Below are 72,089 nucleotides of genomic sequence, written 5' to 3' on the forward strand. Positions count from 1 at the left end.
AGTGAAGGGCTGGAAAAAAATATTCCACGCAAACGGAGACCAAAAGAAAGCAGGAGTCGCAATACTCATATCAGATAAAATAGACTTTCAAATTAAGTCTGTGAAAAGAGACAAAGATGGACACTACATAATGATCAAAGGATCAATCCAAGAAGAAGATATAACAATTATAAATATATATGCACCCAACATAGGAGCACCGCAATATGTAAGGCAAACGCTAACAAGTATGAAAGAGGAAATTAATAGTAACACAATAATAGTAGGAGACTTTAATACCCCACTCACAACTATGGATAGATCAACTAAACAGAAAATGAACAAGGAAACACAAACTTTAACGGACACAATGGACCAGCTAGACCTAATTGACATCTATAGGACGTTTCACCCCAAAACAATCAACTTCACCTTTTTCTCAAGTGCACACGGAACCTTCTCCAGAATAGATCACATCCTGGGCCATAAATCTAGTCTTGGTAAATTCAAAAAGATTGAAATCATTCCAGTCATCTTTTCTGACCACAGTGCAGTAAGATTAGATCTCAATTACAGGAAAAAAATTATTAAAAATTCAAACATATGGAGGCTAAACAACACGCTTCTGAATAACCAACAAATCATAGAAGAAATCAAAAAAGAAATCAAAATATGCATAGAAATGAATGAAAATGATAACACAACAACCCAAAACCTATGGGACACTGTAAAAGCAGTGCTAAGGGGAAGATTCATAGCATTACAGGCCTACCTCAAGAAACAAGAAAAAAGTCAAATAAATAACCTAACTCTACACCTAAAGCAACTAGAGGAAGAAGAAATGAAGAACCCCAGGGTTAGTAGAAGGAAAGAAATCTTAAAAATTAGGGCAGAAATAAATGCAAAAGAAACTAAAGAGACCATAGCAAAAATTAACAAAGCTAAAAGCTGGTTTTTTGAAAAAATTAACAAAATTGACAAACCATTAGCAAGACTCATTAAGAAACAAAGGGAGAAGAACCAAATTAACAAAATTAGAAATGAAAATGGAGAGATCACAACAGACAACACTGAAATACAAAGGATCATAAGAGACTACTACCAGCAGCTCTATGCCAATAAAATGGACAACTTGGAAGAAATGGACAAGTTCTTAGAGAAGTATAACTTTCCAAAACTGAACCAGGAAGAAATAGAAGATCTGAACAAAACGATCACAAGCAAGGAAATCGAAACTGTAATCAGAAATCTTCCAGCAAACAAAAGCCCAGGACCAGATGGCTTCACAGCTGAATCCTACCAAAAATTTAGAGAAGAGCTAACACCTATCCTACTCAAACTCTTCCAGAAAATTGCAGAAGAAGGTAGACTTCCAAACTCATTCTATGAGGCCACCATCACCCTAATTCCAAAACCAGACAAAGATGCCACAAAAAAAGAAAACTACAGGCCAATATCACTGATGAACATAGATGCAAAAATCCTTAACAAAATTCTAGCAAACAGAATCCAACAACATATTAAAAAAATCATTCATCATGACCAAGTGGGCTTTATCCCAGGAATGCAAGGATTCTTTAATATCCGCAAATCAATCAATGTAATACACCACATTAACAAATTGAAAGATAAAAACCATATGATTATCTCAATAGATGCAGAAAAAGCCTTTGACAAAATTCAACATCCATTTATGATTAAAACTCTCCAGAAAGCAGGAATAGAAGGAACATACCTCAACATAATAAAAGCTATATATGACAAACCCACAGCAAGCATCACCCTCAATGGTGAAAAATTGAAAGCATTTCCCCTGAAATCAGGAACAAGACAAGGGTGCCCACTCTCACCACTACTATTCAACATAGTTTTGGAAGTTTTGGCCACAGCAATCAGGGCAGAAAAAGAAGTAAAAGGAATCCAGATAGGAAAAGAAGAAGTGAAACTCTCTCTGTTTGCAGATGACATGATCCTCTACATAGAAAACCCTAAAGACTCTACCAGAAAATTACTAGAGCTAATCAATGAATACAGTCAAGTTGCAGGATATAAAATTAACACACAGAAATCTCTTGCATTCCTATACACTAACAATGAGAAAACAGAAAGAGAAATTAAGGAAACAATACCATTCACCATTGCAACAAAAAGAATAAAATACTTAGGAGTATATCTACCTAAAGAAACAAAAGACCTATACATAGAAAACTATAAAACACTGATGAAAGAAATCAAAGAGGACACAAGCAGATGGAGAAATATACCATGTTCATGGATTGGAAGAATCAATATTGTCAAAATGGCTATACTACCCAAAGTAATCTATAGATTCAATGCAATCCCTATCAAACTCCCAACAGTATTTTTCACAGAACTAGAACAAATAATTTCACAATTTGTATGGAAATACAAAAAACCTCGAATAGCCAAAGTAATCCTGAGAAAGAAGAATGGAACTGGAGGAATCAACCTGCCTGACTTCAGACTCTACTACAAAGCCACAGTCATCAAGACAGTATGGTACTGGCACAAAGACAGAAATATAGATCAATGGAACAGAATAGAAAGCCCAGAGATAAGTCCACGAACCTATGGTCACCTTATCTTCGACAAAGGAGGCAAGGATATACAATGGAAAAAAGATAACCTCTTTAACAAGTGGTGCTGGGAAAACTGGTCAACCACCTGTAAAAGAATGAAACTAGAACACTTTCTAACACCATACACAAAAATAAACTCAAAATGGATTAAAGATCTAAATGTAAGACCAGAAACTATAAGACTCCTAGAGGAGAACATAGGCAAAACACTCTCCGACATAAATCACAGCAGGATCCTCTATGACCCACATCCCAGAATTTCAGAAATAAAAGCAAAAATAAACAAATGGGACCTAATGAAACTTAAAAGCTTTTGCACAACAAAGGAAACTATAAGCAAGGTGAAAAGACAGCCCTCAGATTGGGAGAAAATAATAGCAAATGAAGCAACAGACAAAGGATTAATCTCAAAAATATACAAACAACTCCTCCAGCTCAACTCCAGAAAAATAAATGACCCAATCAAAAAATGGGCCAAAGAACTCAACAGACATTTCTCCAAGGAAGACATACAGATGGCTAACAAACACATGAAAAGATGCTCAACATCACTCATTATCAGAGAAATGCAAATCAAAACCACAATGAGGTACCATTACACGCCAGTCAGGATGGCTGCTATCCAAAAGTCTACAAGCAATAAATGCTGGAGAGGGTGTGGAGAAAAGGGAACCCTCTTACACTGTTGGTGGGAATGCAAATTAGTACAGCCACTGTGGAAAACAGTGTGGAGATTTCTTAAAAAGCTGGAAGTAGAACTGCCATATGACCCAGCAATCCCACTTCTGGGCATACACACCAAGGAAACCAGATCTGAAAGAGCCACATGCACCCCAATGTTCATCGCAGCACTGTTTATAATAGCCAGGACATGGAAGCAACCCAGATGCCCATCAGCAGATAAATGGATGAGGAAGCTGTGGTACATATACACCATGGAATACTACTCAGCCATTAAAAAGAATTCATTTGAATCAGTTCTAATGAGATGGATGAAACTGGAGCCCATTATACAGAGCGAAGTAAGCCAGAAAGATAAAGACCATTACAGTATACTAACACATATATATGGACTTTAGAAAGATGGTAACGATAACCCTATATGCAAAACAGAAAAAGAGACTCAGATGTATGGAACAGACTTGTGGACTCTGGGAGAAGGAGAGGGTGGGATGTTTCAGGAGAACAGCATTGAAACATGTATATCTAGGGTGAAACAGATAACCAGCTCAGGTTGGGTACGTGAGACAAGTTCTCGGGCCTGGTGCACTGGGAAGACCCAGAGGGATCGGGTGGAGAGGGAGGTGGGAGGGGGGACTGGGATGGGGAATACATGTAAATTCATGGCTAATTCATGTCAATGTATAACAAAAACTACTGTAATGATGTAAAGTAATTAGCCTCCAACTAATAAAAATTAAAAAAAAAAAAAAACAATGCACTTATTTTTAATCTATCATAGCATGCATATATATATATATATATATATATATATATATATATGACTTGTTTTTTATAAGACATAATAAACTGAGGCCAATTTCAGGATCCTCTCAGAGTCATAAGTAGATAAAAGTTTCCTTTATCCTCCTCAGTCTAACCTCAGACATTTTATAATTACTCTCCATAAAATCCATGTTCGTTGTAAAACTATAACTAGTCATTCCCAGGTGATGTGAATATCCAATTGCCTTTTTTAAACTTTTTAAATGTCCCTGAAAACTTGTTCCACCATCCTCTTTACACAAGATATTCACAGCATTACTCAATAAAATGTTTTGTGGATAAATAATTTGGGTATATTCTGGAAGAAATCTAATGGAAGCAGGCATTGCCTTTACCATACCAGTGTACTTTGTGGATTTCTAAGGAATGTATATGCTGAGTTTTTCAAACTTATTTGACCAGAGAAACTTTTGAAATTTTTTGGAAATGCTGGCCAGAGTAAATGTGTTACTACTAAGTCTTCTATTGGAGTCTCCTGTACTATTGGATGTTTCAATTTGTGACACATGTACCTGTATCCCACTTCTGAGGTCTTGATGATTACATAATGATTATTTAAACTTGAAAGTAATGGTGATAACTGCACGGAAATCATGCCTCTATATATACACTGGGCTTTCCTGGTGACTCAGACAGCAAAGCGTCTGCCTGCGATGCGGGAGACATGGGTTCGACCCCTGGGTCGGGAAGATACATACACTGTGCTGAGAGTGAGAACTTCATTTTTACTTTTCTAAGATTTTATTTTAGCATGTGCATTGGGGTCTATAAGTCTTCAAGACTGAAGATCTGTGTGATCAGAAGTAGTTCTCTCCACATAGTTTTCCTATGAGACCTTTGTTCTTGGTCACTATTGGGCTTGGTATTAATTACCCTATTAGGAATATAGAGTCCCTAAGGTTCCATTCCAGACTTAATATCAATTTCTGCTATAGTAACAAACTTTAGTTTATTCTGGCTCCAGAAACAAACACTACCACCTCAGCTTGGTTTTGGATTTACAGACCCATATTTAGAACCTTGTGGTTTGGAAAGCTCATGCATAAGCATCACTTTCCTGGCTTATTTAACTAGTTAGAAGAGTGAAGGACAAAATTTTCAGAGGTGAGAAAATAATGAGAACCACATATTTTCTCTTGCCTATTTACATATTCTACAAGTTATCTATATAAAGACAAAATAATAATTACTTTCCATACTCTCTCATGTCAGTCTTCCTCAAACCACCCTGGCCAATAATAATTCTCCCAGCTTTCATGTCCATTGTCTATAAAGTGTTTTAATTTCTGAACATCATTTTAAACTTACTCTCACTATTTTAGAAGGGAGTTCAACTTGAATTAAGCTATGTATGTACAGCTCCTTTAATTTTGAAGAATGTACATTCAGGATAGGTAAGTGCAGAAAAAGAAAACAAAGAAATCTTGCTGTCTCTACACTTGGAAGAATTTCCTTCTCACTCTTGGCTTTCGTAAATTATTTCCAGTTACACAATTTGTTAAGGTATTGAAGATATGAACTCTTCTGATAAAATCATACATTTGGATACATACATGTATGTATGTTTATGTTGTGTTTGTATGTATGTGTTTTTCCTCCCCTTAGTTTTGGAATTATTTTATTTTTTCAAGAATGGTAGAGAATTGAAGAGACTCCATTCATATTTAAATATATGCAGTTTAAAATGTGGGATGCAGTAAATTGTGATGCTCATGCATTCTATCTTCCTAGGGACAAGTTGCATAAATGGCTCTGAGTTAATGAGTGAGTTAAATATATATGGGCATGGTCACTGTATCAGAAGAAATACTTGGAGATTTTATCTTACTATCTATATATCTTAAGAAAACCCTCTAACATCTCTGGGAAGTATATTTCAGAGTCTTCTGATATTGCTGCCGATGACATTAAAACTCACTGACTAAATAATGAAGGGAGTTGGTTCAGCAGTTGAATAACTGCTTTCGTCCTTTGAAATAGATACTTGGTTTTTAAACTAACATTATTATATGTAGCTCTGTTGCTTTATGTTTAAATATATGTTTTAAACATATTTTTTGCTAGTTCAGGGGAAGCGTGGTTTAGTAGAATTAGTAAAGGTATTAGTTTATTCAAAACATATTTATTTGGCTTTGAATATGTTAAAAAAAAAAAGACCTGCATGCTAAGGATAATACAAAAGATATTTAAGATAGATATCTTAGCCCATTAAGAGGTTACTTTCCATTTTATAACATTTGGCATGCTTAATGAAAAAGGTCCTTATGCATATCGACACAGTATTACAAAGTAATTCAGGATTTCAGAAGACAAGTATATTGTACAGTGATGATGCAAGTGCATCTTAGAAGATGTTTATCTAGAGATGAACATTAACAGGTAAGTAACACCTTTGTCAAGGGTGAAAGAAAGGGGTTAGACATTCAAAGGAGGAGACTTGAAACAGAGAGATTGATTTGGCCAGAACAAGTTCTAAATGATGGGACATAAGTCTGAAATCAAAAAGGAAAACTGAAATTGTACAGAGCCTTAAAGTCAATTTTACATTTTAAGAAATCAAAGTTGAATCTTGATAAATATCCCATTGTTGTATGATTCTGACAATCATATACAGGAAGGTAATGAAAAATACAAACCAAAAGATATGAGATCACTAGAATGTGTTGCCATCTAGGATGATATGAATTAAAAAGTCTTTTTAGAAATTTAAATGAAATAAGAATACATTGGTTAAAATGCATGAATGTAATCATCACATTCAAACTTAAATTTGGGTAGTTATGCTATCCAAATGATGAATACGATTGATAGAATATTGCAAAGTGAAAAATATTTTCGTCAGGGAAAGTACTGAAGGTTTCCAATTATAGGAGAACTAAAAGAGCCTCTTGATGAAAGAGAAAGAGGAGAGTGAAAAAGCTGGCTTAAAACTCAACATTCAGAAAACTAAGATCATGGCATCTTGTCCCATCACTTCATGGCAAATAGATGAGGAAACAATGGAAACAGTTACAGACTTTATTTTGGGGGGCTCCAAAATCACTGCAGATGGTGACTGCAGCCATGAAATTAAGAGATGCTTGCTCCTTGGAAGAAAAGTTATGACCAACCTAGACAGCATATTAAAAAGCAGAGGCATTACTTTGCCAACAAAGGCCCATTTAGTCAAAGCAATGGTTTTTCCAGTAGTCATGTATGGATGTGAGAGTTGGACTATAAAGAAAGCTGAGAAAAAGAAAGCAGCTTAAAAAAAAAAAAAAAAAGAAAGCTGAGTACCGAAGAATTGATGTTTTTGAACTGTGGTGTTGAAGACTTTTGAGAGTCCCTCAGACTGCAAGGAAATCCAACCAGTCCATCCTCAAGGAAATCAGTCCTGAATATTCATTGGAAGGACTGATGCTGAAGCTGAAACTCCAATACTTCGGCCACCTGATGTGAAGAACCGACTCATTTGAAAAGACGTGATGCTGGGAAAGATTGAAGGTGGGAGGAGAAGGGGGAAACAGAGGATGAGATGGATGGGTGGCATCACCAACGTGATGGACATGAGTTTGAGTAAGCTCCGGGAGTTGGTGATGGACAGGGAAGCCTGGCATGCTTCAGTCCATGGGGTCACAAAGAGTTAGACACGACTGAGCAACCGAACTGAACTGAGGTATGGCCAAGTTGGATGACTTAGGAAGATGTGTGACAAAGAATCAAAAGTAGAATTGAATCATGTTTGACATTCTTATCCATTCAATTTTATTAAAATCATCAACAGAGATATGTATACCTAGCATTTTCTCTACAAAATTTTTCAGCTTTCATGCTTCTCTGTAGATGACATCCAATTTTTCAAGAAGTAAACCTGTGACCCATTATTGACACTTCCTTCTCACTTTCTGCATCTGGAGTCTCAAGTTTGTCTAGACTTAGTCTGCAGAGTCTGTCTAAAAATATAAATCTTCCCTGTTACTATCAAGCCATCTGTTTCCTGAAGTACTGCAACCTAACCAGTTCCCTTGTTTCATTCACTACTTGTCAATCCATTCTGCAATCTGAGGCCAGTTGTTTTTTAAATGCCAACAACATGAGTGCACAAGAATTGATGCTTTTGAATTGCAGTGCTGCGGAAGACTCTTGAGAGTCCCTTGGACAGCAAGGAGATCAAACCCATCAGTCCTAAAGGAAATCAACTTCAAATATTCACTGGAAGGACTGATGCTGAAGCTCCAATACTTTGGCCAACTGATGCAAAGAGCCAACTCGTTGGAAAAGACTCTGATGCTGGGAAAGATTGAAGGCAAGAGGAGAAGGGGGTGACAGAGGATGAGATAGTTGGATGACATCACCAACTCAATGGATATGAGTTTGAGCAAGCTCCAGGAGATAGTGATGAACAGGAAAGACTGGCATGCTGCAGTTTATGAGGTCATAAAGAATTGGACATGACTTAGCAAATGAACAAAAACAACATGCCAATTATTGACTCCCTCCTGACATTTGTTACCCTTTGACCTGTTAAAAGGCTTAAAGGCTAACCTTTAAGATCCTTGGGTAAATCCAAATCTCAAACATTTCTCTTCATTATTTTGTTTGCTTACTATTGCAGTCTAACCATAAGACACTTTGCCCATCTTCTTCCTTATTCAGCAATATTCCTCAGCTATTTCTCAGCTCCTCAATGCTTTCTTGGTTTAAAGCCTTACCAAGCTACTTCCTCTGCTGAAAATAGCCCTTCCTTATCTTATCAACTAGTAAGCTCTTATTCACCCTTTACTTCACTTGCCAAAAAAAGGCTGTCATTTTTAAAATGTACTTCATCTTTATTTATTTCATTTCCAAAAATGTTTTTTGTCTGTTATCATCAAATTCTTCAGCAGTGAGTCAGCAGTTATTATGAAATGAAAGTGTTATGAAGTTAGTGACATATCACAAAGGAATCAAACAGACTTGATATTCTGCTACTATATAATACAAAGTTATATAAAGAAAAATTCAGAATACCCCAGAGTTTTATGAAATAAATGAAATTTTTTGAGAAGCTTTGAGTCCTTTAATTAATATTAAAATAAAATATCTGATTAAAAACAAACTATTTTTAATAAGGTGCTAAACATTTACTTGCAAATTACAACAATACTTCTCTCTGAAGACTCTGTAACACCATTTAAACTAGACTACCAATTTTTTTATTATGAAAAAATGTTGAGAGAAAACTATTATATAGATGGTATCTATTAACTAATTAACACTCTATGATGACTAGGTTTTTCACATTATCCTTAGCATGAGTTTGAGAATTGCATGTGTTACTGTAGAGTATGGAAGTAATCATATAATTTTTTTCAGAAAATATTCTTATTGCTATTTTTATTGTTGACAACTGATAGAATGTCTACAAAGATGTTTTTTGATGGGATAACATCTCCTTATTTTCTTTAACTTACAAGCTTACAGGATGTTATTGGGAGAATAAGAGGGTGGATTTATAAGAAAAAATGAAACTTCGGGGAACTGGGCAATAATTAATGATTAATCATTTCTTATATGGTCCACATTATGTCATCATATGTTTAACAGTTTTCTGTAAGCTCTTGCACACTTTTAATTTCCTCCTAGAGACAAACGGTTCTCTCTCCTCTCCCAAACGGCACACCCCTCTTATCTCACCTACGGGTTAGTTTCTCTCAACTGTATTTCTGATCTTAACTGTTTCTCACTATCTAACTTCTGTATTTTCACATGTGCCTCTCTTCTTTTCAAGAGTAGGCTGATGATGACGATTAATGAGAGTTTGGCAGGGGATTTCATACTGGTGGGCTTCTCCGACCACCCACAGCTTGAGAAGATCCTCTTTGTGGTTGTGTTAATCTTCTATCTCCTGACACTGGTAGGCAACACAGCGATCATCTTGATCTCTTGTCTGGATCCCATGCTCCACACACCCATGTATTATTTTCTTACCAATCTCTCCTTTGTTGACCTCTGTCTTACCACCAGCATTGCTCCCCAACTGCTATGGAACCTCCATGGCCCCTACAAGACAATCAGTCCTACGGGCTGTGCCATTCAACTCTACGCATCCCTGGCACTGGGATCCACTGAATGTGTTCTCCTAGCTGTCATGGCGTTTGATCGCTATGCTGCTGTTTGTCGACCACTCCATTATGCCACAGTTATGCACTCACGACTTTGCCAGTCTCTGGTAGGAATGGCATGGTTGAGTGGAGTGGGCAACACCCTAATTCAGGGCACCATCACCCTTCGCCTGCCCCGTTGTGGGAACCGCAGGATTTACCACTTCATCTGCGAAGTGCCTGCCATGGTCAAGCTGGCCTGTGTAAACATTCATGCCAATGAGGTCCAGCTCTTCATGGCTTCCTTGGTGCTCCTCCTCCTCCCTCTGACACTTATCTTGATCTCATATGGATGCATTGCTCAAGCAGTAGTGAGGATCAGATCAGCTCAAGCCTGGCGAAAAGCCCTTGGCACTTGTGGGTCTCACCTCTTGGTAGTCACTCTCTTCTATGGAACCATCACAGCTGTCTATATCCAACCCAACAGTTCTTATGCTCACAGTCAAGGGAAGTTCATAACCCTTTTGTACACCATTGTGACCCCCACCCTTAACCCTCTCATTTACACTCTGAGAAACAAAGATGTAAAGGGGGCTTTGAAGAGGCTGCTACAGAAAGATAGAGCGCAGCAGAGTGAGAAACTCTGATGAGGTAAAAGAAGAGACGTGGCCTGACTAAGGCTGAGGTGCCAAAGGAAAGATACACCAGAAGGCATTATCTGGAGACAGCTTCACATATATGCTGCAAAACCAAACCTGCAAGACTTCCTAGAGAATTCATAAGCCTGAAATTGCTTTCTTTCATTTCCTTATTTAAAGTACTCCAGGATAAACTCACTAAACAGACGTCTTTGTTATCTGTCAGTCAATAAATTACAAGCATGACTTACTATTTCCAGAACCTATTTTCTTCTCTCTCTGCCCTTTCTCTTAGGTAGTCTTGGCTTTGACTTGTTAAATGAAATCAATCTATTGGTTGGTCCCTTTGTATAAATAAACAATATGATACTCATGAGCTAGGTGTTTTCGAGTTACTCTTTAGCAGCTTATTCCTGGTGGTCTGTTGTAGTATTGCCCATCTGGATCCCGCCTTTGGACCAGCAGAAGCCTGTATCTTGAAAATCCACCTTATCTGCACTGAACTCTTTGACTCTGCAACTCACCCTCCCTTGACCATTCTGTTTAGTTGTTTAATTTTTTGTTTCTTTCTTACTGTTATATTCTAATTTGAGTTTTTCTCAGGTCAGCTTTTCATTGATATTGTGAGTGTCCATAGCAATTGTGTCCACATGGGTGCCAGCATTGGTGGATTTTGAGTTTTCATTTTACATTTAGATGATTAAATGATTTCTGTCAGGTGACGGATCATAGGATCCAGACCCTGCCATGTGAAAAGTGACAGGGCATATATCTAATTCATTTCATGAGTGTGTGTTTGTGTGTGTGTGTGCATGTTTGTTTGAGGGTTCCAATATTTCTAGCAGCTATGTTTCCTGACATGGGAGATAGAGGGTTGAGAGGTTTTTTGTCCTTTGTCTTTCTGACTTTTGGAGGAATCATCTCTGTGTATTTTGTGTTTGCTCCAGTATGAATGTTCCTACATCTTAACAGTTAGAACCTTTTTTCCTGATGATATGGTGATTATTTAAATATGAAAGTGGTGGTGATAATGATAGCTTATGGTGAATGGTGTTGGATTCATGATCTCCAAAGAAGATTTAGCTTTGGGACCAGGGACCAGGATTGATCAATCAAGAGCTTTTGTGTAGCAGAGTTTTATTAAAGTATAAAAAGGGACAGAGAAAGCTTCTGACATGTACATCAGAAGGGGGACAGACTCGCTAGTCTTTAGCAAGGGAATTATATACTTTTTAAATTAGTTATTACAATAAGTCAAAAGAATGTCTAAAGCTTGTAAAAAGTTTACTAGACCAACTCCCACAATTTACATTTTAGGATAACAGGATTAGAACTTAATAATAGAACGATCCCACCAGACCTACTCCCATATTATATATTCTAAGATACCAGAATTAGTCAGAAGGCTTTCAAGAAGGAGAAACTGTCCTCAAACAGGATATATTTTTGTTATATAATCCCTAGTACAGAGTTTAAACTGAGTTGTTTGTTGTGTAATTATCAGTTCCAGACTTACAGAAAAGAAACGTTTGATGTGACTAAGACTAAGGAATGTAGAGGAGAAAGAAACATTTACCTTTTTCTCTTCCTTGAGAATTCCAGACCCATATCTCCTTCTCGAGAACCCCAGAACCCTTTCTCTTTGGGGACCCCTGGACTTCTTATCAATCTGCCTAGGAAGTGATATGCTCAATAATTACATGGAAATCATGCCTCTATACATACACTGTGCTGAGGTGGAGGACTTTATTTTCACTTTTCTAAGATTTGACTTTAGCATACGACTCAGGGTCTGTAAGTCTTCAAGACTGAAGATCTATGTGATCAGAAGTAGTTATTTCCATATAGTTTCCTTAAGAGACCTTTGTTCTTGGTCACTATTGTGCTTAGTATTAATTGCCCAATTAGGAAGATAAGAGTCCCTAAGGTTCCATTCCAGGCTTAATATAAATTCTTGCTACCGTAACAAATTTTAGTTCGTTCTGGCTCCTGAAATAAACACTACCACCCCATTTAGTCTTGGATTTAAAGATCCATATTTAGAACCTTGTGGTTTGGAAAGCTCATGCATAAGCATCACTTTCCTGGCTTATTAAACTAGTTGGAAGAGTGAAGGACAAAATTATCAGAGGTGAGGAAATAATGAGAACCACATGCTTTCTCTTGTTTATTTACATGTTCTATAAATTATCTATATAGAGACAACATTATAATTTTCTTCAATTGCTCATGTAATTCTTCCTCAAACTGTGTGTATGAGTGTGTGTGCTCAGTCATTCAGTCGTGTTTGACTCTTTGCAAGCCTATGAATTGTAGCCTGCTAGGCTCCTCTGTCCACGGAATTCTCCAGGCAAGAATACTGAAGTAAGGAGCCATGCCCTCCTCCAGGGGATCTTCCCAACCCAGGAATCAAATCCGTGTCTCCTGTCTGGGCAGGCAGACTCTTTACCACTGAGCCACCTGGGAAGATGCAAGGGAAGCCCCTTCCTCAAACTACCCTGGCCAATAATCCTCCAAGCTTTCATATCCACCTTCTATAAAGTGTTTTTATTTCTGAACATCGTACTAAATTTATTCTTACTCTCTTAGAAGGGAGTTCAATTTGAATTAAACTACATTTCTACCACTGCCTTAACTTTGAAGAATGTACATTCAGGAAGATAAATACAGAAACAGAAAATAAAGAAAGCATGCTTTCTCTACATTTGAAAGAATTCTCACTCTTAGCTTTCTTAAATTCTTTCCAATTATACAGTTTGTTAACGTATTGAAGATATGAACTCTTTCTTATAAAGTTGTAACAAACATACATGGATGTTTGTTTACATTATGTTTGTACATGTATATTTGTATGCATGTGTTCTTCCTCCCTTTAGACTTGGGATCATTCTATTTTTTCAAAAATGGTAGAGAACTGAAGAGACTCCATTCATATATAAATATACACAGTTTAAAATGTGGGATGCAGTAAATTGTGATACTCATGTGTTCTACTTTTCCAGGAACAAGTGCATGAATGGAACTGGGTTAAGGAGTGAGTTAAATATATTTAGGTACGATGATTGTATCAGAAAAAAGCCTTGGGGATCATATATATATATATACACACACACATATATACATATATAATATATTTCAGAGCTTTACATTTTTTAAAACAGGTCTTCTAATATTGTTGCTGACTGAAATTTCTTGACTAAATAATGGGAGGAGTTGGTGCAGCAATCGAATAATGTAGGTCCTTTGTAATAGATATTTAGTCTTCAGGTTAACATTATTATATGTAGTTATATTGCTTTATGTTTAAATATATATCTTAAACACACATTTTTGCTAGTTGGGGAAAAAGTGGTTTAGTAGAATTAATAAAGGTGTTCAGTTCAGTTCAGTCACTCAGTCGTGTCTGACTCTGTGACCCCATGAACTGAAGCATGCCAGACCTCCCTATCCATCACCAACTCCTGGAGTCCACCCAAACCCATGTCCATTGAGTCAGTGATGTCATCCAACCATCTCATCCTCTGTCATCCCCTTCTCCTCCTGCCCTCAATTTTTCCCAATATCAGGGTCTTTTCCAATAAGTCAGCTCTTGGCATCAGGTGGCCAAAGTATTGGAGTTTCAGCTTCAACATCAGTCTTTCCAATGAACACCCAGGACTGATCTCCTTTAGGATGGACTGGTTGGATCTCCTTGCAGTCCAAGGGACTCTCAAGAGTCTTCTCCAACACCACAGTTCAAAAACATCAATTCTTCGGCACTCAGCTTTCTTTATATTCCAGCTCTCACATCCATACATGACCACTGAAAAAACCATAGCCTTGACTAGATGGACCTTTGTTGACAAAGTAATGTCTCTGCTTTTTAATATGCTGTCTAGTTTGGTCATAAAATAAAGGTGTTATTTTATTCAAAACATATTTGTTTGGCTTTAACTATGCTTTTAAAAAGACCTGTGTGCTAAGGATAATACAAAAGATATTTAAGATAAAATCTTAACCCATTATCTAGAGGCTATTTTCCATTTCATAACACTTGGCATGCTTAATGAAAAAGGTCCTTATACATACTGACACAATATTACACAGCAATTCAGGATTTCAGAAGACAAGTGTATTGTACAGTGAGGATGTGAGTGCATCTTAGATGATGCTAATCTAAGAGATAAATATTAACAGATTAGTAGAATTTGTTAAGGGTGAAAGAAATACATTCATCAAAGGAGAAGAAATGCAGTTAGCAAGAAGTTTCAATAAATTAGAACTTTATGTAAACAGAGAGACAGACTTTGTCAGAACAAATTATAAATGATGGGAGATAACTCTGAAAGCAGAAAGGGAAACTGAAATTGCACAGAACCTTAAATTCAATTTTACATTTTAAGAAATAAAAGTGGTTTAATATCCCAGTGTTGTTTGATTCTGACAATCATATAAAGGAAGGTAATGAAGAGTACAAACCAAAAAATAAGAGACCACCTAGACTGTGTTACCATCTAGAATGATATGAATTAATAAGTCTTTTTAGAAAATTAAATGATATAAGAATAGATTGGTTAAAATGCATGACTGAAATGATCACATTCAAACTTAATTTTGGATAGTTATGGAATGATGAGTACAATTGATAGAAAATTTCAAAGTAAAAAATTTCTGTTAGAGAAGGTACTGGTGGTTTCCAATTACAGCATCCTGGGTATGTTCGAGTGGATGACTTAGGAAGATGTGTGACAAAGGATCAAAAGTAGAATTGAATCATGCTTGATATTCTTATTCATTAAATTTTTAAAAATCATAAACAGAGATATGCATATCTAGCACTTTCTTTACCGAAGATTTTTTCCACTTTCATGCTTCTCTGTAGATGACACCTGATTTTTAAAGAAATAAACCTGTGGCTCATTATTGACACTTCCTTCCCACTTTCTGCATCCAGAGTCTCTAAGTTTGTCTAGACTTATTCTGTAGAGCCTGTCTAAAAATATAAATCTTCCCTGCTACCACCAAGCCATCTGTTTCCTGAAGTATTGCTACGGCCTCCTAACCAGTTCCCTTGTCTCATTTACTACTAGCCAATCCATTCATGCATTTCTCAAAGTCATGCTAATGATAATGTGAAATATCTAATCATCAGATAGTTTTAGTTGCTTAATAGATACCATCTATATAATAGTTTTCTTTCAACATTTTTTTATGACAAAACTTAAAGGACAGTCTAGTTTAAATGATACTAGAGTCTTCAGAGAGAAATATTGTTGTAAGTTGCAAGTAAATGTTTAGTGCCTTATTAAAAACATTTTGTTTTTAATTAGATATAGTATTTTTATATTGGTTAAAGGACCCAAAGCTTCTCAAAAATCTCACTTATTTCATTAAAACTATGTTTTGAGTAGTCTGAATTTTCCTTTATATAACTTTATAGTATATAGTAGCAGAGGAACAAGTCTGTTTGATTCCTTAGTGATATGTCACTAACTTCATAGCACTTTCATTACATAGTTGCTGCTGATTGGCTGCTGAAAGATTTGAGGATAAGAGACAAAAACATTTTTGGAAGGGAGATTAAAAAAAGATGTAGTACATTTAAAAAATGACAGTCTTTCTTGGCAAGTAGAGAAGTAAAAAGTGAATAAGAGCTAACTAGTAAACAAGATAAGGAGGGACTATTTCAGCAGAGGAAGTAGTTTGGTAAGATTAAAACTGAAAAACCATCGAGGAGCTGAGAAATATTTGAGGAATACTGCTGAATAAGGAACACCATGGGCAAAGTGTCTTATGATTAGACTGCAAGAGTAAGCAGAAAAAGGAATCAAAAGACATGTTTAAGCCTTGGATTTATCCAAAGGGTCTTAAATATTAGCCTTTGAGGGATTTATAAACAGGTCAAGCGGTAATGAATGTCAGGAGGGAGCCAATAATTGACACATTGTTTGGGAGAAAAATAAAAGAAAACGTAGTCGCTCAGTCCTGTCCAACTCTTTGAAACCTCACAGACTGTAATCCACCAGGCTCCTCTGTCCATCTCCAGGCAAGAATACTGGAATGGGTTGCCATTCCCTTCTCCAGGGGATCTTCCTGATCCAGGGATTGAACACAAGTCTCCCTCATTGCAGGCAGATTCCCTACCATCTGAGCCACTAGGGAAGCCTTCGTTTGGGAGGACTAAGTAGCAATGAATGATTAATCATTTCTTATATGGTCCATGTTATGTCATTATATGTTTATCAGTTTTCTGTAAGCTCTTGCACACTTTTAATTTCCTCCTAGAGACAAACGGTTCTCTCTCCTCTTATCTCACCTTCAGGATCAGTTTCTCCCAACTGTATTTCTGATCCTAACTGTTTCTCACTATCTGACTTCTGTATTTTCACATGTGCCTCTCTTCTTTTCAAGAGTAGGCTGATGATGACGATTAATGAGAGTTTGGCAGGAGATTTCATACTGGTGGGCTTCTCCGACCACCCACAGCTTGAGAAGATCCTCTTTGTGGTTGTGTTAATCTCCTATCTCCTGACACTGGTAGGCAACACAGCGATCATCTTGATCTCTTGTCTGGATCCCATGCTCCACACACCCATGTATTATTTTCTTACCAATCTCTCCTTTGTTGACCTCTGTCTTACCACCAGCATTGCTCCCCAACTGCTATGGAACCTCCATGGCCCCTACAAGACAATCAGTCCTACGGGCTGTGCCATTCAACTCTACGCATCCCTGGCACTGGGATCCACTGAATGTGTTCTCCTAGCTGTCATGGCGTTTGATCGCTATGCTGCTGTTTGTCGACCACTCCATTATGCCACAGTTATGCACTCACGACTTTGCCAGTCTCTGGTAGGAATGGCATGGTTGAGTGGAGTGGGCAACACCCTAATTCAGGGCACCATCACCCTTCGCCTGCCCCGTTGTGGGAACCGCAGGATTTACCACTTCATCTGCGAAGTGCCTGCCATGGTCAAGCTGGCCTGTGTAAACATTCATGCCAATGAGGTCCAGCTCTTCATGGCTTCCTTGGTGCTCCTCCTCCTCCCTCTGACACTTATCTTGATCTCATATGGATGCATTGCTCAAGCAGTAGTGAGGATCAGATCAGCTCAAGCCTGGCGAAAAGCCCTTGGCACTTGTGGGTCTCACCTCTTGGTAGTCACTCTCTTCTATGGAACCATCACAGCTGTCTATATCCAACCCAACAGTTCTTATGCTCACAGTCAAGGGAAGTTCATAACCCTTTTGTACACCATTGTGACCCCCACCCTTAACCCTCTCATTTACACTCTGAGAAACAAAGATGTAAAGGGGGCTTTGAAGAGGCTGCTACAGAAAGATAGAGCGCAGCAGAGTGAGAAACTCTGATGAGGTAAAAGAAGAGACGTGGCCTGACTAAGGCTGAGGTGCCGAAGGAAAGATACACCAGAAGGCATTATCTGGAGACAGCTTCACATATATGCTGCAAAACCAAACCTGCAAGACTTTCTAGAAAATCCATAAGCCTGAAATTGCTTTCTTTCATTTCCTTATTTAAAGTACTCCAGGATAAACTCTCTAAACAGATGTCTTTGTTATGTGTCAGTCAATAAATTACAAGCATGACTTACTATTTCCAGAACCTATTTCTTCTCTCTCTGCCCTTTCTCTTAGGTATTCTTGGCTTTGCCTTTCTAAATGAAATCAATCTATTAGTTGGTTCCTTTGTATAAATAAACAATGTGATACTCACAAGCTAGGTGTTTTTAAACCTAGTAGTTTTACTACTAGCAGCTTATTTCTGGTGGTCTGTTGCAATAGTGCCCATTGGATCCCTCCCTTGGACCAGTAGAAGCATGTAGTTTGAAAATCTACCTTAACTGCACTGAATTCCTTGACTCTGCAACTCACCATCCCTTGGCCATTCTGTTTAAGTCTGCTGTTTAATTATTTGTTTGTTCTCATTCTTACATTCTAATTTGAGTCTTTGTCAGGTTAGCTTTTCCTTGATATTTTGATTGTCCATAGAAATTGTATCCACACTGGTGCCAGAAATAGTGGATTTTGAGTTTTCATTTTGCATTTAGATGATTAAATGATTTCTATCAAGTGACAGATTATAGGATCCAGTCCCTGCCATGTGAAAAGTGACAGAGCATTTAAATCTAATTAATTATAAACAAGCTAGTCTTTTAATGGAAAACTGAGGGAAACCAATGCCATTATTAAAGGACATGGATTCTGAGAAAAGAGAATGTCCTGTCAAATTCAAAAGAGAGTCATGATATCTAAGATTTCTCACCAATGAGCCCTCTTGAGACATCTAATGATATTTGATTATATGTCCTTATTTCTGTTTTTCTTTACTATGTAGCAATGCTGTTTCTACTTTAAATCATTTTCTACTGCATTTACTTATCTAATATTTATGAATTGATAAAATTTCAATTTTAATAAATATATGTTTTTAAGTAAACAAATCAGTATTCCTTTTCTTCATGCAGAGGGAGATAATTAATTAAAATATAATTTCTTTTAAAATGCCATGGTGTTACAGCTGATTTATAAAAATAAGTTATGTGCTATATCAACCTAAAGCAAAAGAAACTTAGACTTCTAAGGTCATGTATCATTTTGCTTTAAATTATGAATAGACTTTTTAGAATTTTTTTTGCTCAAATTGTAACTCCAAGTTAAAAAATATTTCTGAATCTAATTAATGACTTTTATTTTGGCTACATGATAAAATAAAACTGTATCAAGCTGCATTATTTTTGAACAATTTTAAAGTTTTTAAATCTGATATGTAATTATGTATGGAAAACATATATGTATTATCATTACTTAAGTTTATTCTTTTGGAATGTTAGACTGCTTAATAATTTTGTCATTAAAAACTGCTCTATGTATTTCTCCTTGTAAGAATATTAGCATAAAGTTCTAGTTATACAATCTTGACATAAAGAAGAAAACACTACACATGACTTTCACCTTGATGATTAATCACAAAAAGAAAATAAAAACACATGCAACCATTTCCCAGATATGAAACTTGAACATTATACACTCTCCAAGCGCCCTCCCATTCCAATTCCATTCACATTCTAATTTTCTTGCCCACATATAATTAGTACCCAGATGACTAAAAACAAAGTTTGTTTTATGTGTTTACAAACTTTGCATAGATTGAATAAGGCAGTACATAATCTTTTCATTTCACTTGTTCGTGCATGTAGCAGTATTTTGCTTTCATTGCTGTATATAGTTCTATATTATGAATATAATACAATTTATTGATTATTTTAACTACTGAATATTTGATCATTTCTATTTGGTTTTATTATCAGTACTGCTTGTATGAGTGTTTTAATTAAAATATTTTGATGAGTGCATCTAGGAATAGAATTTCTAAGTAATATGGTATGCACATGCTAAGCTTTAGTATGTGCACTGCCTAATAGTTTTCAGATGGAGGAACCATTTTAGACTCCCACCAGCCATGTATGAGAATACCTTCTGCTCATTTATTTTTAATCACACTTGGAGGTATTAGTCTGTCTTAGTTTAGGTATTCTGGGAATCTTATAGTAGTATTAAATTGTGAGTTTAACTTGCATTTCCACGATGACTAAAGTAGTTAATCATCTTTTTTGTATATTGATTGGTCATTTAAGAATCAATTTTTGTGAAGCACCTATTCAAGATTTTAGGACATTTTTATATTAGGTTATCTGCTTTCTCTTCTCTTGATTTGTAGATATTTTTATTTTCTGGTCTAACTTTTGTTGTAGTAAGTTTTATAAACATATCATCCTGCACTATGGATGGACATTTCATTTTCTTAATGGTATCTTGTGATTAGAAAAGTTGCTAAGGAAATCTGATTTATCAATGACTTCCTTATATTAGTGCTATTTATGCATAATTTTTTTAAAAAAACTTTTCTCTCTTGAAACATCCCACCCTCGCCTTCTCCCAGAGTCCACAAGTCTGATCTATACATCTGAGTCTCTTTTTCTGTTTTGCATATAGGGTTATCATTACCATCTTCTAAAGTCCATATATATGTGTTAGTATACTGTAATGGTCTTTATCTTTCTGGCTTACTTCGCTCTGTATAATGGGCTCCAGTTTCATCCATCTCATTAGAACTGATTCAAATGAATTCTTTTTAATGGCTGAGTAATATTCCATGGTGTACATGTACCACAGCTTCCTCATCCATTCGTCTGCTGATGGGCATCTGGGTTGCTTCCATGTCCTGGCTATTATAAACAGTGCTGCGATGAACATTGGGGTGCACGTGTCTCTTTCAGATCTATCTAGGGTGAAACAGATCACCAGCCCAGGTTGGGTGCATGAGACAAGTGCTCGGGCCTAGTGCACTGGGAAGACCCAGAGGGATCGGGTGGAGAGGGAGGTGGGAGGGGGGACTGGGATGGGGAATACATGTAAATCCATGGCTAATTCATTTCAATGTATGACAAAAACTACTGTAATGATGTAAAGTAATTAGCCTCCAACTAATAAAAATAAATGAAAAAAAAAAAAAAGAAGAAGTCACCAGCTTTACCAATCAAAAAAAAAAAAAAAAAAACTTTTCTTTCCAACCTCCAAATCATAAAAATACTCATCAGTTTTATATTCCAGATGGTTTGATGTTTTGCATTCACATTTATATTCTCTAAAATCTACATTTATATTCTCTAAAATAATTTTTGTGAGAGAAATGTCAATATTTATTTTTTATGAATACCCAGTTGACAAAGCACTATTTAAAAATTACTGTTTCCTCTCTTCTCTTCAGGACCAAGTTTGTTATAAATCTAGTGTCTAAAATCATGTGGGTCTCTTTCTGGATTCTCCATTGTGTTTCATTATTTTCCTTGTCTATTCTTGTGCCCATAAGACATTTTATTAATAATAAATCTTGACATCAAGATTCCCAAGTCTTTCAAGAGAGGAAAATTATAGACCTTTCTCTCTTTCTCATGAATGTAATGAAAAATTCTAAGCAAATTATTAGCATTTGAATCTAAAATATAACAAAAGGAGAATAGATTATGACCAAGGTGATTTTATCCCAAGAATTCAAAGTTGTATTAATGTTGCAAGGTCAATCGATAAAATATACTGTATTAACAAAAAAGGGGAAAAAACCATAAGATCATTTTAATAGGTGCAGAAAAGTCCTTTGATAAAATTCAACATCCATTCATGCTAACATAAAACCACATTTGGCATACTAGCTTTAGAAGGGAACATTATTAATATGATAAAGTGTAGCTATAAACATCCTACAAGAGAAGATCACTACTTATGTCTAACAATGGCTAGCACAATTTTGAAAAACCAATGAATGCTGGTTTAAATGGAATTAAATCTTAAATTAGTTTAAATGGAATTAAACTATGTCCAAATTCATAGTTAAAATGTGTGACCAAGAGACAAAGCCCAAAATACTGGACCATATATGCAAGGATATTTGAAATATTTAACATCTTTTACCTTTCACATGCATACATCAAATATATATACATATTAGAAAAAACAAGGAAATTTCTATTTTTATAGTATTAAAATATGTGAGGTTTTGAACAAAGGAGGAAGAATAAATTATATAGGTAAAACTTAAAAGATGCTAGCTCTAGAAAGGCCACAGACTGGGAGAAAATATTTGCAAAAGAATCTCATAAAGAACTGCTGTCTAAAATATACAAGGAAATATTAAAACAACAATAATTAAACATTTCAATTTAAAAGATAGGCCAGAGAGTTTGACATCTCATCAAAGAAGATACTCAGATGGTAAGTAAGCATATGAAAAGATGCTCCATATCACGTCATCAGGGAAATGCAAATTATGCAAATTAAAACAATGAGATACCACTATACACCTATAAGCACTGCCAAGATTCAGAACATTGACAACACTGAATGCTGGTGAGCATGTGGTGCACCAGAAATCCTCATTCATTGCTGATGGGATTGCAAAACGGTACATCCACTTTGGAAGATAGTTTGGCAGTCTCTTACAAAATTAAACATATTCTTACCCTATGACCTAGCAATCATATTCCTTGGTATTTATGCAAGGGGGTTGAAAACCTATGTTCACACAAAACCCTGCACATGGATGTTTACAGTAGCTCCACTTGTAAATGCCAAAACTTGGAAGCAACCAAGATATCCTTCAGTAAGTGAATAAATAAATGATCTGTGATACTTCCAGGCAATGGACTCTTATTCAGTGCTAAAAAGTAACGAACTATCAAGCATTGAAAAGCCACAGAAGAAACTTAAATGCATATCAGTAAGTGAAAGAGGTCAGTCTGAAAAGGCTACAGTCTATAATGATTCCAACTGTATCATATATGGAAAAGGCAAAACTATGGAGATCAAAAAGATTAGTGTTTGCCAGGTGTTAGGGTGGAAGGAAAGTGAATAGGGAGAGCACAGAGGATTTTTAGGACAGTGAAATATCTTGTATGATACTTCAATGGTGGACATATGTCATTATAAGTATTCAAACTCATAGAATGTACAACACCAAGAATGAGCCCTAATGTAAAGCACGGACTTTGAGAGATAATGATGTGTCAGTATAGGTTCATTAGTTAGAACGAATGTAGCACTCTGTTGTGGGATGTTGATAGTCTGCGAGGTTTTGTGTCGCCGGGTGGGAAGGGTGGTGGTGGGAGGGAGGTGAGGCAGATATATGGAATATCTCTGAACCTTTTTCTTAAACTTGCTGTAAAACAAAGTGAGAGTGAAAGTCGCTCAATCGTGTTAGACTCTGCGACCCCATGAACTATATAGTACACAGAATTCTCAAGACCAGAATGCTGGAGTGGGTAGCATTTCCCTTCTCCAGGGGAATCTTCCCAACCCAGAAATTGAAGCCAGGTCTCCCACATTGCAGGCTGATTCTTTAGCAGCTGAACCACAAGGGAAGCCCCTGTAGCTAAAACTGCTCTTAAAAAATACTCTGAGAAAAAAAGATGATAGGCATTTTATAACATCTTCAAGCAACTTACTTCCATACTCTTTAGGAGAAATAAACTATATATCCACTGCTGAAACATATCTGGAAAGAACAAGGGTACATCACCATTAATTAAATGACCTATTGCATTACAATCTTTGAGAGTGGATTTTTTTTTGTACTTTGTGCTAAATCCACTCAGTCTGCTTTTTTCTCCTATGTTTCCAATGTGAACGTCACAATTTGCATAAGAAGGTAAGAAAAGATGTGTAGTGACATGTATTCAAGTAGGAACTTCTTTCAGATATTTGGGCTATTTTCAGAGTACATCCAAGAGGCTCTTGACTGTTTCAAGCCTGGACACTGTTGCTGAGATGTAGGCTTTTCATCCGGGCTTCCCTGGTAGCTCAGCTGGTAAAAATTCCTGGGTCAGGAAGATCCCCTGGAGAAGGGATAGGCTACCCACCCCGGTATTCTTGGGCTTTCCTGGTGGCTCAGACAGTAGAGAATTCACCCACAATGTGGGAGACCTGGATTCAATCCCTGGGTTGGGAAGATCTCCTGGAGGAGCGGCAACCCACTGCAGCATTCTTGCCTGGAGAATCCCCATGGACAGAGGAGCCTGATGGGCTACAGTATATGGGGTCACGAAGAGTGGGACAGGAATGAGTGACTAAGCATAGTACAGCACATGCTTTTACATCCAGTAGTTATTACATAAAAACAGAGTTTGTAAAACATGGGTTTAGGGAAATACAACCTTGTAAAGAAGCTATATGATTTCCTGCATTTCAATTTCAAGAAAATATAGTTTTCCCATTTGGCCTGCTGAGAATAGCTATACAATGCTGATAAAGATGATTGAGCACCAAGAATAAAATATATACTGTCTGGGCAACAAGATGCTTTTAGATAAAACACCATTACTAAGAGACGTACACATTCCTCGTATGTTCAGTTCAGTTCTGTTGCTCAGTTGTGTCTGACTCTTTGTGACCCCATGGACTGCACTATGCCAGGCTTCCCTGTCCATCACCAACTCCCAGAGCTTACTCAAACTCATGTCCATTGAATCGGTGATGTCATCCAACCATCTCATCCGCTGTTGTTCTCTTCACCTCCTGCCTTCAATCATTCCCAGCATCAGAGTCTTTTTAAATGAGTCAGTTGCAACAGGTGGCCAAAGTATTGGACTTTCAGCTTCAGCATCAGTCCTTCTAATGAATAGTCAGGACTATTTCCTTTAGGATGACTGGTTGGATCTCCTTACTATCCAAGGTATTCTCAAGAGTCTTCTCCAACACCACAATTCAAAAGTATCAATTCTTTGGTGCTCAGTTTTCTTTATAGTCCAACTCTCACATCCATACATGACTACTGGAAAAACCAAAGCTTTGACTAGATGGACCTTTGTTGGCAAAGTAATGCCTCTGCTTTTTAATATGCTGTCTAGGTTGGCCATGACTTTTCTTCCAAGGAGCAAGCGTCTTTTAATTTCAGGGCTGCAGTCACCATCTGCAGTGATTTTGGAGCCCAGAAAAATAAAGTCTGTAACTGTTTCCTTTGTTTCCCCATCTATTTGCCATGAAATGATGCCATGATCTTCATTTTCTGAAGGTTGAGTTTTAAGCAAGCTTTTTCACTCTCCTGTTTCACTTTCATCATGAGGCTCTTTAGTTCTTCTTTACTTTCTGCCATAAGGATGGTGTCATTTGCATATCTGAGGCTATTGATATTTCTCCCAGCAATCTTGATTCCAGCTTGTGCTTCATCCAGTCCAGCATTTCTCATGATGTACACTCTGCATATAAGTTAAATAAGCAGGGGGACAATATACAGCCTTGACGTACTCTTCCCGATTTGGAACTGTTCCTCGTCCAGTTTTAACTGTCGCTTTTTGACCTGCATATAGATTTCTCAAGAGGCAGGTCAGGTGGTCTGGTATTCCCATATCTTTAAGAATTTTCCACAGCTTTTTGTGATCCACACAGTCAAAGGCTTTGGCATAGTCAATAAAGCAGAGAAGTATATGTTTTTCTGGAACTCTTTTGCTATTTCAAAGATCCAATAGATGTTGGCAATTTGATCGCTGGTTCCTCTGCCTTTTCTAAATCCAGCTTGAACATCTGGAAGTTCACAGTTCATGCACTGTTGAAGCCTGGCTTGGAGAATTTTGAGCATTACTTTGCTAGTGTGTGAGATGAGTGCCATGAGGAAAAACTTCTGTAGAATGACATGCAGAGTTGTAAAAATATTCTGTAAGAGGTTGCTAGCAGGAAAGGATAAGTGAACTAACAGTCAGAAGCACAGAGTTTTCTACAGGTATGCCCCTTTTCTTCAGAACAGTGTAGAGAAACACAGCATGCACTTGGCTCCCTGAGGAGCTTCCAATCTCATTTGATTTAAATTTTATTACATATACAACAGCTACACTGACAGCATTTTAAAGAAAGTATATGAAAAGAAGAAATGAAATGCCCTGTTGATGGTCTATAGGTGCATTCCGCATAATTTAGTCATTTCAAGTAGTCATTTTTCTGCTTTTTAAAGACGTCTCAAGATTGCTTCCTTAATCACCAGTTTTAGTATCATATTTGGATATTAATTTTTAAGTTTCATTAGAAAAAACAGAGTAAAAATGCAATATTTAATTAAAACCTATAAATATTCAGTATCCACTTTTTAAGCTGCTTCATTATTTCAAGAGGAGAATAACCAACATTTGACTTTCTATGAAATACTTGGGTGATAATAGTAACAATCAGCCACTGTTACTTGGGAGTGAAAGGAATAGTGAAAGCTGGTAAAGACATTTTGGGAGTGTGGTGTTTGAATGATAAGAGGACTACATTCTCCTAAGCCATGGTCCACCCTTGCTCTTGTTCTCTCCCCAGCAGCTTCCTTACTGCTTCCTTCACATCCTTATTCCTCAAGGTGTAGATGAGGGGGTTGAGCATTGGAGTTACGAGTCCATAGAAGAGCGCAAGAAGCTTGCCCTTCAACTTGGCAGAATTGCTCTTGGGTGCCATATACGCATAACCGCTAATGGCTGAGCCATAGAACATAACGACCACAAGCAGATGAGACCCACATGTGTTGAAAGCCTTCTTGCGACCCTCAGAAGACTGGATTCTTACCACTGCCCTAACAATGTTGATGTAAGAGAACAGGATTAATCCCACTGGGATAACTTTTATGATGACCACAGCAGCATACATCTCCACTTCATTGATCCATGTATCAACACATGATAATTGAAGCATGGCAGGTACTTCACAGAAGAAATTCTCCACCTGATATTGACCACAGCGAGGTAGCAGGAAAGTCAACACTGTTTGCACCAGAGAGTTGCTGAAACCTGTTACCCAAGCCACCGCTGCCAGTTGTTGGCATAGCCGAGAATGCATGATAACTGTGTAATGCAGAGGCTGGCAGATAGCTACATAACGATCAAAGGCCATTACTGAGAGAAGGACACATTCAGTGGATCCTAAGCCAAGGAAGATGAATAGTTGAGCTATGCAGCCTCCATAGCTGATTTTTCTCTGGCCACCCTGTATGTTGACCAGCATCTGGGGGACAGTGGAGGTAGTATAGCAAAGGTCCAAAAAGAGAGATTAGCCAGAAAGAAATACATTGGGATGTGGAGTCTGGGATCAAGGCGTGACAAGATAATGATGGCTGAATTCCCAAGGATAGTCATTATGTAGAAAATGGAGATGGTCACAAAAAGAACCATTTCTAGTTTGGGCCATTCAGAGAAGCCCACCAGAACAAAGCCCTTGGAGTGAAGAAGAGTGTTATTGAATCTTCTCATTGCGTGACTTTACTTGCTGGAAACACCACAGTCAGATTTGGGAGCTTGATTAGCCTTTGCTTAGAACTTAATGCTGGTTAATGAACCTACATGTAATAGAGGAACTGGGTAGGGGATGCTGAAACAAATAAAATCATTAATGTATTTCCTTTTACTACCTAGGGAAGAAGAATGAGAGTTAACGATAATATATCTATATTTTAAGAACCATATTTTAAGCCATGATTTTCATTTGGTAAGCATATAGGTAACTAAGTCAAGGTATTACAAAAGTAAATCATTGCAAAAAGAAAGTGTTGGATCTGTTAAGATGGAGAGACACCGAGACTTCATTGGAGCTTCATTAAATCTCTAATTCACTCGATATATTTTTTAACTTATTTTTTTTCAATTCAGTTCACTTTCTTGGTGATCTTAATGCATCTATATTAAAGCAGATGAAATTTACCATCTTTGATAGGCACTGTCAGTTAAAGAATATAAATCCTCCTTTTTAATCACTGTATGTCTCCTTTCTGCTTATTGTAATTAAGTTAGTATAGATAAAATTCCAAGGACCAAAGACAATCCTTTATAGAATTAATTTATTATCACATTTAGCCAAGAAATAGTTAGTAGAAGTTAACATAAGTAGGACTAAAATTTTCACTTATTTTACTTATGTTGAACACATTTCTACCAAATAGTATATATTTACACCAAAAAAGTTTTGATATATATATATATATGTCTATATATATATTTATATTTTAAAAGTTTGTGTTTTCTATGGATGTTTTTACTATTCTCTCCATTTAGCCACACTTCTAAGGATAAAAATTCTCAAAATGGGCTACAGCAAAGTGGAAAAAGCTGTGAAAAATATTATACATACTCTCTGGTGTGAGTCCTGGATTACATAGGTAGTAAATGGCCTATAATTACATAGGTAGTAAGTGGTAGCATAAGCATCAGACTCCTTGTCTCTGCCTCTGAGAAAATCCTGTTTTTTAAATACTATTGTATGTAGTCACAGGATTCATGAATAAACCTGTAATATGTGAATAAACATTCACTTAATAACATTTTATTTGTCACATTGGATATTAGTTAATAAAGATATGAAATCTGTTATCTTTAATTATATGTATGCCTGGATTCAAGGATACTCTTGTATGAACTTAGACACGGCAAAGTACATTAAGCAAAACAGGATCATGTCCTGGAAAGAACAGTGAGATGGTTTATCAGCTAGCACAGTGAAATAGTAAAATTAAATAAGAAGTAAAAAGATTAGGAAGAATAAAATATCTTGAAATAATTTATAATTACTATCCTGAGATCTAATTATTAAAAATCCTATTAAAATTAAGTTCATATAGCAAATAATTATTAATACTAAATAAAGGTGCAATTTCAAAAGATTAGCATATAAATGCAAATAAAATTTCATACTGAAAAATTTTAAACATCACCAATAATTTAAAAGAATAAAGGAATGTTATTTTAAATGATATTAATAATATCATTTGTCAACTTCTCCTTAAGAAAACACTTGAGATATAAAATCAATGCACATACATATTTACATGCTAGGATAGGCATTGCTGGTATATTCACATGATTTAAAAAATTAGAAAAAATAACTTTAATGTTTCAGAATAGCAAAATGTTGAATATAATTTATCTATTGATTAGATGGTTATAGTCAATAAAATTAATTATATACATGCAATGCCTATTCATCATCATAATATTTTAGTATATGAAACATGCATAATATAAATATATGTAAATTATGCTTACAAAAGGATGAGAAAACTACAAAAAATAATTGGGTTTGAGATTACTAATGATTTTCATTATATAATTATGTTCCACTTTTCCAAATTATATTCAGTGATTAAGCATGCTTCTTGTGTGTGTGTGTGTGTGTGTGTATTTGTGTGTGTGTGTATTTGTGTGTGTGTGTGTGTTTTAGTTGCTCAGTTGTATCCAACTGTTCATGATGCCTATGGACTGTAGCCCGCCAGGCTCTTCTGTCCATGGAATTCTCCTAGAAAGAATACTGGAGTATTCGTTTTTTATGATTAGTCAAATCCATAATACAAATATGCAGAATTATTTGACAGACAGTAAGGAAAAAAAAATAAAAGCTTAAACCCTTTGGATTAGCACAGTGTCCTGATAAAATTTATACTGTTTCCATATATACATCATTCACCATTCATATTGTGATCTGTTTGATATGAATATGAGAGTCATTTTCATATGGAAAGAGAGGTTCTTCTACAGCATATGTAATCTTCTATGCATGGATGGTTATGTGGGCTGTCTAGAAAACTCCCCAAACTGAGAAGGAATCATAATGGGGCATAAGACTATGAGACAGAAATGAAGTCACCAAAGTCAGAATTCAACTAATTCAAAAATTAGTCTGTGGCCAGTTGTAATGTTCACCTTTCAAAGGATATTATTCACTACTCCTTTTGGAAGGCAGGAAGGAAGCAAGGAGAGGAAGAAGAAAGAAAGGAAAGAAGGGATTCTGATTTTAATGTTTCCTGAAAAGAACAATTGCTAAGAATAGCAATTACTATATAGGGACATTTTCTGAAGACCAAGTGTCATATGATAAATACAAGCTGAAGATGTATTCAGAAAATACTTTTACATCCTACATAATCTAAACAAATACCTCACAACAGTCATTCAAAACATTTTTCCTCATGCTTTCTTTCTTAGTATATAGTAAGTTAGTATATGTTTTCTTACTGTATGCATTCTTAGAATAAAATAGTATAAAATGGAATTTTTTCTTTATCTTTGACAGAATAAGACATTGTGAACAGGAAGTATGCAATCAAATTGGTCCTAGAAACAAGTGCAGTATCTCTTTGTACCTTTTATGCTACCGAACTGGCATAATAATTAATTCACTGAAGCTTGTGCAAGTTGCACATCAGCAAACTTTCTGTACTCTGTTGACATGTTGCTGAGATGAATTTGTACTACCCCTAAATCCACTAGGAATCCTTTCCAGATTACAAATTACAAATATGTAGAAATATGGTTCCTTAGTAAATAGGAGCTCACCCACTTGATTATTTGGGTCATTTCCCAAAACTCTAAGATTTCTCACCAAATCTACATTGACTTGGGGGGAGAGATCAACTCATAAGAAGGATTACTCAGGATAATTTTCCTCACCTGCCAGTGAGCTCTCCTCAAAATTAACAATCTCGGAGATTAAAAAAGAAAAAAAGTTACACGATGGAAACTAAATACCCTACTCACTCTTACTATTCAAATATTTAAACATCATTATTCCTTTTTCTCTACCTCTAATTAATTTTATCTTTAATAAAATTATTTTAATTCACATGCCATGATTGCACCTCTGCCTTCTGCTGTTGTCTGTAGTCTCGGTCTCCACAAACAAACCTGTTGATTGTCAAAGTGGCGGTCGTCTAAGCCACAGGTTCTAAGACTAAGAATAGCACAAAGAGTAAAAGTAACTTCCCCTCTTTTGGAACCAAGTTTCCATTTTCTCTGAAAGAAGCCTCTCAGAGGCTCTGTGTCACTTCTCAGTTTTGCTGCTTTGTTCAGCTTGTAAGGTGTCTCACTCTCGCTAGTTCGTCCTAGCACGAATTCGTTGTGTCTAAATCTCATCACAATATTGACTCTCCTCTTTTTTTTATGCCGTATTTAAAAGAATACAAGGATACCTAGGGTCTCCTTGTTTTTTACTCCTCAGGGAATGTAGTGACTTTAGGATGGGGCATGCTAGAAATTCTCACCTTGGGGAACCAATCTCCCAGTTGCAATTAAAACTCAGAGAGAAAAGCGCTTGGGCCATCGGGAAAATACAAAAAATAGCATCATAAACTGCTTACAAAGCAAATGAATTGTACATAATTCTGCCATAGTATACACACTCATGAATCTTGAAATGAATAAGTGGTGTTTACTTTGTGCTTGAAAGTAAAAGAAAGTGAAGTGAATGCCACTCAGTCGTGTCCGACTCTTTGCGACCCATAGTCCATGGAATTCTCCAGGCTGGAATACTGGAGTGGGTAGCCTATCCTTTCTCCAGGGGATCTTCCTGACCCAGGAGTCGAACCAGGGTTTCCTGCATTGCAGGCAGATTCTTTACCAACTGAGCTATCAGGGCTTGGCACCTTTTTTTATTAAAGCTTAATATGAATTACATCATTTAGTAATCCAGAGCTTCACCAATATATTATGTTGTCAAAATTTTGGATTTATTTTTCAACCTGATAGTTAAGAAATTGTATCTTCGTGTCACTGTATTTTGTATTTCTGTTATAATGAATGAGGTTGCTGTTCTTTCTGTATGTTCAGATGCTGCTGCCTATTTGTGAAAAAGCTGTTGGCATTTGAAGATGTTGTTGTCCATTTTACTTTGAGTTTATAAATTTCCTCTTGGTTTGGGGAAGTTTTTATATATTAGGAGACTGGCCCTTTAGCAACTATATGAATTTGATTTTTTTGGTTGTAATCTGTGGTCTAGCTTCTCTTATTACATTTTTATTGTATAATAGTAAAACATATATAGAAAAATGAAAAAGTCATAAATATGAGCTCAATGAATTTTTACAGAGTTGAAAGACTCCTGTGAAGTGGCACATAGAAGCAAGAGAGAATATATCCATCAGGTCAGAAGCTCCCCCTGTGTCTCTTCCTAGCCACTATCCCCTAAGACACTCTTTTGATTACCAAAACCATAAGCCTTATTTGCTTGGTTTTGAAATTTAAATAACTAAACTCATCTAAGATGTACAATTTTGTGTCTCAATGTTATGTCTGTAAGATTCATCTATGTTTTTACATGTACATTACGTCATTCATTCTCATTACCATATACTTATACATTTATGAATATAATGCAATTTATTTTTATTGCTTACATTTGGATAGTTTCATTGGAAGGCTATTACAAATAGTGTCAATATATACATTATTGGATATGTCTTTCAGTGGACAAATTTATGCATTTCTGGGGAATTTCCTGGTGGTTTAGTGGTCAGGACTCCCCACTTTCACTGCCAAGGGCCTGAGTTCTAACTCTGGTTGGGTAACTAAGATCCCACAAGCCACATGGCATAGCCAAGGGGAAAAAAATCAAACATTTCTTTGGGTCTGTACTTTGGATTGAAATTTCTGGTTTAAATGGTATTGAGTATACTCACTTTTTTTTTCATTTATTTTTATTAGTTGGAAGCTAATTACTTGACAATATTATAGTGGTTTTTGTCATACATTGACATGGATCAGCCATGGATTTACAAGTATTCCCCATCCCGATCCCCCCTCCCACCTCCCTCTCCACCCGATTCCTCTGGGTCTTTCCAGTGCACCAGGCCCGAGCACTTGTCTCATGCATCCAGCCTGGGCTGGTGATCTGTTTCACCCTAGATAATATACATGTTTCAGTGCTGTTCTCTTGAAACATCCCACCCTCGCCTTCTCCCACAGAGTCCAAAAGTCTGTTTTGTACATCTGTGTCTCTTTTTCTGTTTTGCATATAGGGTTATCATTACCATCTTTCTAAATTCCATATATATGTGTTAGTATACTGTATTGGTCTTTATCTTTCTGGCTTACTTCACTCTGTATAATGGGCTCCAGTTTCATCCATCTCATTAGAACTGATTCAAATGCATTCTTTTTAACGGCTGAGTAATATTCCATGGTGTATATGTACCACAGATTCCTTATCCATTCGTCTGCTGATGGACATCTAGGTTGCTTCCATGTCTTGGCTATTATAAACAGTGCTGCAATGAACATTGGGGTGCACGTGTCTCTTTCAGATCTGGTTTCCTCGGTGTGTATGTCCAAAAGTGGGATTGCTGGGTCATATGGCAGTTCTATTTCCAGTTTTTTAAGCAATCTCCACACTGTTCTCCATAGCAGCTGTATTAGTTTGCATTCCCACCAAAATTGTAAGAGGGTTCCCTTTTCTCCACACTCTCTCCAGCATTTATTGCTTGTAGACTTTTGGATAGCAGCCATCCTGACTGGAGTGTAATGGTACCTCATTGTGGTTTTGATTTGCATTTCTCTGATAATGAGTAATGTTGAGCATCTTTTCATGTGTTTGTATGGCAAAAATCACTACAATATTGCAAAGTAATTAGCCTCCAACTAATAAAAATAAATGAAAAAAAAAAAACAAAGAGTTGGAAAATCTAACCAGAATTTTAACTTTATAAGTGAGAAGGCTGGGCAAGAGCCCTCCTTCTGAAAGTGCCAGCACTAGACAGTGTAAATGGAAAAATATATATCAACTCTGAAGGGCAGATGTCTTCAAAAGATGGGACCATGATAAATCTTTGTAGCCTCCTTATATTTTTGTATTTAATTATATTTCCTAAATTTTCATACAGAATGTATAATACTTCAAGGAATAAAAATACATAGTTTCTCTTTTTCAAAAAAAAAAAATTTTTTTTGCTGATTTAATCTTTTGGCTATAACCAAGCTTTCCTGATCCCTTCCTCTCTCCATCTCTCCTTCTCCTCCCCTTCCCCCACCTCTCATGGACAGACACACATACACAGACAGACTCAAGTTCACATAAACATTTTGAAAAATAAGTTTTATCATGGAAAATGTGTTTTTATGCAACTGCCTTTCTTCATTTACCAGTGTGTCTGGAAATTATTCTACATCAGTACATAGAGATCTTATTATTTTAATGCAGAACAATGTCAACAATTTCTATTTAAATGGATTATTTACTCTTGCAATGATGATTGACATTTTGGTTCTTCCCAGTTTTTAACTTTTACAAAATCTGCAGTAGACAGTTTGTGAGCATGTATTGCTGTGTATGTAATAGTATTTCTGTTAGATGCTTAATGAGAATTTTAAGTCAAAGGTTATGTAAATTTTGCATATTGATGAATAATGCCCAAAACCTGAACTATATCTGTAACAATATACCATCCATTTACAAGTGTATAAAATGATTATTTTCTCAGAAACTCATCTTATGTGGCACAAGAGAAGCTTTTTAACCATTTGGAGAAAACACAAAATTCGATCTCTACCTTATATTACATACACAAATACATTGTAGGTTAATAAGTACACATAAATGAAAGATATATTTTTTTAACTTTCAGAGTTAGGTAGAGAATATATTTATTATTTGAGAGTATCTTAAAAACAAAAAAATACACCATAAAGATTGCTGTAGATACATTCACCTATAATAAATAGAATTATATTTATTATGATAATTTATGAAAAATTACAATAATAAGACAATCCCCAAAAATGGGAGATTTCTGCAATACATGTAACTAATAAAGGATGAGTTCTCAGAATATATAAATAAGAACTCCAAGAAAAACAAATGCTCTAAGAAAAAAGAAAATGGCCCAAACTTATGCAAATGAATTTTATACTAGAGAAATGTTGGCAAATTGCCCAACATTTGGGCACAGTGGCTGCACTAGCCTTCACCAAACACCTGAGTGTGTCAGTGTCAACAAAGTGTGGAAAATTTCCCACCTAGAGTCAAAAAATTTGTCTCTCCCTATAGTTTTATTTGCATGAAATGCTCCTTTGGTATCTAATTTTCTTGAAGAGATCTCTAGTCTTTCCCATTCTGTTTTCCTCTATTTCTTTGCACTGATCACTGAGGAAGGCCTTCTTATCTCGCCTTGCTATTCTTTGAAACTCTGCATTCAGATGGGTATATCTTTCCTTTTCTCCTTTGCCTTTAGCTTCTCTTCTTTTCTTCAGCATTGAAAATTCATCAGAAGGACTGATGCTGAAGCTGAAGCTCAATACTTTGGACACCTGATGCAAAGGACTGACTCATTGGAAAAGACCCTGATGCTGGGAAAGATTGTAGCCAGGAGGAGAAGAGGACAACAGAGGATGAGATGGTTGAATGGCATCACCAACTCGATGGACGTTAATTTCAGCAAGTTCCGGTAGTTGGTGATGAACAGGGAAGCCTAGCATGCTTCAGTCCTTGGGGTTGCCAAGAGTCGGACACGCCTGAACGACTAACTGAATTGACAGTCTTATTTCTCATTTCTCTTATTTTGAGTGCGATTGAGGAATATGTAATTTTTAAAGAGTTATTCTGTTTGCTTTTCTCAAAGCTACCTGTTTGTATACTTTACCCATTATTGAGAGAGGAAGTGGATTTTCTTATCGATTTTAGGAACTTTTTATCTCTGATGGAAATTAGTGCTTTACCTTTGATATAAATGGCAAACACCTTTGTATGCTTAGGTGCTATTTATAGAACTGTAATTCCCAGTTGGTCATTTGTCTTTTGTATGTTTCAGTATGATTACAAGTTGATCTTAAAGGTTTTTTTTTTGTTTTTTTTTTCATTTTATGGCTTCTGGTTTTGGACTCATAGATAAATAACCTCAGTTATTTCAAGTTTCTAAAGGAATTTCTCTTCTGTAAGAACATAGTGTAGTGTAATTTTTCCATTTTTTCAATTCTTGTTTTGTTTCCTTCAATAGTTTAATTAAAGATTTCATTACTAATGGATTCTACACTTGCTATAAAGTTTTGCTGTTTTTGTTTTGCTATTGTAAATTCAATTTTCTTTTACATTATCTTTCCTAACATGTTAACATATATGAAAAAATGGATTTCTGTATATTAATTTTCTATTCCATTATCTTGATGAATTTCACAGTAATTGTGCTATCCTCTTTCTTCTAGTATTGTTCTTTCTATGTTTAAAGGAGAGTATTTACAGGAATAAATTTAAACTCACACATCTTCATTTAAATACTTGCAAGGTTTGCTCTACTTCCTGTAAGTATTATTGTGAAGAAGACTGGGGCCAGCCTGACTTGTACCTTTCAAATGATAAATCCTCTTATCTGATTGTTCAGGAAGCTACTGTAATCAAAACAGTATGGTACTGGAGCAAAACCAGACACATACATCATGAAATAGGATAGAAAGTCCAGAAATAAACCCATACAAAAATGGTCACTTAATTTATGACATAGGAGGCAAAAATATAAAATGGAGAAAATATAGTCTCTGCGATAAGTAGTGCTGGGAAAGCTGGACAGCTACCTATAGAAGAATGAAATTAGAACATTTTCTAACACTGTATACAAAAATAAACTCAAAATGTTTTAAAAATCTAAATGTAAGACCAGATACTATAAACCTTCTAAAGGAAAACATAGGCAGAATACTCTTTGACTTGAATTGTTGCAATATGTTTATGGATATGTCTTCTAGAGTAATGGAAACCAAAGCAAAAATAAACAATTAAGATCTAATTAAAACTATAAGCTTTTACATAGCAAAGGAAACCATAAACAAAACAAAAACACAACCTATAAACTGGGAGAAAATAGGTGCAAATGATCTTACTGACAAGAGATTAATCTCTAAAATATACAAACAGCTCATACAGCTCAATTAAAAAAAAAAAAACAACAAAATCAAAACATGGACAGAAGACCTAAATAAACACTTTTTCAAAGAAGACAATACACATGGCTAACAGGTACCTGTAAAGATGCTTAATACCGCTAATTATCAGAGAGATGCAAATCAAAACTACAATGAGGTATCACCTCACTCCAGTCAGAATAGCTATCATTAAAAAGGATAAATGCTGGAGAGGTTGTAGGGAAAAGGGAACCCTCTTACACGGTGGGTGGTAATGTAAACTAGTGCAGCCACTATGGAGAACATTATGTGTTGTGTGTGTTAGTCACTCAATCGTGTCCAACTCTTTGTGACCCCATGGACTGTAGCCCAAAAGGTTCCTCTGTCCATGGAATTCTCCAGGCAAGAATATTGGAGTGGGTTTTCATTTCCTTCTCTAGGAGAACATTATGGAAGTTCCTTAAAAAACTAAAAATATTTACCATATGATTCAGCCATCCCACTCTTGGGCATAAATCTGAAAAAGACAAAAATGCTAATTTGAAAAGATACATGTACCTAAATGTTCATAGAAACACTATTTATAATAGCCAAGACATAGAAGTAACCTAAATGCCTGTCAATAGATGAATGGATTAAAAAATGTGGGTAAAAAAGATGAATGGATAAAAAAGATGATGGAATATTACTCAGTCATAAAAAAGAATGAAATAATGCCAGTTTTAGCAACAAGGATGGACCTAGAGACCTAGAGATTATTATATTAACTGAAGTAAATCAAAAACAAATATATGATATAACTCATATGTGGAATCTAAAAAATGATACAAATGGACTTCACGAAACAGAAACAGACTCACAGACTTAGAAAACAAACATGCTACTAAGGTGAAAGTGGGAGGAAGGAATAAACTGGGAGTTTGGGATGAACAGATACACATTACTATACAAAATACACAACAAGGACCTATTGTATAGCACTGGGGACTGTCTTGTAATAATCTATCATAGAAAAGACATATCACTTCCCTGTTGGCTCAGTCGGTAAAGAATTTGCTTGCCGTGCAGGAGACGCAGGTTCAATCCCTGGGTCAGGAAGATTCCCTGGAATGAGAAATGGCAACCCACTCTCGTATTCCTGCCTGGAAAATACCATGGACAGAGGAGCCTGGCAGGCTACAGTCCAAAGGGTCGCAAAGAGTCAGGCACGACTGAGCGAGTAAGCTTAGTAAGTACATAATTTTGCTGTACGCTTGAAACTAATACAACATTCTAAATCAAGGATGCTTCAGTTTTTTTTTAAAGAAAGATTATTATCTTTGAAATCCAGTAGTATTACTAGGGTTTTTACCACTAAACGTATTTTTTAGCTGAAATAAAGTGAGAATTTTTTAGTCTGTAGGTCTATATATTCCTTTATAATTTGTAAAGCACAGTTTATTATAATTTTGATTCTGTACTTTCTTGGTTATTTTTTCTTGGTTTTAACAATACTGTGTTATTTATTTCCTTCTATGATTCAGTGTCTATTCTCCTTTTTATTTTTATAATTTTACTTTTCATTTCTTCTTTTTAAATTTTATTTTTCCCTTCTATTTCTGACCTGAGTTCTACCAGTTCATGATAATCTCAACTTTGCTATTTTGCCACTTATTCGCTATGAATTTTTGCTCTTCTAGTTTCATACTGTCAGTCACAATTTCATGGCTGGCTTTTTAGCAGTAATGACATTATGTTTGGTTACAGTTCTTACCTCCAACACAGTAAGTATTTTGTAATGAATATTCCTCATCTGTCAATCCTTTTCTCACTACTTTCTTGGTTTCATCTTTTAGTATTTTGCACATGGCCAGTAATAGATCTTTTGTTTAAAATCTTGACTTTCTTTTGATTATTCATCATTAGCTATATCAGTTTTTACTTTTCTAGACCAACTATTTATAGGAGATTCACGTTGGAGAAGAGGCTAATCTTTGTCCTAGACCTTGTTCATACCAATTCTTGTTCACAGCAAAAACACCATGACACAGTTTAAATGTGTATGAGAGCTACTTTGGCCTTTGGTGTGTGTGTGTGTGTTAGTTGCTCAGTCATGTCCAACTCTGTGTGACCCCATGGACTGTAGCCCACCAGGCGCCTCTGTCCGCAGGATTCTCTAGGCAAGAATACTGGAGTGGGTTGCTAGTCTCTTCTCCAGGGGATCTTGCCAAGCAAGGAATCAAACCCAGGTCTCTCAAATGGCAGGCAGATTCTTTACCATCTGAGCCACCAGGTTTGGCCTTTGTTTTTCCTCAATCAATTAAGATTTTTCCAGTCATAAAATCAATATCATGGAAATATTGACATAATGTACAGCACAGTGACTGCAGTTAATATACTGTACTGCATATTTAAAAGTTTCTAAGAGAGTAGATCTTAAAAGTTCTCATCACAAGGAAAAAAATTGTTAACTATGTGTAGTGATAGGTGCTAACTAGACTTATGTGGTGAATATTTTATAATATATACAAATATTGTACAGCTGAAACTAATATAATGTTATATGTCAATTATATCTCAAAGATAGTTGAGATTTTCCACTCTAGATGCAAAGTCTGTTCTACTCACTCTTTCAACAATAGACTACCTGTTTCAAAAGAGACTTAATTCATGATTTCTATTTCTGCTTTTCATAGACTCCATGAAGAGATCCAGGATAATTGATATTGCCAATCTTCATTCTCTGCTCCTGTTGTTATCAAGAGACAGATAGCTGTACTATTTTCTTTTTCTTTTTTAGGTGGTGGTGTTGTTTTCTCCAGACCTTCCCACTTGTTTAGAGGGAGTTAGGTTTTCAGTTAGTTTTGAGTTCAGTGATGATGGACATTATCTTAAGCATCCCCCTTTGATTGTTCTAGTTTCAGAAACCATTATTTAATTGTTCTAATTTTCAGATGTATCTTAGATTTTTGTATTTTATTCTATTTATTAATTTTGGGCTTATTTCTGAGAGAAGAACAGGGAAGTTCTTATTTAATTAGGAGATCACTGAAATTTTTACTTTCATTGATGATCAGCCTCTAAGATCATTACAGGACTGATACATGTGCTCCTACAAAATAAACCTTCAGGAAGGAAAACTAGGCAAAGCTGTTTTTGTAACCCATGTCTAGTGGCAGTTATAGTAGGTTGCACTGTAAAATGTATTATGAATGGAAGAAGCAACATTTCTAAATTTTACACTATATTTCTAAGTTTACCTCTATCAATCATTATCATAGGTATGTCTGTGTTACTTTTATATCCATTATATTTCTTTCTCCTCTCATTCATTTTGATAAATTGCTATTCTATGCTGAAATAATAAACATATTTGTCAATTACATTTATTTCAAACCATTAGATTACTTATAATATACATTCAACTAAAAAACAAATCATGGAGTCAGAAGATGTAGACGAGTGCTTCACTTGGTCATGCAGGGCTTGTCGCAAAACTTCTATGATACCCAGTTTCCATCCACATAAAAAACAGAAGTAACATCCATTTAAAAGTTTTTAAGTATCAATAAGACATAACATACCAAAAATGTATATGACTAGTAAAGCACAATATAAACCACTATAATTATTTTCACTCCTATTAGCCTCACTTATAAGGAGTAATAGTAATGATGATGTTAGTCTCAATCCAAAATGGACAAAAGGAGCTGACTTTTGAAATTGATAAATTCTCTTAAGGAGATTTGTTTTGTTTTCCTTTGTTTGTGTTTCTGAACAATTATCAAAATACATTAATTGCTTATGAGATACTCTGGATCCCAAGGTATTTCATCATTGCTCAACAAATTTCATAATTGCTCTTAAGGGAAATCTAATTAGTTATTATTCACAGCACACATGTGTCTCTTTGTTGGATTCTTTTTCACTGGAGGAGACAAAAGTATTCTTATTAACTGTGCTTATGAACTGGGAATAGTGAGAGGCAGGGGCAGCCTCTTTCCACAAGCATGAAAGTTCACTGTGAGAACTGGGCAGAAGTAGTGGAAGCCTAGGGATGGTTCTGCTCTATTTAGATTTAATAAAGAATATTCATTTCTATTTTAGAAAATAATATTTTTTCCAAATTTTTCTTGACTGAATCATCAGTACTGAAAAGTTTACTCAGCTGAATTAAGGTAAGTGGAGGAGAAATTAAGTTGTCTTGGGTAATATTATAAAGTGTTTCTCAAAATTAAAATGATTTGCATACAATCTCTGGCTTTCACACCAGTTGTTCTCCTCACCATGTCATCTAGAACATCTATTGATCTCTAAACTAATATCTGTTGAAATGGAGATCCTAAAAATAAAAATTGCTATACCTTTCTACTCATGTGCTCATGATTAAATATTTATCCCATCAGTTCTATTCAGTTCAGTCGCTCAGTTGTGTCCAACTCTTTGTGACCCCCAGGGACTGTAGCACACTAGGCTTCCCTGTTCACCACCAACTCCTGGAGCTTGCTCAAACTCATGTCCATCGAGTCGGTGATGCTATCCAACCATCTCATCCTCTGTCATCCTCTTCTCCTCCTGCCTTCAATCTTTCCCAGCATCAGGGTCTCTTCTAATGAGTCCCATAATCTGTTTTAGCAAATATTTATTAATAACCTACTAGTTACTTTCGGGAGAATTCACCTAAAAAAATTAATGTGCACCACACAAAAGAAGCAATAGATTTGTTGTAGGAATAAAAATCATGAACTCATTTTTGAACTATGATGCTGTGAAATGAGAGGTAAACCTGTGTGGTATTGATTTAAAGCCCTGTGTTGTTGTTGAGTACACTGGTAAAATTGCCTATCTGAAAGTAGAGAAGGAAAGTTGAATTAGTAAAGATATATGGCAGAGTTATCTGTCCAGAGTTAGCAACTGAAGCTAACAAGAATAAAGGATCAATGAAGCAAAGAGAAAAGCAGAAATTAGTTAGAAAACATTGGAGGTAACTGGAGCGAAGGAGAAATGAATTACAAGATGCAGTGAAGGCAAAGAATGAACTGAAAAGAAGTAATAGTAGTGATGTAACACCCTGCTTTAGGAGAGAGTGTATCCAATGAAAAACATGGCCCAAAAAGATACTTGCACCCCAATGTTCATTGTAGCACTGTTTGCAGTAGCCAGGACAGAGAGGCAATCTGGATGTCCATTGACAGAGGAATGGATGGAAAAAATGTGGTGCATATATACAATGAACTCTTACTCAGCCATTAAAAAGAATGAAATAAGGCCATTTGGAGCAACATGGATGGATCTAGAGTCTCATACTGAGTGAAGTAAGTCAGATAGAGACGGAGAAATATCATATGACATCCTTTATATCTGAACTCTAAAAAGAAATGATATAGATGAACCTAATTACAAAACAGAAACAGACTCATAGATACAGAAAACGAACTCATGATTGCTGCGGGGAAGGGATAGTTAAGAACTTTGGGAAGGTCAGGTACACACCGTTATATTTAAAATGGACAGCCAAGAAAAACCTATTGTATGGAACATGGAACTCTGCCCAATGTTATGTGCCAGCTTGGATGGGAGGGGGATTTGAGGGAGAATGGATACATGTATATGTGTGACTGAGTCCCTTCACTGTTCAGCTAAAACTATCACAACATTGTTAATCAGCTATACCCCAAAACAAAATACATTTGGTGTTAAAAATTTTTAATTAAATTAGAAAATAAAACAGGTTTGGAGCAAATTTTTTAAGAAAAGATATTATTGTTACAAATGCCCTACACTCCTAACTCCCAATATCCTGACCCTCAATGATATATCAAGTGTTTTCCAGTCCTTTTATTCCTGACTTTATTTAAGACTTGAATTCACTGTTGTACATACAGAACTAGATGAGAATTGCTTTTCTGAGAAAGAAAGTGGGAGGTTATCTGCAAAAAGAGACACACACAGTGGTGAAGAGAAGGCCCTTAAGAAAGAAAGACCTGGTTATAAATCTTAATGTTCACTAAAATAAAGTAAAAGAATAGGGAATAATGTTGATATAAATTATATTATTATATTTCCCTCATTCTAGAGTATCCTGTTTCTGAGGTGTAAACATATATTTCAAGTTTTATTGTAATTATATTACAATAATGGGGTAAAAGAAGCAAGTCAATAACAGATTTCTACCTTCCTGTGACTGATAGAATAATAAGAATGGTTATTGTACCTATCTCCCAGTCAATCAATCAATAAGTTAACTAAACTTTTTAGAAAATCTCTATATTTGAAAATAACTCCAAGAAACTTTTCCTCAGACAGAGTCAGAAATTATTCTGGTTTATTTAATACTAATGACCTTGTTTCTTAATGGAATCTATATAAAAATAATTATATTTTAAAATATAAAACAAAGTTACTGATTTAAATTCTTCATCTTTTGGCATGAACTGCTATGCTATACTATGGGCACAGAGAAAATTCTTCCAGTGAAGAATCACATTAAATGACATGAAAGTGAGCAAAGTTCTCTTTTATACACTCCAGTCATTGATGTAGATTTCTAGGTTTTGTCAATCTCTCCATTATAATCTGCATTTGGACATTTCATTAGATATTCAAAAATTTATGTAATAATCTATTACTATCATACCTTAAATTTTATATTATTTGTATCACTGAAAAAATACATTTATGTGTTTGATAATAAAGCTGTTATCAATATCATTCATATAATCCTGATTTGAATCTGATAGTGAAGTTTCTGAATATACCCATATGATTTCTACTATATTGATTATTCTACTTTCAGAACTGCTATTAAGAAAAAAGAAAAAGAATGATCAATGACAGCTACTTTGGTGGATTTATACTCCTTGGATTCACAGGCCAGCCTCAGATGGAGATGATTATTTCTTGGGTTGTATTTTTCTTCTACATCATTGCCCTGATGGGAAATATGGTCATCATCCTGCTATCTTTTCTCGATGACCATCTCCAAACTCCCAAGTACTACTTCCTTAGAAGTTTGGCCATTTTGGATCTCTGCTACACCACAAACATAGTCCCTCAGATGTTGGTCAATATCTGGGGTAAAGACAAGAGAATTACCTTTGGTGGCTGTGCTTTTCAACTTTTCACTGATATGGTTCTCTCCTCAGTTGAATGCATCCTTCTGGCGGTGATGTCTTACGACAGGTTCAATGCTGTCTGCAAGCCTCTGCATTATATGACCATAATGAACTCCCAACTTTGCCAGGGTCTTGTAGGCACTGCCTGGGTAGTTGGTGTTATTAATTGCATGATAATTTCCCCCTATGCCATGAGTCTTCCTCGATGTGGAAATCACCACCTGGATCACTTCTTTTGTGAAATGTCCGCAATGATCAAGATTGCATGTGTGGACACGACAGCCATGGAGGTAACCACATTTGCCATGTGCCTGATTATAGTTCTTGCTCCTCTTTTTCTCATTCTGGTTTCTTATGGCTTCATTGCTGTAGCTGTGCTCAAGATCAAATCTGCAACGGGGAGGCAAAAAGCATTTGGGACCTGTTCCTCCCATCTCATTGTGGTGTCCATCTTCTATGGAACTGTAATCTATATGTACATCCAGCCAGGAAACAGTCCAAATCAAAATGAGGGTAAACTTCTCAGTATCTTTTATTCCATTGTTACTCCCAGCATGAACCCACTGATCTATACTCTAAGGAATAAGGAGTTCAAGGGGGCCATAAAGAGACTGATTGGGAAAAAGCAAGTTCTGTGGAAACAATAGGACACTGATTCTTCCTCCCAGAAATTTCCAGTATGGAAATGTGTCCTTTACAACTTTTATATGTAGGCAATTTATGTTGTGTCATCACCTGAGATAAAGTACATGAAAGTGAAGTCGCTCAGTCATGTCCAACTCTTTGCGACCCCATGGACTGCAGTCTGCCAGGCTCCTCTGTCCATGGGATTCTCAGGCAAGAATACTGGAGTGGGTTGCCATTTTCTTCTCCCAGGATCTTCCTGACCCAGGGATTGAACCTGGGTCTCCAGCACTGCAGGCAGATTCTTTACCGTCTGAGCTACCAGGGAAGTCACTTCTCACCTGAGAGAAGTACTCATGAAATATACAGAAAATTATTATCAAATCTAATGCATTATTGAATAATGCATTATTGATTAATGAATCATTAATTGAATAATATATGATGATACATGTACAAAAAATATTTAAAATAAGTTTTAAACTGAGGCACCAAAACTAAAACTAATTTATAGTATGCTCTGATTCTTTTAGATTATACATGTCCAAATTTTAATTACATTCCTCAGTTAATTGTAATACTTTCCTTTCATTATGCTAACTAGATATTCTCATAATTTTAATGGGTTAGAAGCAGTTCTTTACTGACAGCAGTAAAACCACTACTAACCAAGAAGATCAAGAGTTCTAGTTATCAATCATCTTCATAGTGATGCAATGTTAATTGACCACATCAAAAATTTCTTTCCTCTGGTATTTTCCTCTACCCATATAATTACTCCAAAAAGTAATGATCACAAAATGAAAGGCATTTTATGTTACATACCACTAACCATCTTTAAGATATCAATACTAATGCTTTTATTTTTCCCACTGATTTTCCAAATTTCTTATTTTAGGGGTCAACATGGGGGTATCACCATGGCACCTGTTTTAAGAAAAGGTAAAATTCTTGCTCTGGTATTTGGAAAAGCTGGCACAAGTAAAGGTGATTTTACTGGTCACTGAAATGTCCTTTTTTCTTTATTTGGAGAAAGGTCTATTTGGCCTTCCACACAACTTTTGATTGGGTTGTTTTTTTTTTTTTATATTGAGTTGCATGAGGTGTTTGTATATATTAATCCCTTGTCAGTTGCTCCATTTGCAAATATATTCTGCCATTCTGAGGGCTGTGTTTTCATCTTGTTTATGGTTTCCTTTGCTGTGCAAAGCTTTTAAGTTTAGTTAGGTCCCATTTGTGGAAAGGAAGGCCTCTAGACTATGAGCTCAGGCAACCAACAGGCGGAGGGTTAAATCTGAAAAAGTCAGTCCATGTGTCCACAAAAAAGATTTAAAGGAAGAAGAGGATTTTTCTCAGCAGAATGCCCTCCCCCATATGACCCACTCATCCCAAGGCCAACATCTACAATTACCTTTTCAGTCATCTACTTTCACACCTATTATCTCATTTACTCTTTGCAATAATTCTAGGAGACATTATTGGCCCCATCACATATATCATGCCTTTGAAAAACAGATACTCCTTCTGATGGAGAATGTTTTTCTGCTTCCCAGGTCCTAGGGTTGACCTCCATGTGGGTGTGGACACTGGCTCCTGTTGACGGTGGGTACACAGCTATTACAGCCGTGGGTCCCAGGGCCCTCTGAGGCAGGTTCTGGGACCACAGTGTCTTTCCCGTAGGGGTGTTGTGAGGCAGTGTGCAGAGTTTTTAAACCACATATTCATAAAGATATTTTGTAATTACTAAATGAAATATTATGATGTCTCCTGCTTTGCAATCTACTTTTTTATGTTTAAAAATATTAACCTATATCATAATTTAAAATGACTATGAAATACCCTATATACAGATATAACAAAAGATACTAAATTTATTCCTGTTTCTGAACATGTGTTTCCAATTCCTCACTATTCTACATGTTTCTATGAGTGTGCTGTTACATCATGTACCGCTGAGATGATATGACAAGAATACCAAGACAGATGGTACCTCTGTGGTGTTCTTTCCAAAAATCCATAGCCCCACTCTAATCATGAGAAAAATACTAAAACAGAATGAACTGAGGGACATTCTATAAAATACCTCACAGTATGCCTCAAAACTGTCAACATCATTTTAAAAATGGGAAAAAAGGAGACAGAAACTGTCACAGACCAGAAGATAGTGAGACATAACAGTAAATGCAATGTGGCATCCTAGATTGGATCCTGGGACAGAAAGAGGACACTAAGGTAGTAACTGGTGAGATCTGAAGTCTGCTTCATAGTAACACTTTTTTTTTTTAAAGATTCTACATACAAGTGATAGAAATGAACTTATTTACAGAGCAGAAACAGACCCATAGACAGAGAAAACAAACTACTGTCACCAACGGGAAAAGCAGGGGGAGGAATAAATAGGAGTTTGGCATTAACATATATACACTACTATATATAAAATAGATAATCAACAAGGACCTACTGTACAGCACAGGGAATTCTATTCAAAATTGTAAATTAACTATACTCCAATATAAAACAAAAATTAAATTTTAAAAATGAATGTTCCTTCAGACCCAGGGTTGTGTGTAGAAGTGAGTTCTCTAGGCTATAATTTTATGCTGTCAACTAAGATTTTCTACATTAAGTCTTTTCACAGTGCAGTCTTACTCATCTCCAGTGATCAAACAATAGACTGTATCTTTCAAATATCATTTAGCTCAGTGGTTTCTTCTTAACTTCTTCTAGAAGTCATTTCAGGGTTAGGAACTCTCCCATTGATAATGCCTCATTTCCTGTTCCTGTTGTTTTAATGAGTCAGATAATTCACCGCAGGCCATATCCACAGAGATATGGGTTCTTTCAGCTATTTGCAGTAGTGGGCATCCTTTATCTGCATTGTTCCGCATCTGGCCTTCTCTAATTCCAGAATATTTTTGTATTTTATGATCTATGTTTCAGAGGTCAGATTTTGAAATGAAGTTTGCATTTATGCTTTTATTATTTTCCTTGTTGAGGCAGTTTCTCAGAGAAGGAGAAGTAATGATTTTTCATCATACTAATAACAGAGTTTTAATCTGCCATTACAAATAATCTTAGGATCACTGACAATGCTTACATTTTCTGATGTCATTACTAAAACTATTCAACAGCAAAAGCTGCTGAATATTTTTTGGAATTACATACATATAAAATGGCAATTTCCAGGGAGTGTGTAATTGATCAGTGTGCCCTCAATGGAAGTAACAGGCAAATGTTTAATAAATTATGGTTTTCAATCTTAAAGCTATCCAGTGATTGCCACCATAATTTTCTCACCCTGTCTGTCTGTGGTAGTGAGTCTGGTACACTTCTATGGGGCTCACCTATTGCTGAAATTGTCCTTCTTTGCCAAAATTGGGTATTTCATTGTTATGAAAAATATTGAAAGTTAGGTTACACAAATTAGAGGTGATAGAAAATATAAAAACTACAATTACAATCATATGTAGGTTTGTGTGTCTCATCTGTATTGTTCATTATGTCTGTTAACTTGTGATAATCTATAACTTCTTGACAAGCAATGTTCTCCCATATAAAGTAGAATAATAAAGCCATCAATAAAAGTATTTTATTGATCAAACCACATATAAGAAATGTATACTGACTTGTAAAATTGTCATTACTTATTAATCTTATATTAATAGTATTAACTGGGGGAGTTTCTCCTGGGAGATTTTTCTTTTTTAATGATCTTCTTCCTTGGATAATTACACAATACATATTTAATTGCTAATGAGTAACCCAGTGTCCCCAAGGTCTTCCCAGACTCAACAAATTTTATCACTGCTGGTTAGGGAAAACTACTTGTTATCTTTCACACTGAGGATGTTTTCTTCTCTGAAATGTATAATGGGAAGATTCTTCTTGAATGGGTACATGAACTACAAAAGATGACAGGCAGTGGCTGCCTCCTGCCACTATCACATAGGATCTCAATGGCAAGTGGGAGGATTGGTATAATGAGCTATGTAATGAAGAATTACATATTCAGTCTTATTTAGGGAAAGAAACTTTTCCTACTTTAGAAGAGTTAGATTTTTCTCACCCAGAAAGTCCTTGGTTAAATCACCACTGCAGAAAAGCTCCCTAAGCTTAATTAGGGTAAGTGGGGAAAGAAATTATGCTGTTTTAAAAACATTTGATAAGACTTCCAATTTAAAGAATTTGCATGAAAGTTTCTGGTTTCTATAACAATTTTTTTTCTTCAAAGTTTGAAACATACATTAAATCCTAAATTGATTTCACATGAAAATGTGTATTTGTGTTTTTAATTTCTACCCCCCAAATTCATAAATTTATTTTAACAAACATTTGTTAAGAACCTAGGAGATACCTTATGAGGCAGCTCTATGGATTAAAAGCTTTTGTTACAAGATACAAAACAGAATGAATTCAATTTTGCATATATGATTGATATGGGAGTAACCCAGTGGAAATCCCCACAGATTAGCTAAATTTGTAAATTTGAAGCTGCAAAAGATGAAGGGACCAGAAAAAATAGAATTCTTAGTTATGTGTACAGAATTAGTAACTGAAGTCACAGAGGCAGAGGAAATATGGGGGAAAGGAGATCCATTAGAGAATGTTGTTTATAAATACAGGAAGAAAGGAGGAAAAGAATGGAAATTCCACTGAGGGAAATGGTAGTGAAAAATTGAAAAGAACCATTTATGACGGCAAAGGGCAGGTCTAATGTAGAAGGCATTAACCTGCCATAGAGAATTCAAGCAGAAAAATAATTTAGAAAAGACCACCAGTTTAGAAACTAGGAATGCATTTGTGTGCTTGAGAGACATTTTCATAGTAGAAATGAGTTTGAAAAAAGACACTAGTTTTGTTAGATAGGAAAAGAAGTGTCCATGTGTGGTCATCAAAGCCTCTTTGGACCAACATCATGTGTTTACAGATTTTTTTCTGTGCTAATCCTGAGAAAAGTCACTAGGGATATAAACATAAAAATAACACGATTCCCCCTCCTGAAGTTGTTTAACTTTTTAAATGCATAAGTAGTAGAACTGGAGCTCCTGTAAGATGAGAGGTAGGACACAAATAAATATTAATGATTGAGTATAAAACTAAGAAATGGGTACATTTTAAAATAATTACTTAATAGGAAGTGATATAATTTGGAATAAAAAGTACAGTTGAACCACAATATTGTAAAGTAATTAGCCTCCAATTAAAATAAATAACAATTTTAAAAAAAAAAAGAAAAAAGTGGTGTCTGTAATGAAAAAGGGAGAATGCTCTTTCTGGGGAGGGATGGAAAAAGAAAAATAATGTTTGGAAATACAAGTTTTTAGCTGAAAGGAAAGTTTGCATTTTAAAATATAAGATCAGAAGATTTCTAAAGCAGAGTGAACATGGACAGCAGGATTGAACCTTTCTGCGTAACTATTGGAAAAATCATAACAGTTATGCAGACTTCATTTTCTATGAACCCTTGGATGAAGGAGGCAAGAATTTGTTGCAAATTCCCAACCCCCTTTCAGCATCCTGATTTGTAAAGGGAAGTTCATCTGGCTTCATTCAACCATTTTTCTCAGGATTTTCTTCTGAGACTTCTCAGTTTTTTGCCTTGACATAGGAGACAAAGTAAATGAAAGTATAAACTCTGGAGGCAAATTGCCCTTTAAATAAATTTTATACCAAATTGGATAAACAGGAAAGTTAGAATAATTATGAGATTTAAATACTAATTTTTTAATTGTGTGATGTTTATCTTAGCAATATATACCTGTAATATTGTTTAAAAACATACTCACTATGGTTTCCAATATGTTAATATTTTATTTTCACAGCTGATATTAAGGAAATAAGAAAATGATCAATGATAGTTACTTTGGTGGTTTTATACTCCTTGGTTTCCCAGGGCAGCCTCAACTGGAGATGATCATCTCTGGGATTGTCTTTTTCTTCTACACTATTGCTTTGATAGGAAATATCGCCATCATCCTGCTGCCGTTACTAGATGAACGTCTCCAAGTTCCTATGTACTTCTTCCTTAGAAATCTGGCCATCTTGGATCTCTGTTATACCACAAATATAGTCCCACAGATGTTGGTCAATATTTGGGGTAAAGACAAAAAAATCTCTTTCAGTGGCTGTGCCTTTCAACTTTTCATTGATGTGACATTATGCACAGTTGAATGCATGCTCCTGGCTGTGATGTCCTATGACAGATACAATGCTGTCTGCAAACCTCTACATTATATGACAATAATGAACCCTCAACTCTGTCAAGGCCTAGTGACCATGACCTGGATAATTGGTATCATTAATTGCATGATACTCTCTCCCTATGCTATGAGTCTTCCTCGATGTGAAAACCACCACCTGGATCACTATTTCTGTGAGATATCTGCAATGGTCAAAATTGCATGTGCAGACACCACAGTCATGGAAGAAATCTTATTTGCATTGTGTTTTTTTATTTTCCTCCCACCGCTTCTTCTCATTCTGGTTTCTTATGGCTTCATTGCTGTAGCTGTGCTCAAGATCAAGTCTTCAGCCGGGAGACAAAAAGCATTTGGGACCTGTTCCTCCCATCTCATTGTGGTGTCCATCTTCTATGGGACTGTTATCTACATGTACATCCAACCAGGAAACAGTCCATCTCAGGATGAGGGTAAACTACTCAGTACCTTTTATTCCATTGTTACTCCCAGCTTGAACACACTGATCTGTACACTAAGGAATAAGGAGTTCAAGGGGGCCATGAAGAGGCTGATTAGAAAAGAAAAACTTTCTGGAGAAACAATAGGACACTAACAGCTTTTCACAAGGCATTTCCAATAAAGAAATTGGCCCCGTGTAACCTTTAATTCCTTGTGAAATTATTTTAGTAGCAGCCATTACTTAAAAGTAAAAACAATACTTAGAAAAATGTGCGTGTATTTTAATGTTCATGTCCTATAATCCCAAGGGTTGATTCAAAACTAAAAATGCCTTTCAAAGTCACTAGCTAATGGCCAACAGGCACATGAATAGATGCTCAAAATCATCAATGATTAGAGAAATCCAAGTCAAAATTACAATGAGGTATCACCTCACACTTTGGTAAGAATGGTCATCATTTAAAAGTCTAAAATAATAAATGCTGGAGAGGATGTGGAGAAAAAAAGAACTCTCTTACACTGGATGAGATGGCTGGATGGCAATACCGACTTGATGGGCACGAGTTTGAGTAAACTCCGGGAGTTGGTGATGGATAGGGAGGCCTGGCATACTGCGATTCATGGGGTCGCAAAGAGTCCAACACGACTGAGCGACTGAACTGAACTGAACTGAACCTGTTAATGGGAATGTAAGTTGGAGCAGCCACAATTGAAATAAGTATGGAGGTTCCTTTAAAAACTAAAAATAGAGTTATTATATGGGCATGTATCTGGAGAAAACTCTAATTCAAAAAAAGAAATATATGCATCCCAGTGCTCATGTGTGTGTATGTGCTCAGTCATGTCTGACTCTTTACAACCCTCTGGACTTCAGTTCTCCAGGCTCCTCTGTTCATGGGGTTTCCCAGGCAAGAATACTGGAGTGGGTTGCCATTTCCTGCTCCACCAACCAGTGCTCATAGCAGCACAAGTTACAATAGCCAAGACATGGAAGCAACCTAAATGTCCATTGACAGAAAAATAGATAAAGAAGCTCTTGTATATGTGTTATAGGTTATTATAATATAGGTTAATATAGGTTATTGTTGTTGTTCAGTTGTCCAGTCTTGTCCGACTCATTGTGACTCTGGACTGCAGCACACCAGGCTTCCCTTCATCACCAACTCCCGGAGCTTATTCAAACTCATGTCCATTGAGTCAGTGATGCCATCCAACCATCTCATCCTCTGTCATCCCCTTCTCCTCCTGCCTTCAATCTTTCCCAGCATCAGGGTCTTTTCCAAAGAGTCAGTTCTTCACATAAGGTGGCCAAAGTATTGACATTTCAGCTTCAGCATCAGTCATCCCAATGAATATCCAGGACTGATTTCCTTTAGGATTGACTGGTTTGATCTTGCAGTTGATAGGTTATTACTCAGCCATAAAAAATGAGTAAAAAAAAAGATTCCATTTGCAGCAACATGGATGACTTAGACATTATAGTACTAAGTAAAATAAGTCAGACAAAGATAATTATATGATATCACTTGTATGTGGAATCTAAAAAAATGATACAAACAAACTTTTTTACAAAACAGAAATATGCTCACAGACATAGAAAATGAACTTATGGTTACCAAAGGGGTTGCGGGGAGCTAAAGTAGAATTTGGGATTAATATATATACACTACTATATATAAAATAGATAAAGACCTGCTGTAAAGCACAGGCAACTATATTTAATATCTTATAACAGCCTATAACCTAAATGGAAAAGAATCTGACTATATATATATATATAAATGCTCATATATATTATATATATTCAGATATATACATATATATATTTGAATCACTTGGCTGTATACCTGAAACTAACACAACAGTGTAAATTGACTATACCTCAAGTTAAAAAATGGATGAAAAGTAAAAGAAAAAGCCCTCATTCATCATTCCTATTCTATAAATCACGTTCCATTCTTCAAGTGTTTTCCTTATAGTTCAATTCAAGCTTTATCAAGAAGCTGAAATATTTCAGCACTGACCACACAGTATGAGTCAGATGATTCCACCCTCAAGCTAGTATCACAGAAACATGTGAATTTTTATAAAATTTTCTAGGCAGTTCATTAATAAAAGAATAAAATACATTGAGGAGGGCATAATACATTTTAACAGTTGAATTGGGTTTTAAGTATAAATAATATATTAACATACAAAAATCCAGTAGCTTTCAAAGGCAGATGAAATAGGCATTTGAATGTTTTTTCAGAATAATAATATTGTTGTTAAAGTATAGGCTATCTTGGTAGAGAGAGAAAAGAATCCAAAAGGTAAATTTAAGCCCAATTGTTAAAAAAAACCTGTGGAGTCTATACTCTCAAATATTTCTCTGATGATTAGTGACTTTTGCTTTTATTGTTCTTATTTGCTCTTTCAAATGCTATTCTTACTGAATTCTCCTACTGTTGACCTGAAAAGGGGCAAGATTTATAACTTTTATAATAGCCATGCTTTAAGTGCTACTTTTTTCACATGTATCTGAATTTCTATGGTTACACACTAAAAAAGGCAGACATGCAAACAAACACAGGTACATATATGAATATACCACTGATTATGGTTTTTATACTGGTGAACGTATGTTCCTGTCCTATAGCAGGTCCTATGTTCAAGACTTCGGGTGGATTACAGAACAATATATAAACAGAACTTACTATGCAACCATCAGAAGGTTAAACCTACCACCATCTACAACACATGTGCCAGAATATGACACTAAATTTCAAAGGAATAAAATGCCTGAATCCATAATATAGCCAGTCTTTTCCTGAATTAGTGACTTATATAAGGAAATATTGGATGTTATCTAGAATATCTATAAAGGAATCAATATTTTCTGACTTTTTTGTGGCTTTATAACAGTGCCTGGATCTCAGTATACATTCCATAAAAATTTGTGACTAGAGTGGAAAAAAATCATATCAACAAAAATGTCAGTGCAAAGCTAAGTCCACAGTGCCTCTGACCACTATTTCTTTACTCATCTCCCAAAATGTAAATGCATTTTGGTCATCTCCATTTTTCCATGCTGTTATTCCCATAGTGAAATCCTTTTCCTTTCCCACACACCTGCCCTTATCCTTCCTAAAACCTTCCGATGTACCATTGGGATCGCCTGTCCCATAATTAATAATTCACCTATATCCTCAAATAATTTAGTTAACAAATGTTAACTATACCTTTATTTTTCAGTTCCTATGTTAACTGAATTGAGACCCTCTCTTGAAGACAGTATTTCAACCACAACTCCCTTATGAGAAAATAATCCCACCCTCACTTCAGAAAGCGGGATTTGATCTATTGGTTTTATTCTATTTCTAGACCATTCTTCCCTTTGCTCCTATTTTTAAAATACATGGATTCATTTAAAGCTTATGTCATTTTGGCTGAGCAACTATCTAGTCTGGAACTTCCCACAGTTCCCACAAACAGCTTGCATCAGAATCACCTATGGTGTTGTTTAAAACGTCCATCCCAGGGCACAACAAGATGCTTTAAATCAGCAATTCTGAGTATGAAACACAAGTACTTTAATATTTAACAAGTATACCATGTGAATCTTACGAATTCTAAAGTCTGAGGAACTGTATATCTTCCCTTCTTACTGCTCTCATTTACTGGTATCATGGCCTCTCTCCACATGCATTTACATTCTGGCATCAGATGCACAGCTTTCCTCTTACTAAAGGCCTTAGTATCATTTCAGGCTGTGTCAAAAGTGAGATGAACTTTTGAAAATGCCGGCATCCCTGTTTCCATCTCGAAGGTAAATACCATTTCTCAGTCTCAGGAATTCATTACTATGTCCACGTCATAAATCTCATCACTCCTAGAGCTGCTCCAGCTGTACAATCTTAAAGCAAAATATCACAAAACAACCTCTGTCCTTTTAGATTTCTTCCCATTTACTCTTTTTAATCTTTGAATTGAGTGAAAAGATAACAAAATGATTATATAACCATTGTTCTCTTATCAACAGTGAGAAATATTATGTCATTTCTGACCAGTTTACTGTTGGTTTGAGTAACAGTAGTTTTTTAAGTTTGCAAATAAGAATTTAAGTTTTAAAAAATTTTGATATGAAATCTCCAAATCAGAAACAAGTGGTACAGTTTATCAGTACAGGAAAATGGGATGGAATACAGCTTAATACTAATTCCATCTATCATGAATTAAGCATAAGCAGATGGGAGCCATATTTGATTACACAATCTTATAGGAGAATCAAGAATTTATACCTGAAAAAGAAAAAAAACAATTTATACCTGGATTTCAGTGAAATAAACTAGAGTAGTGAACACTTATAAGCAGTAACTAAAAGGCATCAATAAATAAATTTTGGTGGATAATATTCAAAAGGCACATGGCATAGTGATCAGACATAGGCTGTTATATTTAGTCTTTTATTTTGCAAGCTTGTGTTTCTTTTGTTGCCCCAATTCAACTATATTATGTGCTCTTTAATATGACTAATAAATATATTCATTTCTACCACATACTGTGCCTAAATAAGCATCATGAAGCAAATAAGGATCTCAGTTTGAACAAAATGCAGCTCTTTACTACTTTAAGGTTGGGAGGTATATCTTCAGATTGTTTGAAGACCTCAGAGAGAACGAGGTCATTCTCTCTTCTCAAGTTAAGCAAAAGTCCAACATTTTTAGTTATTCCAAATATCCCAGGTCCTCCTCCCTAGTCTTATTAGTGCCCCCTTTACCTTCTTGTTCCTTAGAGTGTAGATGAGTGGGTTAAGAGTCGGGGTTACAACAGTGTAGAAAAGGGTGAGAAACTTGCCCTGTTCATGAGCATAGTGACTCTTGGGTTGAAGATAGACAGCTGTGACAGTGCCATAGAAGACGGCAGACTACAAGAAGATGAGAAGCGCAGGTGCCAAATGCTTTCTTCTTGCCTGAAGTTGACTTTATTCTCAGCACAGCTTTAGCAATAGCAATGTAAGAGGAAAGGATAATAATCAAGGGCACCACCAGGAGAATAATACTGGCTATGGACATCTGGATTTCGTTATAGATGGTATCTGCACTAGAGACTTGAATGAGGGCTGGAACTTCACACACAATGTCATCCACCCTCCGGTTAGAGCAGAAGGGTAACTGGAGGGTAGCAGGAGACTGAATCAGAGACTGAATCAGGCCAGTCCCCCATGCTAGGACGGCCAGCTGCAGACAAAGTTTTGGGTGCATGATAGTGGTATATTGGAGTGGATGACATACTGCCACATAGCGGTCCACAGCCATGATGACAAGAAGGATACATTCAGTGGCCCCAAGCCACAAGAAGACATAGAGTTGAATGGCACAGCCAGTGTAGCTGATGGTCTTCTCTGGACCCCAGAAATTAACCAACATCTGTGGAACACAGCTGCTGGTGAAACAGAGATCTAGCAGAGATAGGTTGGAAAGAAAGTAATACATCGGGATGTGGAGTTTTGGATCCTTCAAGGAGGCAAGAATTATGACCAAATTTCCTGTAATAGTCAAGCAATAAAAGATCAGGATCACCCAGAAAAGTGTCTTCTCCAAATATGGCTTGTCAGAGAAGCCCAGGAGGATGAAATCACTATGGCTGTCATTACAAATTGTGAACATAGCTTCTGGAGCAATTGTCTTTTTAGAAAGTAGTTCAAAAGTAGTTGCTCAAAGGCCTGTACAGAGACAGGGAGAAGGGCAGTATGAATTATTTGATTACTTTCTACTCAAGGGCTCAAGGGTGAGATTTTTCCCTCCTATATTTAAAAAAACACAAAATTTAGTAATCTGTTTTAATCATTCATACCCATAATTCATTTTCTTTTTTCTTCTCATCCTCTTTCCCACCTTGTTCATATTTTGTATCTGATTAGAACTTTATATTATAAATATTATGTAAATAAATACTGAATACCTTCTAGTCAAAATATCTTTGGTAAGTATTATGAGATTATTTTATCCTTGCTCTCAGAGACTACACATTTATTACATTTACTGCATAAATTTTTATACAAATTACTGTTCAATAACATTCTCTTTCTCTTTTTTCCTTTTGTTTCCATTTTTATGTTTTTGTATCTCAATTTGTCTGAATACTTTTCTCCCATCCCTTAGTCTTCATTCCTCTCTCTTCATCCTCCCTTTCTCTTCTTCATTTCACCTTTCCACTATCTCTCTTGATTTTTTAGCTTGAATTATTCCTCAGACATTTTATGATATGTGATCTAAGGAAGTTATGTAAACTTACTGTTCTTAGTTATTTATTTAGATTATCTTTTGAAAAATGGAAGGGAGGTGGAGGAATCATAGAACCTACTTATGCCTGTTGGAGAAACTAAATATGGGGACTTCCCGAGTGGTCCAGTGATTAAGACTCTGCCCTCCCAAGGCAGGGTGTGGGCTCCATGCCTGGTCAGGGAACTAAGATCCCACATGACATGTGTGGGATGTGGCCAAAAAAAAAAAAAAGAAGAAACTAATGTGAAGAGAGTTCCTGGCCCATAATAACTGCTCAGTGTTTATTACATATCATAATCCTGATGATACTTTTCAGTTGATTGTTCCAGCAGCAAAACATCAAAATATAGAAGCAAAGTTTTACAGAGAATGTAAGTTATACCATTTAGAAAAAAGAAATGTCATATATCTACATTTTCTCCCTTGAAAAGTAATTGGACCCACTTCTCATCACTTTACATAATCTATCTTTATATTGCAGTGCAGACATATCAGTTTTTAATATGCTTTTCTTTCCATAAAACCATAGATTACAAAACAAATTTGAAATATGTACTATCTATTATTTATCTTTCCAGTAGATTAAAAAAAGATTTGGGGAAATATTCTTTCCACTCAATCACTAGTGGTATTTCCTTAACATCCTAAAGAAAGATGACACCATTTGTGCCTTTTCCTTCTTTCTCCCTTTTTCTGTTGTTAATTTTTAAAGATTCTGTACTCTTTCCTTCACCTTCCTGCTTCTCTGTTCCCTACCAGTTTTCCTATTTGTGTAGCATAACAAAATCTGTCAGCTCTTTGACTTTAATACACTTAAAGCTTAATACACTTTCTATATTTTTAAGTATTTTCATTTACAATAAGCTTTTGCCAAGGGAGTCTCCCAACAAAACTCACAGAAGGACAATAATCAAAGTTAAAGATTTGAAAAAGATTGTACAAGTCTATGCCCTTCAGTGACTCCCTTTAACTTCCAGCCCTTCAAGAAATGTAAACTCTTGGACTCCATTCTCTCATCCAAATCAATGTTTGATAAAGTATTACTTATGCCAACATTTAAATAAAGGTATTCCTTTTCCAAAACAGTTAATTCCCTGGTGGCTTACATGGTACAGAATCTGCTTGTAATGCAGGAGACTTGGGTTTGATCGCTGGGTTGGGAAGATCCCCTGGAAGAGGGCATGACAACCCACTCCAGTATTTTTGCCTAGAGAGTCCACATGGACAGATGAGCCAGGCAGGCTAAAGTCCATGGGGATGCAAAGAGTCAGATATGACTAAGCAACTAAGCACACAAACTAAATTATCAAAATTCTGATGGCAAATTTCAGGTGCTGTATCTATCACTTTATTCATAATTTATTCCTTATATACCAAATCATTCCACAAACATAGACTTAAGAAAATGTACATATATTCAATGGATAGAAAGAAATTTTAATCAGAGATCCATAAACTAAATAGACATTGCTAAGCAGTAGCAGCAGCAAAACTCTGCTTGACTGAGTTCTTACCATGTAACTTGATAGTTTGATAAGTGGCTTAGCTTATTTAATCCTTACACATTAAAAAAATGTATCAGGTGGTGAAATATGCCTGAGTCATCTTCCTATATTTTGTCAGCAATTATGCTATATATTTTTATCACTTTAAAATAATTTTTAAAATGAAAATATGAACTAGAGAAAATCAAATCAGCACAGAAATGAAATGTGCTGAAAACATTAAAAATCATATGGTAAAGAATCTGCCTGCAAGGAGACCCAGGTTCAATCCCTGGGTTGGAAGATCCCCTGGAGAAGGGCATGGCAACCTACTACAACACTCTTGCCTGGAGAATTCCACGGACAGAGAAGCCTGGCAGGCTACAGTCCATGGAGTCGCAAAGAATCAAACACAACTGAGGGACCAATATTTTCACTTTCTTTTCAAAAATAATACATAGTGTCAAATGGACCACTCAAGCCAAGATTCTAAGAAAAATCATGATATGCCCTGATATTTACAATCTATTATATGAATTCATAGGGGTGAATTCTTAATCTCAGTCTAATATAGTTTCAACAACATAATATCATGCAGCTTTTTACCTCAGTATATGTTTTTACTTTTACACAGCTTGCTGGAAGATATTTCCTGAATATTCTGATCCTATTGTTTTCTATCTATCCATCCTACTCTTACCCACCTATCATGAATAACATTTGATTTTATCTAAATACTAGAAGTATATTTATTTGAAGTTCTCTCAATTAATAGTTCTCATTAGTATCTCTTACAAGATAGTAATCTACAAGAACTCACAAACACAAATATTTTGAAAGGAATTAAGATGCATAAGATCCCTCATATCTCATATTTTTATTTTACTTAGCTTTTTTTTCTTTAAAATGATACCAATTTTTGAAAATCCATATATACCTTCTGAGCCTCTATTCTTTTTTCTGTGCCATTGTTCCTTTATTTTTTGTAAACTTTTGCAAACTAGAGTTGAAATGCTACCACTTTGATTATAAATCTGAGTTTAATATTTAGTAGAAGAAACAAGTTAATGTTTTAAAAACTCTGAGTTAATGATTTTCCCACTCCAAAATCAAAATACCTCCTATTTCATCCTATGATTTTATCTACTTCCAGTAACTTTTGGTTTGTGTTCTTTGTATTAAGCTAGATTGTTCTACTTTTCCTGGTTTTCTTTGTCTTTTAAAAGATATTCTCTGTATGTATATATCTATTTATATTTCTATCTAATACATTTGTGTCTCCGTTCATCTATCTAAGCTCTTGTCTAATTACAAGTCATTGGAAGAGGTCTCTCCCCTGCCCTGTCCTGGATCAACTATTCTCAAAAGATTCTTGGTAGTTTAGCTCATATTCACTATGCAAAATACCATAAGAATTCTCCTTATATCTATTTCTGTTGAGATTGTCTTCTCACAAATGTCAATTTTGTCTGTGCTTTTCTTTTAGTTCATCTCCTCTGCTTCTGAGAACAGCATCTAGAGGAGATTTCATGGAGAGCCAATGCATCCCAATTAATGTGGTTACAAATGTGGAATACAATATTTACATCTCACCTTCTAAAATAGATGCCTCTGGTGAAGTATATGTCAATGTACAGCCCATCTCTGATTTCAGCAGAACTTTAGTGGACAGTTCTCTGTAAATTCAGATTCATCTCACCCATCCTGACAGTGTCTTAGCTCAAGCATTCTGTATATATCTTCTTGGTTGGCCCCAGGCCTTGTGTAACACTGTGGGACTCTACTTGGCACAAAGTGCTGCTCAAAAAAGCTAGAGATTTAATGACCCAAGAGGAAACTTTCAAACAAGGGAGAATGGTAGCAAGTGGGTAAGTGTTCCAGCAATTCTTCCTTCATGTTAAAAAAATCTTATGATTTCCAGGAAGTCCCGGGAGAACTGATCTCCCATTGCACACAACCTGACTAATATGCCCTTACACTCTGTTTTTCTTACCTGTCTCATTTTTCCTGTCCTTCACCATTATTCCTGAAGTTAGTTGCTTGAATCTAATTTCTATTCTCAAGCTCTGGTTTCTGGAGGACCTAAATGGAATTGGTCTGGAAGCAGTATTTGAAAGCAGACTCTTAGAAGAGTATTCAGGAAATAATTCACTCACCAGTCAAATTGTGACAAACCTTCCACAGGTAGGGGTAAGTGGAATAGTGGTAACTCAACATGCTCTAACATCACTACTACTAATAGTCTTACATGTTGTGGTTTGGCATACACATAGAAGGAAGCATTGGAGTACATCTAGCCCTTGAAAGATATGAGGGTAATGATACTCAGATAATTGTCAACATTGCTGGCTTTCATTGACTATCTTGGCAGCCTTGAAAAAAAAAAAAAAAAAAAAGAGTAGTATGCTCCAGTCAGTCAGCCAGCCAATTACCAGCCTAAGGCTATGATTCTCAAACTGTTGGTTAAAATGCAGATTTCTGGGTCCCACATCCAGAGTTTAAGATTCCCTAGGTTTGGGGTAAGGTCCAAGAATTGGCATTTCTAATAAAGTCCTAGTTGATGATAATGAAGCAGGTCCAGGGAGCAACTCTGAGAACCAATAACTAGGGAATGCTACAAAAGCAAGTAAACTTCCATGGAAGCACTTAAAGAGATTCTCACGTCCTGCATAGGAAAAAGGGCTGAAAATCGGACCCAGGACTTGGTTATAAGAGTGACAGGACTGCAAAGAAGAAAAATACACATCTCAACAGACTTTATATTAAAGTCAGGACTCTGGAAGGGATAAAGCCATACCCTTACACCTAAGGTGATGGATATGTGTTGCACCTCAAAAACGTGAACTTACTTTCAGATTTTTCTGAACCTCTAAAACTGACAAAAGCAGTCTTCTCCCTCTTGTTAGAGGAGAGAAAACTCCACTTGTCAGAGATCATGTAAACTCGGTCCTTGCAAGATGCTTCAAACCTTCTCACAATCTCTCATTGTCCTTACTCAACAACTCCAGAGCAATAACTATGATCCCTACTATAAGAGAAAACAGATTATTCTAAAATCTGTTGTACCTGGCTAACACATACCATCAGTAACCTCTCTTAAAGGAGAAACAGAATACAAATCTGGGTATGGAAAAGCTTATAGACATTGAAACACTTTTGCAGTACTTAAGAATTCAATTTCTTGAAAGGAATGCTGGATTCAGTTCTAATATATTAATACTACAGGGATGTAGTATAAAACTTTTATAGATTTATATGTACAGAGAATGTGATAGCATTGCTGCAGTTGCCTTGACAGAATAATAAAGTGTAACAGTGCTCAGAGTTGGGAATGTTAGAATGGATTTATGATGTACCAACAGAGAATCTATCATCTCACCACACTTCCTGTGATGTCCCAGAGGACACACTCTATTAAGTGAGTAGAGAATGTACTAGTAAAGGGACAAAGTATCTCTGGGAAGCTTAATGTCTTCTGCAGACCCAGGTTAACAAGAGGAGATGCTTTCAAGAAACTAGGATCCCTACTAAGAATGTGAATGATAAAATTTCAAATAAGCAGAGGCAAAATGGCAGCTCTTCACTACTTGAACCCAGGTACAGTTAACAGAATGAACAGCAGGCTGGCTCAGCAGTGAGAGAGCCTTAATACACAAGTATCTATGGTGATGGCTAGTAGGTTATAGTATTCCTAGGGTTGAGACATACGTAGAGACAATTACAAAGTTGGTGGAATAGATTTGTCAAAATATTGAGTTGGTGAAACAGAAATGGTAATGGCAATAAAAATAATGATCCTTTACCCAGGTCTCATGTCTAAGTCTGTTCTCAGACCTAGATTCCATCAATTAAAGGGAAGGGCAGTTCCCTTAAGAAAGAACTTTGAAATGCCACTTCAAGAATATACAATAAATAATCTACTTAGCATTTCTCCAATGCACTATAAGTCTTCCCTTGTGGCTAAGCTGGTAAAAAATCCACCTGCAATGCAGGAGACCTGGGTTTGATCCCTGGGTTGAGAAGAACCCCTGGAGGAGGGAAAGGCTACCCACTCCAGTATTCTGGCCTGGAGAATTCCATGGACTGTATAGTTCATGGGATCGCAAAGAGTCAAACACGACTGAGCAAATGGCACTTTCACTTTTCTAATGCAACCTATGGCCATTTACCAGTTTAACTGAACAAGGGGAAAGACAAGCACTGAGACCAAAATTGTGAGGGCCATCCAATATCGAGTCTTATTTGATGCAGGGCACACAAAATGTCATAATGACCCCCAATGATAGCGAAGGCTTAGAGGCATAGAAGATAAATGAAGTCGTGGCCTAAGTTCAGTTTACAATTAGTCCAGAAGGCTTGTGGACTTGCTCCATGGTGTTTAATGGTCTCTGAATGCATAATGAGGACAGATATATTTAGCCAATGGAAGAATTCTCTTATTGATGCCCTAATGGAATAAAAGCCAAGGGAAAATCCATAGACCTGCCTTTCATCAGCCAAGATCAGAAGCAATACTGTGCCCTGAATAAAATTCATGGATTAGTTCAGACTTTGAACCAGAAGATGGAGAATAAACTGATAATGGCTCCCATCTACTCAGCACCAGGGGTACTAAGGCACATGAAAGTGCACGACCTTACACCTAACAAATGGTTGCCCTATTTGCAGCTGTGTATCTGTTGTAGAATCTTAACAAGAATAGATTAATATAGGCTCTAGCATATGGTTGATCTATCGAGTGTATCATTTTTAATCCCCATCAGTACAGTAAAAGCAATTTACATTTATGTGAGGACAATAGGACATACTCACTGTCCCACCTTAGATCTAAATCAACTCTCCCTTTTCTGACAAAATATAGTCTTCAAAAATCTTGACTGTCCTGATATTTCACAGAACATAATTATTTCACAATATTGATGGCAGCATCCTAACCAGATCCAAGTGAAAGTGAAAGCTGCTCAGTCATGTCCAATTCTTTGTTTACACAGTCCATGGAATTCTTCTGGCCAGAATACTGGAGTTGGAGCTTATCCCTTCTCCAGAAGATCTTCCCAACCCAGGAATCAAACTGGGGTCTCCTGCATTGCAGGCAGATTCTCATCAACTGAGCTGTCAGGGAAGCCCTAAATCAGATCTAAGGAGCAAGAAATTGCAAGAAGTCTGAATATACCATGGCATGCATGTCAAAGGGTAGAAGATAAACCTTACAAAGATTTAGGGCCCTCCACATTAAGTGAAGTTTCAGAAGTTCAATCATCTTAGGTGTGCTTGTACATTCTCTCTAATATTAAGAAAAACATATTTCATTTTTGCTACTTAATACAAGTAGGCTCAATATTTGATGGAATCCAGTGGATCTGGAGGTAGCACATGCCACACTGGATATTCTGCTATAAACTATCAGGTGACTGAGAAGGCTGTAAGTTATAAATAGATCTAAGAGCAAGAGAGAGATTTCTAGCAGGTAGAAACAGTGGTAAAAGCTATCATGTTGCTTGAAACATGTAACAAAATATATTTGTGGTACTAGTAGTATCTGTAATAGGTAAGCACTTTTCATATGGTATCCCCGAAAGCCAAAAAAAAAAAAAAAAGAGTGGCATACAGACTTTTAGAGTCTTGGACCAGGGAAATGCCTCACACAAGAGAAAATTAGATGTATTAAGTTGGTGTAAGAGTAATTGCTGTTTTGCATTGTTGAACTCTGTTGTTTGATATTGAAATACATTCTTAAATATATGTGGTTATGTAATACATCATTTTAATTGGCATTTCTCACTATGATTTTTGCTAATGACATTACTTGCTATTTACCTTATATTTATTTTACACTATAGAAATGATGTTAGACAAAAAGCAAATTTGAGCAATTCTTTTTATTTGAAATCAAAATGGGTTGTAAGTAGCGGAGACAACTCACACCAACCATTTGGCCCAGGAACTGCTAACAAATGTACAGTGCAGTGGTGGTTCAAGAAGTTTTGCAAAGGAGATGAGAGCTTTGGGGATGAGGAGCGAAGTGACTGGCCATGAGAAGCTGACAACAACCAACTGAGAGCAATCATCAAAGCTGATCCTTTTACAACTACATGAAAAGTTGCCCAAGAACTCAATGTCGAACATTCTGTGGTCATTCGGCATTTGAGGGAAATTGGAAATGTGAAAAAGCTCGATAAGTGGGTGCCTCATGAGCTGAATGCAAATTAAAAAAATCTTCGTTTTGAAGTGCCATCTTCTCTTATTCTACACAACAAACTATTTCTCAATCAGATTGTGATGTGCAGTGAAAAATAGATTTTATATGACAATGGATGATGACCAGCTCAGTGGTTGTACTGAGAAGAAGCTCCAAAGCACTTCCCAAAGCCAAATTTGCACCCCCCACCAAAAAAAAAGGCCATGGTCACGGCTTTGTAGTCTGCTACTGGTCTAATCCACTGTTATAGCCTTCTGAATCCCAGTGAAACTATTACATCTGAGAAGCATGCTCAGCAAATCGATTAGAGGCACTGAAAACTGTAATGCCTGCAGCCAGCACTGGTCAACAGAAGAGGCCCAGTTCTTCTCCAAGACAATGCCTGACTGCACATCACACAACCAACACTTCAAAAGTTGAAGGAATAGGGCTACAAAGTTTTGCCTCATTTGCCATAACCACCTGACCTCTCGCCAATTGACTACCACTTCCTCAAGCATTTTGACACCTTTTGCAAGGAAACCACTGTCACAACCAGCAGGAGACAGAAAATGATTTCCAAGAGTACACTGAATCCCGAAGCACAGATTTTTATGCTACAGAAATAAACAGACTTGGACTTCCTGATAGCTCAGTTGATAAAGAATCTGCCTGCAGTGCAGGACACCCTGTTTGATTCTTGGTTTGGGAAAATCCACTGGAGACAGGATAGGCTACCCATTCCAGTATTCTTGGGCTTCCCTTGTGGCTCAGCTGGTAAAGAATCTGCCTGCAATGCAGGAGACCTGGGTTCAACCCCTTGGTTGGGAAGATCCCCTGGAGAAGGGAAAGGCTACTCACTCCAGTATTCTGGCCTGGAGAATTCCCGGGACTGGGTCGCAAAGAGTCGAACACGAATGAGCTACTTTCACTTTCACTAAACAGACTTATTTCTCGTTGGCAAGAATGTGTTGATTATAATGGCTCCTATTTTGATTAATGAAGATATGTTTGAGCCTGGTTATAATGCTTTAAAAATATTTACAGTACAAAACCATAATTGCTTTTGCACTAACCTAATACTTTCAAAGCTCCTATTCTGATGTAGTATAGACATCAAGTGATTATGCAACTGGGGCTTCCTATTAAGCTCGATATTGTCAGATCCACCATTGCATAAGGTTGGATTCATGCAGTAAAAATTCAACATACAACTGGAAACCAAACATTTGGATCTGACCAGAGCATGCTCAGAGGACATAAATTATGTGAACTAAGGGTACAGATACTTATCACCTACCTCTGTCATCCGTGCTGCACTCTTCATGGCCTCATGAGGATCCCCAAATGACCAGATGTTGGAGGAAGAAAATTCAGGACTTACCATACAATTGCACTCATCTCACACTCTGGCAAAGTAATGCTCAAAATTCTCCAAGCCAGCTTTCAACAGTACATGAACCATGAACTTCCAGATGTTCAAGCTGGATTTAGAAAAGTCAGAGGAATCGAACATCAAATTGCCAACATCTGCTGGATCATCAAAAAAGCAAGAGAGTTCCATAATAATGTTTTTTCTGCTTTATTGACTATGCCAAAGTCTTTGACTGTGTCAATCACAACAAACTGTGGAAAATTCTTAAAGAGATGGGAATACCAGACCACCTGACCTGCCTCCTGAGAATACTGTATGCAGGTCAAGACGCAACAGTAGAACCAGACATAGAACAATGGGCTGGTTCCAAATTAGGAAAGGAGTATAACAAGGCTGTATATTGTCACCCTGTTTATTTATTTTATATGCAGAATACATCATGCAAGCTGCTGGGCTGGATAAAGCACAAGCCAGTATCAAAACTGCTGGGAAAAATAGTAATAATCACAGAGATGAAGAAGACACCAACTTTATGGCAGAAAGTGAAGAGGAACTGAAGAGCCTCTTGTTGAAAATGAAAGAGGAGAGTGAAAAAGCTGGCTTAAAACTCAACACTGAAAAAACTAAAACTATGCCATCCAGTCCCATTACTTCATGGCAAATAGATGGGGAAACAATGGAAACAGTGAGAGACTTTATTTTCTAGGGCTCCAAAATCACTGCAGATGGTGACTGCAACCATGAAATTAAAAGATGCTTGCTCCTTGGAAGAAAAGAATGACAAACCTAGACAGCAAAATGAAAAGCAGAGATATTACTTTGCCAACAGAGGTCTGTCTCATCAAAGCTTTGGTTTTTCTAGCAGTCACATATGAAAGTGAGAGTTGGACTGTAAAGAAAGCTGAGCGCAGAAGAATTGATGCTTTTGAACTGTGGTGTTGGATAAGACTCTTGAGAGTCCCTTGGACTGCAAGGATATCAAACCAGTCAATCCTAAAGGAAATCAGTCCTGAATATTCATTGGAAGGACTGATGCTGAAGCTGAAACTCCAATACTTTGGCCACCTCATGCGAAGAACTGACTCTTTGGTAAAAACCCTGATGATGGGAAAGATTGAGGGCAGGAGGAGAAGGGGACGATAGAGGATGAGATGGTTGGATGGCATCACTGACTCACTGGACATGAGTTTGAGCAAGCTCCAGGAGTTGGTGATGGACACGGAAGCCTGGCATGCTGCAGTCCATGGGGTCACAAAGAGTCAGACACGACTGAGAGACTGAACTGAACAATAGGGACAAGTGTTAAGAAATATAATAATTTAGAAAATGATTATATTCTACACAGAGGATTTTACAATTTATAAAAAATGCATTATACAAAAGAGAAACAAGTGAAAACAAATACATTAAACTACTAGCAAAAAATGTTTTTTGAGATTATATCTATACTGAAGCTCAGTTCAATTTCATCATGTCATCTTAGGCGAGCACCTATCAAGTTATAGATCAACTTATTTTCAAAAACTATTGCTGTTCCAATTCCATACATTTCTACTACAGTTGACCCTTGAACAATGCAGGAGTTAGGAGTGCTGACTCCACACTCAGTCAAAAATCCATGACTTCTGACTTCCCAAACTTAAGTGTTACTAGCCTACTGTTGACTTATTGATAATATAAACAGTTTATTAACACCCGTTGACTTATTGATAATATAAACAGTTTATTAACACCCGTTATATGTATTCTATAATGTATTCTTTACAACAAAGGAAGCTAGAGAAAAGAAAATGATATTTAAAAAGCATAAGGAAGAGAAAATACATTTACAGTACTGTACTGTATATATTGATACCTTAAGTTTACATCTTCTGTTTACAAGATGAATCGTCAGTACCTACATTAATATTGCCTTATGATACAAAACTCTGTATACATGTATTACTAGAAATCAAAAAATAAAAAGACAATTTGAAAAATAAATTCATATTTATTTAAAGGTATAATGACATACATTGATAACAAAAAAGGAGATAGATACTTACTTTATGTTTTATAAATAAATAAATAACTGATATAATTGCTTCACAGTAGCCTACTTTATACACTAAGTGAATCATTTTAAAATGTTTATGGTATATGTTATACAGTCATATTCATAATACAGTGTTGAGAATACTGTTTTTTTTTTAAAAAACTATTTACCTGTGATGATAGACTGAAACATAGTTTCTTTAACTGTGAAAAAGAGAAAAAAGTATACTGTATGATAATAATGTAATTCTTTGAAAGCAAAGTTACAAACAATAAAAAATTAAATTATTAATTTTATATTAAGTATCACTCATGCCTGCATGAGGATATGCTATCCTCTTCCACACAAGTCTTACACATGATGCTCTATACATTTATTTTTATATATTTATTGAAAAAAATCTGTGTATAAGTGGATTTTGCAGCTCACGCCCATGTTGTTGGAGAGTCAGCTATAATTCTGCCCCAGTGAATTCATGGTAACCTTAAATTTATGTGTTAATTTTTATGTTGGAACTTTGTATGATATAGTTTTTTTAACGTGGAGCTCTCTAGCAGGCTTCGACCAAACACATGCATCACAAAAACAATAACAGTAGAAATACTATTATCCCATATACACCATTTGTGGTCTCAGTATTTGACCCTGAGACTATTTAAAAGAATGTATTAAAAGCTCATGTAGTCTTGTATTTTTCTGATTAAACAATCCCAAGCTTATTTTTCATGGTTTATGAATCATGATTAGTATTTTCAATCTAGTTTTTAATATGTGTGAACCACCTATGGGCCAGTATTATGCTACCTGTACAGGTGGGAATAGAGTTCACATAGTTTCACTCTGGACACAATGACCAATTAAACTTGAGGGACTCTGGAATCCCTAGGGCTAAAAGAGCACAGAGCATTGTATGAACGGTAAGCCTTCAGTTAAAGCTAAACCTTCTCTCCATGACTCTGTCAACGCTGGTATTTATAAAATCAGCTTCTCATTGTATTAGGAACTTGCTGAGAAGAGCCAGGGTCGACCAAAAACACCTGAATGACTGAAAGCACTATATCTAATATACTTTTACCTCATCATATGAACTTTTCTCATATGTTTTTGATTCAGTCCAGTTATATGCTAATTTCATTCTCAGTCTGTGGACAAAATGTAGCTGAATAAGAACTTCACAAGAGGTGAAATGTCAAAAAGTCACTGGATTTTTCATCCTGTCTTTGGACTAAACTTCCTTCAAAACATGGCATAATGAATGGGGTAGATATCTTTTTGACACAAGAAAAAAGAAAAGGTGAGTGATGTCTACTGAAGAGAATTATGTTATTACCATTGAATGGGAAAGATCTCTCAAGATCATTTCATATACTTTCCTGCCTCTAGGTTGCTTCACATTCAATAACCAGAGTTCAATTTGCTTCCTGGGAATCTTGAAATAAAAGTCAAATATTTTCAGTGGCTCCAAAAATACTTGCTGTCATTTCACTCCTTTGAATGAATGTTTGCCCTTTATATTGTCATACCAAAAAAAAAAAAAAAAAAAGAGTCAGCAGAATTTTTAAGCCGAAGGAAAAAAAAATAAGGAGTATTTCAGGATTCTTTTAATTAGTAGAGAATATTGAAATGGGAGAAGTGTTATGATGACAGTGGGATGAAAATATCCTTTTCAAAGGGCAAGTTCATTTTTCTGGTAATGTAAAAAGGGAACTAATGAATGAGCTGACATTAGTGTCATACAAAATGTGGGGAAGAGTATTGAATAGAAGATGTGAAAAAACAGAAATACGGGGAAAAAAAGCAGCTGATGAGTAAAGCATTTTTATCTCTCACGCCCAAAGGCAACTCAATATCTCCTACTAACCATTGACTTGACTATCATTTAAGTAGAGTTCTCAGTATTATGCTAGAAACAAAGAAAAAATGGCTTGTACATTTAATAATTTCATACTATAATATTAGAAAATTATAACAAGTTTTGGCTCCACCAACAGTAATTTGGCTGTCTGTTTTTTCATATACATGAAAAGTGGGGATAATGATATATTATTTCTATTAATACTTACTGATAATGATTAATGCTCTTGATGCTATTAGTGGTAACTAGTTCACATTCACTAAATGTTTACTATGTTCCAGAGCTGTCCTAAGTTCAGATGTGTAGGCATTGCTGCATTAGATATACAATAACACACATTATCAATACAAAATCTTTGAATTTTGAGCACAAGGATATTCACCAATTTGTCCAGAACCATATTCAGACAGTAAAGAATCTGTCTGCAATGCCGAAGACCTGGGTTCGATCCCTGGGTTGGGAAGATCCCCTGGAGAGGGGAATGGCTACCCACTCCAGTATTCTTGCCTGGAGAAACCCATGGACAGAGGAGCCTGGCAGGCTATAGTCCATGGGGTAGAAAGAGTTGGACTCAACTATGCAGAGTATGTCACGAGAAACACTGGGCTGGAAGAAGCACAAGCTGGAATAAGATTGCCGGGAGAAATATCAATAACCTCAGATATGCAGATGACACCATCCTTATGGCAGAAAGTGAAGAGGAACTAAAAAGCCTCTTGATGAAAGTGAAAGAGGAGAGTGAAAAACTTGGCTTAAAGCTCAACATCCAGAAAACTAAGATAGTGGCATCTGGTCCCATCACTTCATGGGAAATAGATGGGGAAACAGTGGAAACAGTGTCAGACTTTATTTTGGGGGGGGGCTCCAAAATCACGGCAGATGGTGATTGCAGTCAAGGATTTAAACAACACTTACTCCTTGGAAGGAAAGTTATGACCAACCTAGATAGCATATTAAAAAGCAGAGACATTACTTTGCCAACAAAGGTCCATCTAGTCAAGGCTATGGTTTTTCCAGTGGTCATGTATGGATGTGAGAGTTGGACTGTGAGGAAAGCTGAGTGCCAAAGAATTGATGCTTTTGAACTGTGGTGTTAGAGAAGACTCTTGAGAGTCCCTTGGACTGCAAGGAGATCCAACCAGTCCATCCTAAAGGAGATAAGTCCTGGGTGTTCATTGGAAGGACTGATGCTGAAGCTGAAACTCCAATACTTTGGTCACCTCATGCGAAGAGTTGATTCATTGGAAAAGACCCTGATGCTGGGAGGGATTGGGGGCAGGAGGAGAAGGGGATGACAGAGGATGAGATGCTGGATGGCATCACTGACTCAATGGGCATGAGTTTGAGTAAGCTCCGGGAGTTGGTGATGGACAGGGAGGCCTGGCGTGCTGTGATTCATGGGGTCGCAAAGAGTCAGACACAACTGAGCAACTGAACTGAACTCAACTGAACAAATAACACTTTCACTTTTGCTTATACAGATCAAAAATAAAATGTTGGGAGATTCTAGCTACAGAGGCAGTGTTCTGAAAAGCTAACTTTTAAGGTGATTTTTTAAAAACATTACCTAGTGAGTAGACAATGTAGCATTTCCCT

At 36.2% G+C, this 72,089-nt stretch overlaps 5 protein-coding genes and 1 pseudogene across 5 annotated transcripts; 4 read left to right on the forward strand and 2 right to left on the reverse strand.

Moving 5' to 3' along the window:
• The first annotated feature begins 9,843 nt into the window (after window positions 1–9,843).
• On the forward strand, window positions 9,844–10,794 carry LOC110143532 (olfactory receptor 2G3-like). The gene has a single exon (XM_020903181.2). It carries the CDS (start codon window positions 9,844–9,846, stop codon window positions 10,792–10,794), a length of 951 nt encoding a protein of 316 aa, XP_020758840.2.
• A 6,390-nt stretch (window positions 10,795–17,184) lies between these two features.
• On the forward strand, window positions 17,185–18,135 carry LOC110143531 (olfactory receptor 2G3-like). The gene has a single exon (XM_020903180.2). The coding sequence runs from the start codon at window positions 17,185–17,187 to the stop codon at window positions 18,133–18,135; it is 951 nt and encodes a 316-aa protein (XP_020758839.2).
• Window positions 18,136–26,586: 8,451 nt separating this feature from the next.
• On the reverse strand, window positions 26,587–27,548 carry LOC110143530 (putative olfactory receptor 2B8; annotated as a pseudogene).
• Window positions 27,549–43,746: 16,198 nt separating this feature from the next.
• LOC110143529 (olfactory receptor 2W1-like) lies at window positions 43,747–44,685 on the forward strand. The gene has a single exon (XM_020903178.2). It carries the CDS (start codon window positions 43,747–43,749, stop codon window positions 44,683–44,685), a length of 939 nt encoding a protein of 312 aa, XP_020758837.2.
• A 5,821-nt stretch (window positions 44,686–50,506) lies between these two features.
• LOC110143528 (olfactory receptor 2W1-like) lies at window positions 50,507–51,454 on the forward strand. The gene has a single exon (XM_020903177.2). It carries the CDS (start codon window positions 50,507–50,509, stop codon window positions 51,452–51,454), a length of 948 nt encoding a protein of 315 aa, XP_020758836.2.
• Window positions 51,455–56,002: 4,548 nt separating this feature from the next.
• Window positions 56,003–56,948, reverse strand: LOC110143527 (olfactory receptor 2H2-like). Its single transcript, XM_020903176.2, is given in 2 exon segments — window positions 56,003–56,203; window positions 56,205–56,948. Coding segments are annotated over 2 exon segments (945 nt in total).
• Between the last annotated feature and the right edge of the window lie 15,141 nt (window positions 56,949–72,089).

This window comes from Odocoileus virginianus, chromosome 27 (assembly GCF_023699985.2).
Source record: "Odocoileus virginianus isolate 20LAN1187 ecotype Illinois chromosome 27, Ovbor_1.2, whole genome shotgun sequence".
NCBI lineage: Eukaryota > Metazoa > Chordata > Mammalia > Artiodactyla > Cervidae > Odocoileus > Odocoileus virginianus.

Excerpts from the sequence above, each read along its gene's own strand:
- LOC110143531 (XM_020903180.2), top strand. The coding sequence starts at position 17,185 with ATGATGACGATTAATGAGAGTTTGGCAGGAGATTTCATACTGGTGGGC.
- LOC110143532 (XM_020903181.2), top strand. The coding sequence starts at position 9,844 with ATGATGACGATTAATGAGAGTTTGGCAGGGGATTTCATACTGGTGGGC.
- LOC110143529 (XM_020903178.2), top strand. The coding sequence starts at position 43,747 with ATGATCAATGACAGCTACTTTGGTGGATTTATACTCCTTGGATTCACA.
- LOC110143528 (XM_020903177.2), top strand. The coding sequence starts at position 50,507 with ATGATCAATGATAGTTACTTTGGTGGTTTTATACTCCTTGGTTTCCCA.